At 34.3% G+C, this 72,089-nt stretch overlaps 2 protein-coding genes across 2 annotated transcripts; both read left to right on the forward strand.

Moving 5' to 3' along the window:
• Positions 1-3,727: 3,727 nt before the first annotated feature.
• On the forward strand, positions 3,728-35,822 carry Epyc (epiphycan). Its single transcript, XM_026398664.2, has 6 exons — positions 3,728-3,892; positions 24,718-24,892; positions 28,755-28,913; positions 29,973-30,175; positions 30,702-30,797; positions 35,652-35,822. Exons 1-6 carry the CDS (start codon positions 3,728-3,730, stop codon positions 35,820-35,822), a joined length of 969 nt encoding a protein of 322 aa, XP_026254449.1.
• A 9,623-nt stretch (positions 35,823-45,445) lies between these two features.
• On the forward strand, positions 45,446-46,675 carry Ccer1 (coiled-coil glutamate rich protein 1). Its single transcript, XM_026396640.1, has one exon. It carries the CDS (start codon positions 45,446-45,448, stop codon positions 46,673-46,675), a length of 1,230 nt encoding a protein of 409 aa, XP_026252425.1.
• The last annotated feature ends 25,414 nt before the right edge of the window (positions 46,676-72,089 follow it).

The raw sequence follows: 72,089 nt of genomic DNA on the forward strand, positions 1-72,089 counted from the left end.
ACAATCTGTGAATAGTGATTCTGCTTAAGAATGTGTTGAGAAAAATAACAATAATATTTGAAGTCACTTAACTCAATGTGACAGCTTGTTGCTACTTAGAACTGGCTAATTTAGGAACACAGATTTAGGGCTCTTTCCAGCAATGCTTCTAACAGTGGCTTGTGTATGATGCAGTGAGAACTTAAAGATGTCAGGATGAAGTCCCTGCCTCCAGGACCTCCTTGTTACTTTTTTGAGATGTCTGGTAAGCCTCAAGCCCTATTCACTATCACTAGTTCCATTCTAAATAAAATTGGTCCCCCAAACACTAATGCACACTGAGAACTGATCATTTGGAAGCAGGATTTGTTGATGGGTATCAATGAATCAGAATGTTAGAATAGACCAGATAGATAAAGATGTTTTGGGGACAGGAAAAGTTGGAAGAGAAGTAGAAAAGGGAGTGAGAGAATCCAGAAGACCAACTTTTTCTCACCCAACACTTTGTGCAGAACCAAACTTGCTTTCAAAATTCAATGTACTTACTTACTCACTGTGGTCCTGGGGGAAGGATTCTTGATGCACAGTAAGTACCTGAATCCTAGATTTATATAAAATACACCAGAATGTATGATACAGATTTCATTTTTCTCTAGAACAGTGTAAAAGTGAACAATAGAAATGCAATACACATTTTTCCTTCTCCATAACTGTAATAAAACTCAGTTTCACAAACCACAGTAGGTATCAAGAACCTATAACAAGTCTTGAATTCAGAGAGGAAATTTTTTTATGTAATTTGATTTGTTTGGCTCTGGTAGATAAAAGAGTGAAGAAAAAAGAGCCTTTCTTTCCCCTCAGAACACTGGGATCATATTTAGCCTTTATTTCTACACATTTTGAGAATTTTATGCAAAAGGTTCATTGTTCATTGCTATCAAAGCATTCCGGGCAATCAAACTAATTTAGATATCTTTTTTTACATACCCAAAATTAAACAGGTAAAGCTTTTGTAACATTTACTGAATTTCAACTAACATTAATGAAAAGTGAAGAAGGTAACTGAAAACATGCAAGGTTTAAGAAAATTATTTCTCATTAGAACATTTATGAAATGCTTATCTATAGTACCCCTACATATATTAACATCCTTTCATAATTGTTGAATTCGTTATAGATGAGACATATTAAAACCAACGTTTTCCACTTAAATTTTAAAAGGTAAAACATGGGCATTATAACTTAATTAGCATAATTTTGGGAGCTTTATATACTATGTAATTTGGATTCTGCTGCTTAGTTTGGGTGACTATAAACTAATTTGGGGTTTTTAAAGACTGAGAAGGATTTCTCAAGGTTAGCTTTTCCAAACAGAAAGTTGAGTGTTATATTCCACCTCCCACAGACCAGAATTCACATCCATTGGTCAGGGGCAAATACCACTGGCTCTACATCTTCAGTCACTCTGCCATTTCACCAAGTGGGAGCCAAAGGTAAGTTTTCACACTTGCTTTCTTCTTGGGTTAGAGACTTTTCCCCCTTGCTATAACAACCTTTAAAAAATAATTAACCTTGTTTTAATATCTCCTTGTAAACTCTGATCCAATGAATATGGTTTTGTTTTGCTGTTGATGTTATATTTATATTATTCTTGGAAAATCCAAAATTCTGAATTAGGTTAGGAATTAATAACATGGGGAAAATTGTTTACCTTAATACTTATAACAGATGCCAATAAAATTCTAGTAGTTTCCAATGTATGCCTTAAATCAAGAGCTCTGACATAGACCACAACTTTTGGCAGTAGATACAGGCACTATTGATTAATATTGATTGAAATATTATGCAAAGGGAGAAAGCAATGATAATTCAGGTGTTGAAGATATTCTTGTGATCATATAGCATTATGTATTTAGAATAACTTTTTAAACTAAATATTCTAAATCTTTAAATAAGCATAGATTTTCAAATTAGTCTGGAATGGTTCAAATTGAACAACAAATTCAAATTTCCAACTAAGAAACTACATTAAGTATTAATGTAGTTTTAAAAATAAACAAATAGATGCCCTTCACATATTTAAGGTTCACCCAGATAGCCTTATTGCTGATAGTTTTATGAGACAGATGAAATGCAAGTAAACTCTGATATTCAGCCTTTTATAATTACACATAGAGTATGAAATGATATCAGCAAGTGCATGATTTCTTTGAACAATGGAAGTTGCCAGAAATATACAAGGGAAATATTGTTTCAGGTTAGTGGCTACTATTAGTGCTTCCTACTTGAATACTAGAGAAGAGTTCATGGAAGATTTGTAAATCATACTGTTTAATTAAGTAGGACTTTGTTGGTAATCACTGAACAGTGCCAAATCTGCAATCCTGCAAAAGCCAGTGAAATAGAGGCTGAGTTTATCCAGTGTGAGTAAAAAAAAAAAATATTTGAAGAAAGTATAGGAGGGATAAAAAGGAGCTCCTTGTACTGCTTCTTATTCTCAGAGGAATTTCATATCCTTCTGCCTAAACCTGCTTCATAAAGACTTTCTTTCAAGTCACTGAAGGTCAATTTGTCTGCCAATGCATTCAAGTTTAAAAGTAATATTTATCATGAATTCCCTTTTATATGCATGCATGGTACCAACACCACATGCACTGTTCTTACAGTGAACTCAAGAAGTGTATCCAAAATACAAACTCTTTAAAACTAAGACATGACTGAAAAAAGTTTTACAATATTTTGCCTGCTGAATAATTGATCATAGGTAACATGTTTGATAGACCCAACTGAAATGTTTAAAATGAAGCCTGAACTAAATGCATTCAAAGGACTACATACAGAACTAAAATAATTAAAATTATTAAATCTTGATTGAACCCCCCTGAAAAAAAATTTAACATTCATGTTATCATGGAAGATAAAAATGGTGCTTACTAAAGAATTTTAAAAAGGATTTTTCTAATCCTATGTGTGTGCAGATCCTTCTCTAAGGGAATGTTGCCAAATAGTGCATTTAGACATGTATTCCAATTGATTCCACATTTAAACCTTTGATAGCTACTAAGAATTTAAATAAAATACTAAGGACGGCAGGAAAAATAATTTTCTGCTCCATTTAGTTAAGAACATTTTGAAAGCTATTGCATTAAATATTAATTTATGTATTTAGATACTCAGAATCAACAGAGAATAAGTGAAAGTTTTCTTACTATTTTGTTTTGGAGCAAGATTTAGACTCAAATGTACAAGAAAGAGTTCTTCATTGTATATCTGTAGACTACTATGCCTCATTTTCCTCAACTGTCAATGATGTGACCATTGTAGTCATCATCATTATCTTCATCATCAACTCTATATCCCAGAGTTGAGGAGTCTTAATGCTTATGAAATTATAAAACTCTTGAGATACTGTAAAGTATTTAATGAATAAGTGTCTCACAATCTTTCTCCATCCTATTTTCTCCATATCTTAAAATCAGTCTTTCTAAAATTGAAAAAATCTACTGTGAAAAATGTAATTTTTTGAATTAATTTGAACAGCTGGTACCAGTGGTCCTCCAAAGCCATCCAATTTCATGTATTATGTTTATAAATTGTTTATAAATTATCCATATAAAGAAAGCAACCAGCTTGAGCTCCTTGATGCTGACATTGATTTATCATTTCTATTTGGTAAAAACCCTTTCAAAGCCATTATCAATTAAATATTTATGCACTTTAATATTTTATGACTAGGAGAATTTAAAAGATGAAAATGTTAGCAAGACTTGTTCTGGGACTTGTCATCTTTGATGTTGCTGTGCCTGCCCCAACTCCAGAGCCCATCAACTATGACTCAGAAACCTATGATGCCACTTTGGAAGACCTGGAAACCTTATACAATTATGAACACCTTCCTATTGATCAAGTAGAGGTAATTGATTGTTCCCACCCTTGAGACTTGTAAAGGCATCAAATGAGGGATGATTGAGGTGTGTTCTCTTCAAATAGATGTGTGCTAATTTTTAAGTGGAGAAGTTTTATCTTAATAATTTCATAGGAATATTTTCTACAGAATATATTCACTCTTTTAGGATTAGCACTGGGACAGTCTTATTTTCTTGCAATTTACTTTCTTTTCTTCAAATCTTCTCACTGAATATTTTTTAAAAAGGAGTTTCTGTCACATTATAACAGAACAAATTGGAAGAAAAGATAGTAAGCCAGGGTAAGAAGGGTTACAATAACATACATGCAGTTTAGAGGAGAGTTTGGAGCAAAGAAGTTGTGAGACTAAAACAAATGAGAAAATAAAAAGAAAACAGAGAAAGGCCCATGGTTTGGAACTACACTGCCTCCCAGGAGTATGTGCTTCTCTGAATGACTGACCATCTCCCCCCAAATCGTGTAGGTACTAGCTAGGCTGCAACCCACTGCGCAAATCTGATGTGACATGTTATAATTAAATTCTGGACTTTTTGCATAACTGAAGGATACAGGATAATTATTGTGAATCAGAAAGCAAACAGACCTTGAAATCCTGGAGTATGATTAATGTACAGCATTGACAAAAACTATCATTAAACAACAAGGGAAATTACATCACCTTTAAAGAATCATAGCACAATGTGGGCAGTTTTTCAAGTGTACATCTTAGAAAAATTACTTTTAATAACATGGGATAAAATATTTTTAAAAAAATCATCATATTTAACTTACACAGAACTTAGATTTATCTTTATAAAAGAGATAATACTGATTTTCAACATTGTTTATATTGCCTTGTAAAGTGAGTCAGATTTTCCTAATATGATCATCTTATGAGTCATCTTATTTTTCTTTTCTCTCCCTCTCTCTCTCTCTTTCTCTTCCTCCTTCTATGTTCCTTTCATTCTGATTATTATTGCTCCTACCCAATCTTTATCTCTTAGGTCTGCTTCCTCTTCTTAATAAAACTTTATGTTCAAAAACAGATCAATTTTCATCTGTATATTTGATTGTGATTCTTTTTTTTTCCCTAAATATTTATTAATACTCCTCCCTGTTGAATTCACTTCACCATTTGGTTTCTCTTATGTCAAAGTGCTTTATGAGATTTATGGTCATTACCATCAATCTTTCTCTATGTGGCTTCTATATCTCTAATCTAAGACATCAATGTGGAGTCAATGTAGTCAACTCATCCGTCTTGCTCCTTTATAATTATTCACTTAAAAAATCCTTCAGTGCATGTATGCATTTATTGACCACATTAAATATTTTACTTCCAATTTATTTACCATTCTATAGAAAAAGTAAGTTATAAGTTCAAAGTGGTTTGTTTGATGGTTACTATTAATAGATCCTTTGAGTAGAGATGAGAAGTGGATTCAAGGTTTCTATTTGTTTGTTTCAGTAGACCAAATGCACAATAGAAGAAATACTGCTTGGGACCAAAGTTTTCTAGTCAAAATTGGGGAGTAGTTGAGCTTTGCCTTCAGACCTTTTTAACTCGTTCCTTGCCTTGCTATCAAGATCAATTTTATTGCCCATGAAGCCTCAGATATTCTCAGGAGGTACTGTTGTTTTTGTTGCTATCAAAAAATTGAAGCTAATAAACATATCTATACAAAGAAAATTATTATAGGCCTTTTCCTTGGTATTTGCATATTCTGAAATAACAAATTCCTGCAGGATACTAAATATGTGGCAGTGTATCATTATATGCCTCAGCCCATACCCTGTACAAACATTCCTAAATTGGCACAGAATTCTTCCTAGAAAATCCTAGCTCTAGTAAAATTTAGTTTCCTTAATAGTTGAGGGCTCCAGACCATCATAATAATTCCTCATGGCTAAACAAAATATATTATTTATTCTTGACTTAATCCCTTATGGTGAATTCATCAACAGAAAACTGGTTTATAGAAAAATGATGACCTAGATCTATATATGAATATACAAATACTATAATAAAAAATAATATATTTTTTTAAAAAACTATACATAAGTTTTTAAATGGAAATTCGAAATTTAAAAATCTTGCAAAAAGCAACCGAACCTCTCACCCACTACCTATGGAAAACAATAGAAAAGCAATATGTCAGAGGTACATAAATGACTTGCAGAACAAAATTTAAAACTTCAGTTTATATATTGACAAAGTACTAATATATATTGTTTTGTAGGCAAAGAGCTAGTGTAAAATTCCATATGGAAGACTGTGAAATAAAGCCAATGTATGTAATCATATGGATAGATTCTAGAACCTAGAATTCCTATCATGAATTTCTTGAATCTAGTCTTAGAAATCCATTTTTCTGTCTCCTGGAAAGCTAATTTATCTCATCTTTAGGAATTAAGGCTATTTGTTTCACATATTCTTGATCCTATATGAAACTTCTGCCTCAATATGACAATATGCCCATATTCGGTACAGTTGGTGAAGAAAGTCATGGTAAATAAAGCACATGGGAAATGATGGGATTATCATATTGTTTCGTTTTTATCCTCAATGTAAAAGGTATATTTCTGCCTATTTTAGCCTTGAATTTATCTATAGAAAATGAACCTTATATGCTAAAATTGTTAATTAATGGGATAACTGAAAAATGCTTCTAAAATATATTCCAGTTTTTTTCTTATACATTATAAGACTTGGTATCTCAGGCCAAAGTAGTAGGTAGGCCCTTTGGTTTAGGCATTGGCTGATTAATCCTTAAGACCTTTGAAATATATCATAGGCAGAATTCTAAGATGTCCCTTAAGAAAGCACATCCTATGGTGTGTCTATTCCTTATATAGTACTTAGCATCATGAAAACATTGAGATTTACAACTTGTAATTAGGATATGTTCATGTTGGAGTTGAATTTAAGAAACAGAGATTACCTAGGTGGGCCTGACATACCCATGAGCCTTTTAAGTAAACACCTGATATCAGGAACAAAATCCAAAGCACAAGAAAGAAAGACATTATTGCTGGCTTTGGAGATGGATAGATTGAGGATAAAAGGTAAGGAGAGCAGAAGACTTTTAGATGATGGAATAAAATTGATACGCAGCCATCTTATCTGGACCATAGTTCTAGAGATAGAGGAAAGATAGAGAATTTGACATATCATCCCAGCCATGGACATCAAGTTAATTTGGGCCTTTTGAGATCCTGAACAGGCCAGCCCTAGACTTCTGACCCACAGAAATTGTGAGCTAAAAAAATGGATATAGTTGTATGTTGCTGAATTTATAGCAATTTGTTATGCAGTAGTAGAAAATTAATATACCATATAATAACTTAAATTTTTCTCAAAATCAAATTTTAATTATACTGCTCCAAGTTTGTTGTTTGAGAGCCCAGTAATTGAAACTAGTCAATAGGACAAAAACCTATTAGCACTGAAAAATCACTGTTAGAATCTCAATTGAGGTTTTCTAATTTCTGCTGGTAGTGGTATATTCATTACCATATCAGTTGGCAGGAAAAGCCAGTGAAGTATTACATTCTTTAAAAATTGTATGCAGCAATAGTATGCAGACTACTTAATGATTTCTAATAAAATCATGGATCCATTGAATTATTGGTTAAATTCCAGCTTTAGAATCAACAATTCCATTATAGTGCTGTATACTACCCAGTGGATAAATTTACTGGTGTGCAGGGATTGGTTACAGATGATATGATCAAAATATGAACTTTTTTCTGACAAACAATCCTGAGTGAACACTTATTATATGTGAGGTACTATTGGGCATTCGCATGTTATCTCATTTATTTATCACATAAAATTATTGGTGCTGCCATTATTCCCTTAGAATGAGGATATTTAAAATAAGAGGAATTAAGTAACTTAACTAAGATTAAACATAAATGATATACAGTCATGGTGATACAGCCTTCTTATATCAAAGCATAATTTCCCAGCAGGGTAATGAAAGCTGCATTATCTTCCCTCCAATTTCTACCATTTCAAATTGCTCTTTTAACTTGAATTTTTTTTTAATTGAACTGAATGCCATGTAGTCTAACATTCCTAAAAGAGAAAAAAGAGCATTCTTCTCTGTGTGCATAACATGAACTAGAAGTAACCTTTTCAGATAACTGACACTATTATCTAATTATTATAAGGAGGAATGACTTAAGACTACTTCATTATGAATAATTATGAATAGGCATTCTCCAAGATACATTTAAGTTCTGGAAAATGGCCTAAGTGATCTAAGGAAACACTATTTTTTTCTATTTGTCTTAAGGGGTTTGTCAAAAGTCATATTTTTCAAAGGTCAATAATCTTTGAGTGGTTTAAGTTGAGATTGTGCTTTTGATGGAGGAGATTCTCTGCTGATTCCATTTTTTTTCATTTAGCTTATGGGATGTTGATAGTCTATTTCTCTTAGGTTGGAGACGGCTTCAAATTGTTTACTAAGAAAACCACTGGATGTGCTCATGAGTAGTGTCTTTTCCCAGCAGTGTGCTCAATGCCAATATTAAAACTTATGGAGCTCTTCTGAGAGATGTGCACTAACATTTCTCCAGAACAACTTCCTTGACTCCATAAAATGAACTTCTCCTCAACCATACTGCATTAACCTAGCCTTATATAGTTACTTTTACTTAATTTCACCTATAGTATTCCTATATCTTCAATAAACATCAAGAAATGTTCTACTATGGAGCCCTATGGAGCACTCAATTATATGCATGGTAATGGAGGTAGAGGGTGTTTGTTTTGGGGGCTCTGTATCATGTAACCGATTGTGCTTGTCATTTTACCTTGCCTTTTCAGGAATCTGGAGCCCAATTTTTACTTCATTCTTTCCTGGTTTCATACAAAGTCCTCCACTTTTGTTTTCTTACCACCCTCAGTACTCATGAATAGTTTTTGAAGCATTATCTTGTTATTTTTATAACTGACCCATGTGCTTCCTAGAATGTGATAGGGTATGCATTCACAAGTAAATAACAACAATGATATATAAAGGAACTTTAATAAAAAAATTGCTATAGGAAATTTATTGCATGAGGGATGTTTTTCTGGCTGATACTCCTCCACTGATTTCAAATTGAGGCCAAATTTTCTTCTTCATGAAGAGAACAAGTGAATAGATTGTGTAAAACTGTCCTTATAAAAAATTACATTTGAAAAAATACCACTGGGATATGATGAAGCTATGTAAGTTTCTTCAAAGGGATGCAAATGAATTTGACACAGTTTTAGAATGGGAGGGAACTCAATGAAATCCATTGCACCAACCAACAACTGAGGAATGGTCCCTTTTTTTCCTGTGATCATTGTAATGTGGTATCACTAAAATGATCTTATTGGTTCACTGTAATAGCAGAAATTGCTTAAGAAGAATCCAGCTAATTCTGGAATATTTATAATTACAAAGTTCATTTTACATGATTACATATAAAAAGGATCTTCACTGGAGATTTTATGAATGTAATAAATTCATATAGAGCTTTATTAAAATTAAATCACAATATCAACACTTACCTCTATGCTTTAAGAACAGAAGTACTTAAATAACTAATATTTCTACTATTTTTTCCTGAGTGACAAAGGTTATATAGTACTTTTATTTAGAATTATATCTTACTTTGGCCAATATGTACAGTGTATTTTAACATATCAAACATATGGTTTGCATGTCAGGCACCTCATAATGGAGGGAGAAATTTTAACTCTTATCAATCTGTATTAAATATTGTTTTCTGAATACAGTGAAAAATAAAAGCTAATCTCTCATCATTAAAGATACTGTGGAGGAAGTGAGAAAAGAATTTTGTTGATGCACTTTTTTTTTTTTTAAAGAGAGAGGGAGAGAGGGAGAGAGAGAGAGAATTTTTTAATACTTTTTTTTTTTTTTTTTTTAGTTTTTGGCGGACACAACATCTTTGTTTGTATGCAGTGCTGAGGATTGAACCCTGGCCGCACGCATGCCAGGCGAGCTCGCTACTTCTTGAGCCACATCCCCAGCCCCTGTTGATGCACTTTTAATGTTGCTTTCTGATAGACCTTCCATGTGACTGTTTTAAAAACATTTGATTCTTATTTTAAACTATTTGAAAACTTTAAAAATGAAGCAACAAAGAGCATAAAATAATGAAGGCCCATTGGGGGGGACACTGAAAACTTTTTCAGTGACCTCTTTGTATTTGTATTATATGTTATTTATGAGAAAATAATCATAAGTGAATTCACACTAACCCTGGAAAGAAGATATTATTTACCCAGTTATTAAGAATGAATGAGGACCATAACTTTACTCAAGGTTATTCAGCTAGTCAGTTTCACAGTAAAATTTAGGCCAGATATTTTTTTTTTTTCACTCCAAAGCAGACTTTGACATTTAAAGCCTCCATTATTTTTCTGCCTTTTTTTTCTGTAATTTTGACATCCCTTACCTGTATCCAATATTAAGATTTATTTTCTCTGAAATTATGCAATATAATTTCTAGCAATCAGAAAACAGCAATTTTCAAGTGATTTTAATTGATACAATATGGAAAGATCCTTTAGCTGTCAGACTATTTGAGAGGTAAGATGGTCATTCAAAACTTTATGTGGTTTTGTCAGAAATAGGGCACAATCTTTGCCAAACACATTCTTTTCCTCCATTTTCAAGATAAAATAGAAAATAAAATACAACTTTTATGGCCAGGTGTTCATGGCCACATACTTTTAAATCGCTAATATAGATCACTCAAATAAATTTGAGCACCACTTTCATGTTTAAAGCAGAATTCCATGTGCTTAACATAATTACATGCCACATGCAAAACTCATAAGAGTACACCTTTAGTAACCTTGGCTGAATAGTATAGAGCCTTTTAACAGCTTCAAAGCCAATTGTTGATACAATGGTAACAATGAGGAATAGTTTCAAGACTTATTCAACTGTGTAAAACAATTTGGAAAAACAGTTAAATTCAAAATTTCATTACTTTAAGAAAAATCTTGGTCTGTACTTAAGTTAACCTGCAAATGATACAAAGGGTTTCAAATACTTTCCCCCCAATAAGAAATAAATACAATGGAAAACAGACCTCTAATTTATTTATTTAAGTACTTATTTATTTATTCATTTATTTAATGTTATCTGCTAAAGACTTGAGCATACTGGTCAGGAATTTTACTGGCATGATGGTTGTCCTCAACTAAATAAGTAGGTGAAGATATTTGTTTCTAAATCTGACTTTGCCTGGGCAAGCAGACTGTTAACGTGTACAATGTACAGAATGGCAGGAAAAACGATTGCATTTGGGTGAAATCCATTTCTTTGTTGGAAACCTTCTGTCACAGTGCTGAGTAACACAGGCTCTGGAATCAGAGTCCATAAATGTGGGTCCAAGCGGATCACACCAACCATGTGACCTCAGACAAGTCATACAACCACTTTGAGCTTTGGCTTCCTATTTATAACACACTTTTTAAGGATTAAATAAGATAAGCATGCTAGCTGTTTAATACAGGGCTTGCTTTAATATGTAAGTAACTTTCCAGTGGAATCATTCAATTAACAGCCACTGAGGCTTACACACTGTTGATGACAAATGCCTTAATGGATGGGGTGGGATTTTAGCCACCATGAAAGAGAACCTCCCTTTGTGTTTAGGTTCAGTTTAGAATTTAGCAATCTCCTGCTGAGAGCCAGGATTTGGGGTGGATTCATTAGATCAAGTCCCTCTTATTATTCTCTACTCTCAGTCTATTAGTCTTTGTTTTAATACAATGGAGGAAATGGGGAAATGATACATGTAAAATACACATACACAAGCAAGATATAATTATGTATTGGAATGTTTATAAGGGTTCACTCAAAATATGCATGCTGGGGAATTGTGTCCCTGAATCTCTCATTAGTCAAAGACATGATATCTAATCTGAGACATGAAGAATTTTGCTTGTGAGTTTATCTCCCACCTTTTCTAAATATAGCATTTAAGGGCACTTTGCAGAAACACATGTTGTAATATATACACAAATACATAAAGATAAAAATATAAATATGAATTCAATGGATCTATTACAAAAACAACCGAGAAAGTATAATACTATAGACCATATTGTATTATATTTCAAAAATATAATAATTTACATCATATATTACATGTTATATCACATCATGAGATGACAAAAAGAAATTAATTATGAAAGAAAAGCAAGGGAAAATAAAATTTGGGACCATAATATGAAGCTAATCATCAGGCACATATTAAAATGCATACTGTTTTATATTGTGACCCATAGAGATATATATAATATTGAAGTTTTTCTAGGAAATAAGTGTTAGACTTTAAGGGACACACTTCAGCTATGCCTTGCCTCATTTCAGGATTGTTTGAGATGAATGAAACTTAGACAAATAGATCTCAAAATATACCCCTTAATATTGATAAAGGCTAGCTTGAAATATATGACATAAGTGCAAAGCAAGTATAGACTTCTCAATAGAAATCTCCAGAAATCAAACTCCCATCAGTGGGAGAAAGTGCTGATCAACCCCGGGTCTCAGGACAAAACCTGTCCCAGTAAATCTACTACATGGGATGTGTTCTTGGCAGGCAGGCAATTTGACCCAAAAGGAAGATGAACAGAATAGTCATTCTTTTTCCTTGATGCCCTATTCTCCAGGACAATGTTTTATCAAGGCATTAGGCTCAGCCACTAAGTCCAGAGGGGCTTTCCCTTCCAAAAGAGGAAATCAGACCATTTTTAGGATAGTCATGTTCCCACATTCATTGACCTAGGCCCATACCCATCACAATTCTTAAGTATGTACATTTTAATTCCAGAAGATTTTGAAATAGATCACAGAACACGTCAATGAATCTATCTCAAAGTCCTCTCTGTCCACAAGATTGAGAGTTCACTCTTTCAGTATAAGTTCTACATACAATTATATTGAGACAAAAAGAGCCCATGAGAAGTTCTGCAATGAAATAAAATGCTAAACAATGATATTTCATTATAATTTCAGAAATGGAAAGATAACACAAATTTATAAATTAACCCCTACCTCTATGAAGTTTTTGAGGAGAGACTAAAGACTACAGATTAATGCCTGTCATGGTTTGAGTGTATCCTCAAAAGAGTTCCTGTGTTGATAGTTGCATGAGAGACTTTAAAGAGGTGAGGCCTAGAGGAGGACAGTTAGATCACTGAAGGTGCTGCCCTCAGAAGGAACTGATCCAGTCCTTGTGAGATCTTGGTTAGTTGTCACAAGAAAAATTTTATAAAAATGCATGATATGTTCCTTCGTGGTCTCTCTGGCTTCCTGACTCACCATGTGATCTCTTTCTTTTGCACATGCTCCAAGTGTAATACCATTCAACCTCCAGGACCTCACCAGAGATTAAGGATATAGGGTCTCTTATTCTTGAACTTTCAACCTCCAAAACTGTGAACTAAATAAACCTTGCTTCTTTAATATCACTCAACCTCAAGTATTTTGTTATAGCAATGAAAAACAGACTAATAAATCTTGCAAATATACTAATTTTGTACAGATCTTAAAGGATTTGGGCAAAAAATTAGATTTCTTGCCTTATATACGTCTTGCCTATATAATTCCTCTTCCTCAATTCCTTTGCTTCATCTCAGTTGGATGGATCCTTAGTGCTTAGGTCAAGCTGGATTCTTTTAGTAACTACTATCTGAGTAGATTCCTACAGTTATAGTTCATTCAATGGTACACAAATTGTATTACTTCATTACCAAGTTGTCTATAACCTTCATATTTGAAGCCTTAACCATACACACAATATTACCATAACATGAACCCTACCCTCATCATTATAAAGGACAAATTATTCTTTATTCCCTAAAATAGTTATATTTAGGCAAAATTATATTCCCAGAAACCAGTAGATAGTATAGCCAGAAAACCAAGAAGAGACTTTATGAAACCTGAAGAAAGTCAGAAGACACATACAAAAAAATCTCAGTTTAGCTTCATTCAGATGTTGATAAATTCATATCCATTGCCTTTGTCCACAACCCATACACTCAACAAACTTTGGTTAAACACAGTGTCATCATTTATTTTGACTTTCCCAAAGTTTGTTGAGTGTATGGGTTTTGGACAGAGGCAATGCTCTTTAAGTGTCATCCTTGACCAGGAAGACCTGCATTACCTGAGAGCTAGTTAGGAATGCCAAAACTCAGGTCCCACTGCCGACCAAGGAATGAAGCTAGAGATGGTACCCAGTGACCAGCGATTTACCAAGGGCTCCAGGTCTTTTTGATCAACCCTAATTGAAAAACACTGAACTAGGAACCCCTACCCTGATTTGACAACATTATTTCTCTTCTTTTAGAGTAGTACTCAAGATCTTCCTGATTTCTAACAGTGTATAAATATATAATGGTGACAATCCAGTCACCAGATCTTACCTGAAGATTCTTTTTCTTTCTGCATATCCCAAGTCTTTGAATTCCCAATTTCCTGGCAGGTCCTGTGTTTCTGGCACCTGAGGCTGCATTGAGTGTGTATTCTATCAGGTGACAGACTCATGGTCAAGAACTTTCAGTCAAGAGCATTCTCTAGATGGACATGATGGCTTTCACACTTGCCTCCTGTGATGGAGCTCAAGAATTCTACCTACCAAAAATGTACCCCATTTTTCATGTTTTCTTTTTCTTTTTTTTTTTTTTTCAGCTAGGGATTCAACCTCAGCAGATTCCTGAATAAAGATGCTGTTGGTATTTCTAAAGCCAGTGCCTTGGGGAGAACTAGTGAAAAACAACCCTCTACCACATTCTCATCAAGTCTTTTCTAAGAATTTCTATGTCCCAACATTTAATTAGCATTTCTACCCGCCCTCCCCCATCCTATTCTGTAGAGTAAGTCACTTCTCTGTTGTAATTATTCTCTTCCTTGGCTACATATTTGAATCACTTTTAGAGCATTTAGGAATCTGAAGGCCTAATCCACATCCCAGAACACTGAAACCAGGATATTTCTGGATGAAACCCAGGTTTGTGTTTGATTTCCTACAGTTGTTCTTTTAGTGTCGCTTAACTGAACTTTTACAAATTCCTAAGATGCATCTTAATTCAGACATTTACTTTTCTAGTACCGTTTGCTAGGTAGGAGCCTTCCTTTCTTTCATTTTCTCTTGTGTTCTTGGTCAACACCTTTGTTCTTCTAATAAAGTCCTTTAGATGTTGTCTTGTGGCACCTTCTCTAGAGAAAGTATAGTTGAGAATATGTCAAAAGTTTTGTTATTAAAAAATAGGAAATTCTTATATACCTAAGTAAGATAATTCTTCTTCTATGTATTTTCTCATTGGTCTAATTTCTAGTCCAGGATTGGACTACCATTGTCCTGCCTAGTCCTCCATTAATCTGAGCAATTTCCATTGAATCTGCCTTATTCACCAAATTCTTCTTCTTACATCCCTAGGGCAAGTTCTAGTAAATCTTGCCTTTAGTTTCCTAAAGACAGTGAGACTTATCCTGTGTTGTTTAAGATTCACATCTTTACAAAGGTATTGAAATAACTCAAAAAATTATTGCTTGGTGATGGTTTTTATCTATCAAGTTGTATAATTTTTGGATTGTAATATCAAGATGGCCAATGAAAGATGCAGAAGGGTGAACCAAAAAAGAAAATAACAGTGCTATCATACCAATCTCCCTTTTAATGTTCAAGGTGGGTTATAAAGAGTTAAAAGGTATTCATGCAAATATATAGTATATATTCCATTCCTTGACACATTTCACACACAAACACAAAACAAAACAACAACAACAAAAACCCAACAAAATAAAGACAAGGAACATGCATCTAAAAGGTAGTAAGGGTAGATGAATCCTTTCAAATGTATTCTCCTTGGAGTTATGATATAAAACTCTGATTAAAGACATAAACTGAAAACAAATCAAAGCTAATGCATTAAGGATATTTTAAAAAAGTATCTTCCAGTATAACTACATTGAATCTGAAACAAATTTTAAGAGAAAATAGAGAATAAAGGGATTAGTAAATTTAGGTACCAGAAAGAAAAACGGAAGGTCCCAGAGGCTAATGTTGTCAAGGCCAATAAATCACTATTCAGCAATCTTCATTCATTGGTAGGGTGATTTCTTTCATGCTAAGGACTGCAAAAATTTATAATAGTCAATAAATGAGGAGATTCTGATCCCTTTGTAAAATAACCCTTCTTTTGCCTCATGGTATCATAGGACTGATTATTATTTAGAGTCCCTTCTTCTATTATACTTTGTGCCTCAGTAAAGGCTATGTCAGGAGGAACAATTTGCTTTGTGTTAGAGTTGGAAAGATTGAAACTTAAAATGTTTTTAAATTACACCATCAGAAATAAGAGTTGAAGTTTGGAAATTTCCAAATACATTGGTTTTCCAGTCCAACTTTCTGTTTTTAATTACTGTGACGGACTCCTTCCTTTACCCCTATCTTAATGAGGTTACTGATTTTAGCCTACAATAAATTGTCTAAATTGTCCTTTTGGCATCCTTACTTGAGGAACAAGGGCAGTAAGGGGACAAGGGAACATGATCTACCTCTACTATTAGATAATTTTTCTAAAGCATTTGCCAAAGTGCCCTACTGATATTCTTTGGAGACATTCAATTAGAAATAGATAATATAATTTGAGAAAACCAAGATATTAGTAACATTTAGAAAACTAAGATATTAGTAAATTTCTGGAGCCTAAAGAGATGATGGTGAATGGAGTGCTGAAAAATCTGGGATTAAAGTGAAGTTGAAAATGTTTTGGGCAATTAAAAATGGAATATTGCCATTTTCTGACAGCAATTGAAAAGGAATAAGAAAATAAACATGTGTGCTTTCATACACGCACACACACACACACACACACACACACACACATAATACTGAGGTCCCAAAGAGATTAAAATTAGAGGATATGAGTAAATGAAATCTTTAAGTGAGCTATTATTTCTGAATTGAATTTTTCACTCAAACACCACATTTAATACAAAGAAGTATTACATTTTATATTTACAAATTTATGAAGAATATCCATAAATTGAGATAGATTGAAGAAAAAACTAAAAAGAAATCATTTGTGTGTCCTAAATACATGATAATGCTAGGAAGTCAGCATCAAATATTATAATGATTTTATTCTATTTGATGTAAACAAAATCTATTAACTATTTTTTATATTCAACTTGCAGACATTTATTTTATAACTTCACTAATTTTAACTTAAGAATAATATTAATCATAAATGATAAGATTTAAGAACTGAATTCAAATAATGGTGACTTCAACTTTATGGTATAGTATTTCAGTAAACACTACTCCAAATAGCTAGTACCATAGAACAGTACTTATAGATGAGAAATCAGAGAAGATATAGAAAAAAGAGGACACTTGTTTTTTTCTACTGTGAATGATATATACTACATAATTCAACCCATAAAATATTAAAAATTATTCTTTCAATGTAAATAGGAGTTGGATAAGAAAAGAAAAATTAGAAGTGTCTATATTCAGACAAGTTACATTAGCACCTGTAATAACTACAAGATACCAGTGACTTAGTATAATAAAATTTTATATCTTTCTAAATCATGACTATCCAGGGAAAGAAAACAGTTTTACTTTGCTTCATGTAGGCATTCAGAGATCTAAACTCCTTTTATGGTATAACTTGACGATCTTCAACTTCAGATTTCATGGTCCACTTGAAGTCCAATGGTCTAAGGGTATCTTTCACCAACAGATTTAGGGAAGGGAAGTAATGTAGAAAAAGTAAATTTGCTCTTCACTGACTTGTACCAGATATGCCATATCATTTCCTCTTTCATTCAGTTGGTTAGAACTAGCCAAATGACCTAACCTAGATTTAAAGAAAGCAGAACCTGTAATTTAGCTGAATTCTAAGATGGAATGGAATTCTCTTACCCATCACATTGAACCAAGTTGCAGTTCCATTCTGAGACAATATTCATTTCTCATAAAAATAAGATAAAGTCATTATAGATTCTGATTGTATTTTGTAATCATCCTAGGTCAACATTAAAACATATTTTTATCATACTTTTCAATTTCAGGGAACAACCAAGTGCCTAGTGTACCATACTCCAGGGCTACATGGCCTTGGTAGGGTTTTTAGCTTTCAGGTTTAGCAACTGAATTCTATGCACACAATCAATTGTGACTGGATAAGATTCTAGGTTTATGAATGGTAACAACCAAGAATAATATTAATCATAAAATACAAACAGTAAAGTCCACTTGTGAATTTATCATGTGAATAGGCATTTCCCAAATAGGACAATGTTCACTTGTTCTCAGAATGAAGAGATATGAAAAGCTGGATTATTCAGTAGAATTTTACTTGGCTGAGTACAGAATGAATTTCAGTGAAGCCTTTCTTCTCTGTGTCAGAGACAATATCCTTAGTATATTGCTCATGTTCAATAGATTTCATATTTCTTTCTTCCAGACAGTGCTGGCCACAGTAACAAACTACTTTTCCATAAGCCAATTTTTCTAGGCTTCATTCTCTTCAGTTTACTTTTTCTTTCTTCAGCTGTGTTATCATCACTAATGCCCTAGAGACAAGCATTAAGAAATAGCTTCCAAGGGCCTGGCAAGGGTCATTTCCTTTCATGGTGTAACTCTGAGATCAATTTTCCATCATAAGAACAACTTAAATTAACTTCAGATTCTTCAGTTAGGGATGTTGGGGTGACTCTATTCTTGATCTTAAGTGTATCTACATTAAAACATACAGTATATTTCCTACTCTGATAGGAACAATTATATCCTCATTAATCAACAAATATCAAAGAATTAACAAGATTTTGGTGTATACATGATTTAATGTTCTCTGTCTTTAGGAGCTATCTGGATTGTCTAATTTTCCAATTGTACATACAAGCAAAGGAAAGATTAAAAGAATGTTTACCATTTCTGACTAAAAAAGTCAAAATTATGGGAATATGGTTGAGACAAAGAGAATATGAAGAAAACAAAGAGAAACATAGGGAAGGACTGTTAATGGGGGTGTGGAGTTAGTAGGTGCTAAGGTGTCCTAAGTTGGGGTCATTACCTTAGGACATATTGTACAAGTCCATTGTACCAATCCAGGGGAACATCCTTTATGTAGAAAACCTCATGAATGATGCCTCTTACAGTTGCACAATGGAGTGATTCTAATCCTAGATGTATAGTTCCATCTTTCCCTCAAATATGCAACATACCTAATCAATATTGTTGGATCCACAGTGGATTGAAAACTAGTTTTATCAAAGGAAGTCAAAGCACACCTCTAATTTGCATATGCAATGTTTGTACCTGCAATTAAGGTTCACTGGCAAATGTGGAGACACCTGAACCATAACTAATCTATTTTCACACCTGCTCTTTCATGTTCCTTTAGTTATAATATTTTCTTACTCTGATTACAAGCAACCTTTTAACATATTAAAAATTACATTATTTTCTGTACTGATAAGGCAATACTTATCAGGAAGTCTATAATTGCTAGGCACTTTGGGGAAGAGCTGAGAATTTAATGATGAAATTGAAAAAAATATCATATTTACTTTCTTGGAGAGATAAATGTTAATTATATAATCACATATATATATACATTATATTCATACATATACACATATATGTATATATAAATTCTTTGACAATTAAATTTTACTGTATAACAAATAATTCCAAATTTTATTGTCTTAAAATAATTACTTAGTTCCCATTTCTATAGTTCAGCTATTCAGGCTCTTCTGTGCTTCTGGTTTTGTGGCTGCACCAAGCTCACTCATGTTTCTGCAGTCAGCTGCTGGGTGGATTCAGGGCCTGATGGACTGAGTTATCCCCCTCTGGGATATCTTTTCTCTCTACCCCACCTTTTCTCACCTTCCAATATTCAGCTTTACCTTATTTCTGTGATAAATGGGAAGAAAGCAAATGGAAATTTGCAATGTTTCAAGAAGTCTCCCCTCAAAACTATCATGACTTCAATATATTCTGTTGATGAAAACAAGGATGTAAAGTAATTTGCCCAACATCTCAGAGATTAGGCTAGATTCAAATTTACTTAGTCTGTATCCTTCCTCTGAACCAAGATGTGATAGTGGTTATGCAAGGTCATTGTCACTTGTGATTATTAAGAAAAATAAAAAGGCACTGAACAATTTGCAGTGGGGTTGACATGGTCAGTTTTGTCTTTATACAGCTACATTCTCAATGTACATGGAAGAATATCCTACCTTGGTGGAAGTCACTGTTGCTGCATTCCAGGCAAGAAAGGTGGTAATTTAGATTATGGTGATACTGGCAAATGAGGTAAAGAAAAATAATGCTATTAGCATTTAGAAAAAAGTAACAACAAGTAACATGGATAATTGGTAGTTACTTAGGCATAGAGCTTTCCATAGACATTGTCTGGTTGATTAGATAATTATAAAGACAGGCAAACTTTCCATAATGTACCAATTCACTTATATATTCATAATTGTAGGAATCAAATTGGCTAACTTGAATTCCTTCTTAGTATTTTTTATCATACATACATACATATTGCATTTCACTGAGATCCTCACTGGGCACTGAGGTAGCTGCACATTAGCAGCTGAGATGAAAAAAAATAAATAAAATAAGCCACCTTGAGTTTTATTAATTCAAACACAATACTGAATGGCACAAGCTGTGATTGTCAATATAGGGCTTTGGTCCAACAGGAAGTCTATGTTGCAGGGACTTTCCTGAACAAAGCAGTCAGGACGAAGTGCTATTACTGCATGTGTTAGTTTTGCATAGTTTCATTCTAAAATTAAGACAAATAAATTAAGTAGGCTTATTGGTAGTGATGGAATTATGTGGATAATTTAGACATGATTTTTGCTGAGGGATAAATGGAGCCAATCAAGTTATTTTTAAACTAAAGTAATTCTAAATATTATTGACACAAATGGTGCTGAGTACTTTTATAGGGATTCTTCTACAGACAACATTGATTATTTAAAAAATGAAATTCTTAAATACTTTTCAGTACTATTGGTAAGAACATAAATATTTATGATACAAATTGTGGTAGAATATGACACAAGAAATGTAACTGGATTATTTTCTATGGAAAAGTTTGTTTCTTTAGAGGACAGAAATGCAGTCTAAGACACTTCAGGGTCTTTTCAGCTTCCTTTACTGAAGATTGGTCTGAGGTGTTGGACTACCTATGTGGAATCCCAGCTGTACATGGTACAAAAGCTGGAGGTGGGTGATGTGGGGGGCGTGGGGAGACTGAGGACTTCTTTTCTTGGCAATTAGTTCACTAGGCTTGTATTTGCTGAGATCTCACTTTGCCCAGGTCACTATCTCTGGGCTATAAGTTTCTTATTTCATGAACACATAATGTGCTCCTAAACATTCTACCCCATGACATGAATTACATTTCTAAAGCTTGGTAAACAAGAAACTAGGAATACAACAATTTGCTGCAAACTACAAACAAATCAAACATACCTTGAGGATACCAAGTCTAATCTACAAGTGCATATTAAAGTCATATGTAGTAAGAACCTTTTTGTATGATATTTCTAAAGTTCAGAGAAATATAATGGACAGATTAAAAAGTCAATTGCATTGAAGCAATTCAGAATAAAATAAAGAGGTAAAGAAGATAAGGAAAAGCTCAACCAATCATGATAATTTATATAAGAGGGTTAATTCTACTTATATTTGAGAATTCACAATTATAGCTTCAGGAAAAAAGGGTGGAGATGTTTTCTGGTCATTTGTTTTATGTTCAGATTTAGGTGTCTGCATAAAACAGTGTAAGCATAAAAATCTGCCACATGGACAGACAGGTGGCCATGATTCCTTGGCCTGATTTGCTTTCATTGCTTCACAACTCATGTCACAGTATGCAGATTGTTAAAAGGGGAAAAGGCAGAAGCCCAAATAACTTCTATTTCATAGTAAGAATAAATGTTTCTGCAAAGCAAAAGACTCTCTGGGCACAGTACAATGGGGTTACAGTTCTGCAATTTTGCCGAACTGAAAACACATTCTTTTTCCTTGGTTTTAAAGGTTCACTTTATTTTCAAGCAAGCATGAACAGAACAGTTTCTGATAAACACAAAAGCTGTGTAGCCACATTATGTTGGATGACAAATGAGATCTTACAGCTTCCCATCAAATCAGTGGAAAAACAATTATCTGTAGAAAGTATGTGCAAACGTTTTTCCCTACAAAGTTAAAGATTCAAGGCAACATGTCTGGAATGTACTTCTCCCTTTAGGCTGCCTCCACTCCATCAAACATCTGTCTCAATTTCCGCCCTTGCTGGAGCCTCCTTTTGGTCTCTCTGCAAATCCATTCCTTCTGAATATGCCTCATCCTGACCCTGCTGATGGAAACCATGTGTCTCTGTTTAAGGAGAAGCGCCCAGTCTTCTCAGCTGGAGATTTTTGGCCAAGTTTTAGACTATCTTCATGTATGATGTCCAAAGTATCAAATACAGCATAGTCTGCTTTTGGTTTGATTTTGTGCTTTAAATGTTTAAAAGTAACCATTCACACATTTATTGCTTCTTCTCAGCAAAATCTCTAAAGTTAAGCATAGAGCTTTGAATTAAATATATCTTGGATAAGAAAATTCTTTAGAAAAATATACCTCAGTAAGTGCTTGTTGATTGCCTATCATGCTACAGCCTATAGGTACAAAGAATAAAGACACCTCAAGAGTTTGCCAGTTAGAGACCCAGATATCAAAAAACTGGTGGAACCATTACAACACAGGGTAGGGAAAGCTGAAATAGATTCTATGAGAGCACAAAAGGATGTTTAGGGTTTCTTTAAAAGTATTAGATTTGGCCATGTTTACAACCTCCTTATAGTGGAAGACTTGTATTAAGAAGCCAAAGGAATAGACATCAAGATAAGTGTGTGTTGCTTGAAGTGAAGATTTATTCTCAATACAAACACTATTCTTTTTTTTAAATTATCCTTGAGAGTAGAATGTATTTTGGCAGCATATACATAAATAAAGCATAACTTACTCTATTAGGTTCCCACACTTGTAGTCATACATAATGTATATATACACGCCTGCCGTGTATACAAATACAAGGTTAGGAAAGTTATGACCAATTAATTCTACTGTCCTTCCTATTCCCCTCCTCTCTCCTCTCCCTCTGTTACCCACTGTCCAGTTCAATCTATTTCTATTATTCCCCTCCCTAACTTCCCCTGTTTTGGGTTAGCATTGAGAAATCAGAGAAAAAATTCTGCCTTTGGTTTTATGGGCTTGACTTATTTCACTTAGCATGATATTCCCCAGTTCCATCCTTTTACTAGCAAATGCCATAATTTCATTCTTCTTTATGGCTGAGTAATATTCCATCAGGTATATGTACTACATTTTCTTTGTTCATTGATCCATTGAAGGACATCCAAGTTGTTTCCTTAGCTTGGCTATTGTGAGTTGAGCTGCTAAAAACTTAACACCAGAAAAATAAACAACCTAATCAATAAATGGGCAAAGGACTGAACAAACACTTCATAGAAGAAGAAATATGAATGGTCAAAAATATATAAAAATATAATGTCTACAATATATTAAAAAATATATAAAAATATAACATCTACAATAATTAGAGAAGTGCAAATTAAAACTACACTGCAATTCTCTCTAATTCCAGTTAGAATGGCAGTTATAAAGAATAACAACTAACAATAAATAATAAATAAATGGTGAGGATGTGGGGAGAAAGGTTCACTCATGCATTGCTAGAGGAACTGCAAATTGGTGCAACCACTGTGGAAAGCAGTATAGAGATTCCTCAGGTAACAGAATGGAATCACCATTTGACCCAGTTATCCTACTCCTAGGTTTACACCCAAAGGACTTAAAATCAGCATACTATAATGGATCAGCCACATCAATGTTTATAGCAGTTCAACCTAGGCATCCTTCAACAGAGGAATGGATAAAACAAACACTATTCTTACCTGCAAGAATTCATTGCATAAAATATTCCAGTAAAGATGGAGGTAAATAAAGCAAGTGTAATATGAACAAAATCTAAATATTTTTGCAATTTTATACATGATGACGATTGTCAAAGATCTAAGAAAGTTCAAGTTTAATATAATAATATGTTGTTTGTAGTATCTGTTATTAAAATAATATAAGGAATGTGAGAAACAGCATATCACAATCAAATCATAAAGCTTTTTTGTCACTATACATTTTATTTTAGTAGAAAGGATGTTTTAAGTAAAATGTCATCAGAGGAAATATAAATTGTTGGTGAGAAAGAAAATATTTGAATCTAGGAATTGAAGAACTAAAGGAGAAAAATATATCTCAATTTCTTATTAGGTATTATCTTCTAGAGAGTAGAATTAGGGCTGGAAAATGAAGTGGGACTTTTGAATTTTACTTTGCACACTTCTGTATTAATCTGAATCATTCACAAGAATAATTCATTCTCATAATGCTATGTATTATTAGAAAACAATGAAATGAGTTTTTTAAACCTACCCAATGAACAAACATAAGATATTAAAAGAAAAGAAAGAGTATGAAGAACAACAACAAAGAAAGGTATTGGAAATAATTTCTAGAATTTAAGGAACAAAATTAATTAAAAACAACACCTAGCAGAACCAAATGTGCTCTCCCAAGGAGATGGCTGGGCACAAGGCACTGAACCCCAGGACACCAGTGACATCTGGTGGCAAGGATGGACAAATCTGAAATCTGGGTCTGCATCAGGGGTGACTGGTTGCCTGATGAAATTCTGCTTTTTCACAGATTGAAAGAGTCACAGTGATGCCATCTGGGAACAAAGAGCTCCTTACTCCGGCCCCACAGCCAGGAGAGTTCCAGGAGGAGGAAGGAGAGGAGGAATCCACCCCCAGGCTGATTGATGGCTCTTCCCCACAGGAGCCGGAGTTCACAGGGGTTCTGGGCCCCCATACCAATGAAGGTTGGGTATATCAGTGCTGAATTATAATTGAGAACACTTTATCATCTCTCAAAACTGCCGAGATCCAACTTCAGAGGGAGCCTGGAAGACCCAAGGACAAAGCCTGAGATAGACCAAGTTTGAAGCAAAGTTATACATGTATTTCCTATTCAAATATAAAATAATTTTTTTAATTATTCATCTCTAGCCTGAAGGAAAGGATCAAATAACAAAACACTTGGGATGGAAATATTTGTCTGGCATCATAAGTGAAAAACCTTTGTTGTGGAATGCATTTCTAAGAGTACTGGGTTAGCAAGATGAAACCTATGACTCTGAGATTAAAGTCAATGCAGTTCAGAGTGATAAGGTCACTATGATGGTGGTGATAAAAACTATAATAATAACGTTTTGCACTAATTGAACACATGTTTTCTGTAGGCCATGATGCTCAGCACTTCACATTGTCCCATTTGACTATTACTGCCTCTGTGGACATGCTGGCATTACTTATTTCATTAGTGTTGAAGAAACTGGTAACTCAGGATAGTAACTTGCCACATGCCCCCTAGCTCTTGGTATGCTGTGTTTAAAGCCAGACTGTTGGAATTCTTTACTATTGGAAAAGAGGCTTTTTCTCCTCACTCAGTTCTAGGAAACAAGAGAGAGAAAAGACAGTGAAACATTCCATAACATGAGACACCACTTACAATGACATGAAGGTGGAACCAGACACTTTTAGTTAATGAGAAGGTTTTCCTCAAGAGAACTCACACCAGAAAGATTTTATGCAGAATTGTGTAGTGAGGGACTGTGGGAAAAAATGAGAAAGGGTTGAGGGTTTCTGTACATTAATTTTCAATGGCCACTGTTCTCACACATATGTCTGTCTAGTACAGGGAGACAGACAAAAATGCTATCAAGTCTCACAAGTGTTTTGAGAAAAGCCAGTATCAAGTACACTGGGAGATGAAACGAAACGAGGGGAGGACATAATGACATAAGGCAAGATTCAAAGCAGTGCACTGAGAGTGTCTTGGAGAAATAGAATGGCCAGGTTATATGTATTCAAACCCAGTCCTGCAACTTGTTCTATATCCAGTCTTGAGCAAGGCATTCAGTGTTTTTATGCCTTAGTTTTCTCAGTTAAAAATGGCTTAATAAGTAATAGAATTGACCTTACAGAGTTGTAGCCTCTGATATATCCACTAAATAGCAGTTATTAACAATATTCTTTTATTGATAGAGGGGTAGATTCATTTTTTAACTGTTAATGAATTTCTCAGTGTACAATATGGTGCTGTTAAGTACAGGTACTAGACACACAGCATATCTCTACACTTACTAATCCTATGTAAGTAAACCTTACAGCTGTTGAGAAGCTCCTCATTCCCCTCCCCTCTCCCATCAATCCCTGGTAACTACTGTACTACTCTCTGCCTCTACAAGTTTTTAACTCCTAAACACTACTTCACCAAGAATATAAAGAGTGACCATTTATCAGATGCTTCCTATATGTCAGCCACTTAAGCTGTTTTATGTACATGATCTCTTTGAAGATTTTCAGAAACACTACATACTAGTGAATATTTAGAACATAAAAAAATCTAAATATATTTTACTATTAATAATTTCTGTGGGAATATTTTAAATCCATATAGGCTGAAACTGTGAGTGGAAAAACCAAAATTAAGTTATAACAGGTGTGACTACATATGAATTACCCTCAGCATTTATTGATAAATTAGCAAGGCCAAGAAATATTTAAAAAAATCAAATGCCTTACTTTAAAAAAAATGTGGTAAGTGGAAAATGTTAATGTATAATGATTGGAGAAATTAGTAGGTATCAAATATTTTACAGCTCCCCCTTGAAGGAATTTGTTCTGATTTTCCATTGTTAATTTTTTTTTTTAATTCCTGAGGTTATTATAAGATGTTTTTCTACCTTAAGATTACAATTCCTTCTCTTGCAGGTTTCAAGCTCCATGGGGTTTCTGTCTGACGATTTATAATCTCCAGGACAACATCTGTGTAGCCTACCTCCCTCTACACCTAGTAGAACTGAGCACCTGTCTATCCTCCCACAGTGGGAGATCTTCCCACTGTACTTTCAATACCATTCCCACTTCTCCCTCAGGATCCCTTTGATATTCCACCTCTGCTCTTGGGGAACTTTTCCTTCTAGTCCCTCCCACTTTGATCACTTCCCTGCATCCAAAGAAGCCCAAACATTTCTTACATCTACTCTCATTCCTTATCCTATACCACCACAAACATCAAGAGCATTATCTACAGTTGCTGTCACTTTTCTCTTCCCTCCAACATCCTCCTGAACAAACTACAATCTTCTTTCCAACCTCATCACTCAACATATTTTATAAAGTCTCTCATAACTACTGTAACAGCTCATCCAAGAACAATTCTCAGTCCTTAACTAAATGACATCTCAGCAGCCTTAGACTCTTGACGATTTCATTTACTTCAAACATATGTCCAGGGGGCCCCAGATAGTGCCCTTCCCCAAGTTTCATCCATCCCGCTTGTCACAGCTTCTCTATTTCCTTAAGAAGTGTGGCCTTCTCTACACAGCTACTAAACAAACAGTGGAGGAGGGGAGGCAGTGAGAGAGACAGACAGAGATAGAGATAGATAGGCAGAGAAGGAGAGACAGACAGACAGACATATATTGGCCAGTGTGTTGAGATATAACACAACCTAGCCATCTTTGGGTCTGTTTCCGTCCTTATAGTCACTCTTCTAAGCTACCACCATGTTTTGTGTAGAATACAACTCTGCTCACTCTCCCATCTGCTGTGCTTCAGTCTTCCACCACACTTTCATGTAGAATGATCTCTAAACATGCAAATCAGTTTGCATAATGCTCCTGATCACCCTTAATATAAGGAATAAAACCTGCAACACAACCTACCAGGCCCCTGCATAGTATGGCCTACCTATTCCCTTGTTCTCTGAGCTGTGCCTACGTGGAGTATTTTTCAGTCTTTCCAAAGTAGAAGGACTTGGCACATGATGCTTCCTTTGCCTGGCATACTCTTCCCTCCCTTCCTGCACAGCCAATTCCTTCTCTTCCTGCAGGTTTCAAGTCAATTATCATTCCTCCAAGACCTCCTTCCATTACTCCCCACTAGGGCAAATCATCCTAGGTTTTGTTCATACATTTCATCCCATTCATTGCCATTATAATCTTGCTTGTTTGTATGATTAACATTCATCTCACATAGCAGATATAAAATAGAACTGTGTCTGTGCTTACCACTATTTCACCAGCTAGAACAGTGCCACTTACACAAAAAGGATTCAATAATATGTATCAAATGAATAAATATTAATTATTATATCTTTTTTTGCAGCACGTTTGTTTCAATGGGATACTTAAATATGGAATTCAAACTCTAATACAAATATTATATGTGATTTTAACTTTGTAAAATATAATCTTTATATTTTGAAGATAGAATTTCTAATAAATATAAAATTCACTATAATTTAAAGAAATAAAAAAAATAGAACATAATCATTTCCTACTCACAGCTAGAAAAGTGGACAATAAGACTTTTGGTATTCTATAAGAGAGGTCTTTAAATTTAATTTCATAAATAGTAAATATTTGGCAAATGCCCACTACTTAAAATAATACTCTTCAAATACTCCGTAATTTAAAATATACTTTAAATATGTTGGGCACAGCTTTAATTGATATACTTGACTTTAATATTCCCTTTATAGAAAATTATGAGAGAAAATATAAAATGGAACATAATGGTGTGTGTGAGATTCTAATCTTGTTTACTAAATATAATTAACCACATTATTGGGGAAAAATATTTACTTTCATATAATTATTTCCCTTTACCTTTTAGACTTTCCAACCTGCCTTCTGTGTACCTGTATAAGCACCACAGTGTACTGTGATGACCATGAACTTGATGCTATTCCTCCACTGCCCAGGAAGACTGCCTATTTCTACTCTCGATTTAACAGAATTAAAAAGATCAACAAAAATGACTTTGCAAGCCTAAGTATGGATGACAGCATTAATGTCCTTCTTTTCTTTTCAGACTTCCCTGATGATTTTGATAATATAAAATGTAGGCATGGAGAATGAAAGTTGAATGCCAAAATATGACTCATAAGTCAATTATTTTTCCCATTTAAATATTTGAGAGATTACTTTAATAATGATAATAAAAATGAATAACTAATGGCTATTATAAAACTATATAGTTGTTAATATTTTCAAGTGAGCCATTTTCAACTAAATATAAATCATGAGTAGTCATATTTATGTGCTAGAATGTATTTCATTGTGACATTAAAATAAAATGTCATGGCTGTGTATTTACGAAGATTTGGTGGTTTTGGCAAAGCTTCCATTAAAGCATAGTAGTTTTGTGATTGATGAATGCAAGCCAAAATTCTGACTTTATGGTTGTTGCCAACTTAGAAGAATTTCCGTACTTGTCGTTGTAAAACATTTTAATCACTTGAAGATTTTTTTTCAATGCCTGTATTTTGGGCTATTAGAATATCTGACACTCTTCACTGAGAAAAACATCATTAGTAGTAAAATCCAAAGTTTTTGAAGAGTAAAGAGATAGAAAAGTTATTTTAAATATAACATGTAAATCTCATTGCTAAAGTTAAAATTTCTTATAAGCACATGAATACACATTGTGTTTGGAGGAAACAAACAAGTTTTATAAAATAAGTAGAGAGATAATTATGTTTTTAACTCTCTTATTACTAATTAAATTCACATTTACATTTTGGGGGGCGGGTGCTGGGGGTTGAACTCAGGGACACTTAATAACTGAGTTACATCCCCAGCCCTGTTTTGTATTTTATTTAGTGATGGGGTCTCACTGAGTTACTTAGAGCCTCACTTATGCTAAGGCTGGTTTTGAATTTGAAAACCTTCTCCTGTCTCAGGCTCTGGAGCCACTGGGTTTAGATGCCTGCACCACCGTGATCAGCTCATATTTACATTTTTAATATGTGGGAAATTTTACATTCATATTTTACTTGAGGAAAATCATATTCAAGATAATTTGATTACTTCCTTCTTTCTTTTCATCTAGATGATTTAAAAAGGATTGATCTAACATCAAATTTAATATCTGAGATTGATGAAGATGCATTCCGAAAGCTGCCTCAACTGAGAGAACTTGTCCTGCGTGACAACAAAATAAGGCAGCTCCCAGAACTGCCAACCACTTTGACATTTATTGATATTAGCAACAATAGACTTGGAAGGAAAGGGATCAAGCAAGAAGCATTTAAAGTAAGTTTTAGGTTTCATATGAAGAACTTTTATTTTCCCATCTCATTTGCTGTCAATTAATATCTTTTTTATTCCTATAAGAGTTGATATCAGTTGGCCTGTGTGGTGGTGCCTCAGCTCTTCAAAGGTGTTTGGCTGGAGGAGATGAAATATTGTCTAAGTTTTGGGCTTGTGTTGGAGAGAAATGCTATTTCTCCATGCCTATAAAATCAAGACAAGTCTTTCTGTGTCTCAAAGTCTCACTGTAGAATGTCTTCCATGGGAATCACTACCTTGCTTAAATTGAGAAAAGCAGACAACAGAGAGAGGTTCTTCCTAGAGATGGAGAAACACTTTCAATTTTCATAAAGAAATCTTTGCTCACAGCCAATTTTTCTAAAATTTGACTGGATCTCCTACCACCTCAGCTAACAAGGCCTGAATAGGCAAAATGCTATTTTAGCAACAGTTGCCTGGAGAGGGAATGAAGGGTACAGCTGTGACACCATTAATTTCTACTAAGTCCCTTTGTTTGGACTGTTTTCAGGATATGTATGAACTCCACCATCTCTACCTCACTGATAACAACTTGGACCACATTCCTCTACCACTTCCAGAAAACCTGCGAGCCCTTCATCTCCAGGTAGGCTTCTGACAGTAAGGTGAGCCTCAAAGCTCCATGGAGAAAATCAAATAGAAGGAAGTCAGGACACAAAAATCTGTCCCAAATGGCCTGTTAACATACTCTGATGATTTTTTTTTTAACTATTTTTTTTTCTAGAGAGCACAATTAGAGAAAAAAAGTGTGTCCTACATCTGAACACAAAGTATTTATACATCCATGGTCCTATCTATCCCATTTGATTTCTATGTGGTCCTACTGCTGCTCCTCCTTCTCCTCCTCCTCTTTCTTTTTCCCCAGTACTAAAGCTTGAACCCAAGGATATTTTATCACTGAGCTAAATCTCAGCCTTTTGTTGTTGTTATTATTATTATTTTAAATTTTGAGACAAGGTCTCATTACATTGCTGAGGTTGACTTTGAATAAAGGAATGTGTAAGGATTAGATATGGAAGAGAAAAGAGAGAAAAATTGAACTTGACTTCTATTTTTCAGGAAAAATGTGAACTTTAGCTTTTAAGTTTAATATCTTATATTAAATTCAATCCTTAGGCATTCCCACACACTCAGAAATCACAAACATCCATTTCTCTGCATAAAAAAGAATAGTTGGTTCTTTTCTTTCATTTTTAACTAACATAATTAAAAGTTTGGATTATTTTTACTCCCATTAAGTTATATTTGATCTTTGAAGGGATGAGTGAAAACACATTTTCAAAACATTATGATCTAATAGTTTCTAAATATATTTCATTTTCATCTAAGTGATTAAAATTTTCTGTAATGAAACATTTTTGGTTAAAAATAAATTATTTCTTATTCACATATGACTTTTACTCTACAGTATAATCAACACTCTTTCATAATTTCATCTGTTCCATAGGATAAATGTGCAGAGAAGACATCCATTAAGTGCTCAAATAAATGTCATAGTCCAATATTATAAATTTTTAGCACAAAAAGCATAAACCACTCCAAGTAGAGATTTTGCTATGCAAGAATAAGTGTCTAGTTCTTGTGTTTTTCTCTATGGATTCTATAAATATTTACTTCCATTTCTTTCTTTTTTTTTCTATTAATGAATATTATCTATTATATATGTGTGTTATATATCATATACATATATACTTACATAATCTTTCCACATTTTAGGGTATTTGTGCATATCTGTCTTGGTCTTCTATATTTTTCTCTTTTGTCAGTTTGTCTAATAATTTTCTTCTGTAATCAATATCATTTAATGTATATTCTTTCTTGCCCTCATTCTGTTTCTGGATGACTGTACTTTCTTTCTTTCCCTCTTGAAAGGTGTATTTCTGTATATATTAAGAGTTCTTGCTTTGTGATAAAATGTATGATTTTTCAAGGGAAGCCTCAAAATAAATTTTGAATTTTATTTTCCAATTATTAGTTAAATATTATTGCTATTGTCTGAGATGATAATGACCCTATAAAGTAATCAAAATCTCTAATGTTATATTTGAATTTAGTGTGCTTATATGTACAAGATGATATGAAGTTTTAGTCTTTACTTTCACATTCTTATGTTTGGAAAGGTAAAAGTACACATTTTAAAATATTTCACTATAAAGACTACTTCAGCAACATCAAGAATATAGCTGTTTTTAATTTAGATTACTCTTGTGTCCAATCTACATGCACTTTTAATACTCATAAAAATTATCGTTTGATGCATTTGGAAATGTTTGGTCAGCTGAAAACATAGTAATTAAAGGTGAAGTTTCTGGCAAAAACATATTTTCTGGGTTGAATTTCAAGTACTAGTACTATCTAATATCTGAACTTCTCTGCCTCTGAGTTTTGTTATCTGAAATAGAGATAATATATTGTGTAGGAAGGCTGGGTGGATTAAATAAGATAAAGTTTATAAATTGAGTATTGCAATTACTGGTACATGATTAAAACTTAAATGTGAGGCATAAGTTTTACTTACAACATGTCTATAACCTATCAAAGGGAACAGTAGAACTAACAGACACTAAATCTGTATTATTAGTCATAAATACATTATAACACAAAGTGGTTAATACACTAAGAATGTATGATGAATCACACATTCACCTAGCAAAAGAACCCTAAAATTCATCAAATGATATCTATCAGAAATGAAGACACAAATAGATACTTCAATATTCTACTTTCAACAATGGTAAAACCAACTATCTAGAAGATCAGTAATAAATGGAAGACTTAAGCAACACTAAAAACCAATTTGACTAACAGACATTTACAGAACATTCCACCCCATAATATGCATTCTTTTAATGTGCACAAGGAATATATCCTGGGATAAAATACTAACAGACCACAAAATGAGTCTCAATGAATTGAAAAGAATTAAAAATAACACAAAGTATATTTTCTGATTCCAAAGAGTTACATTAAAAACCAATCTCATAGATAACTTGAGAATTTCAGACATCTGGATATGAAATAATATTTTCCTTAAACAATGTTTCAAAAAAGAAATCCTCAGGAAGTTAGGAAAATATCTGAGAAAATAAAAACATAAAAACAACATATTAGAACTTATGGAATGAAGTTAAAGCAGTGCATAAAGGAAAATGTTTAGCCTTGAATTATTATTAAGAAAAACCATCTCTTCCATCTGGAATAAGTAGAGGCAACTAGTCAAAAAAGATGAAAATAACAAGAATTAGAGCAGAAATAAATAAAAAACAGAAAAATAATAGAGAAAATAAACAAAACTAAAAGTTGGAAATGTTTGGTCAGCTGAAAGCATGGTAATTACAAGTGAAGTTTCTGGCAAAAACATATTTTCTGGGTTGAATTTCAAGTAGCAGTACTATCTAATATCTGAACTACAATTATCAAGAAAAATATCTCAAATTAATAAAGTCAGGAATGTAAAAGGAGACACTACTACCAATCTTACAGAAATAGAATAATAGGGAATACTATGAACAACTATAAATGTCAACAGATTGGATCAATAAAATGGAAAAACTCAAAAAAGACACAGAATTGACTAAAGAATAAACAGCAATTCTGAATCAATATATAAAAAGCAAACTATATGAATGCAGCTATTTGTGAAGATTTTCTGAGAAAAGTCCAATCACACATGATTCTGCTGATTAATTGTATCAAGTGCTTAAATAATTAATACCAATATTTTACAAACTATTCCAAATTATAAAAAATGAAGAAACATTTCCTGACCCATTCTATGAGGCCAGAGTTACCTCAACAACAAAACCAGTCAAAGATATAATTGGAAAAGAAAAATATAGGCCCATATACCTTATAAATATAATACAAATATCCTCAGTAAAATATAACAAACAGAATCCACCAAGTGATAAAAATGAATACACAACAAAACTAAGTGGAATGCAAAGTAGTTTTTAAAAATGGAACTATGTAATATACCATATTGATAGAATAAAGGATAAAAGGCGCATAATTATTTCAATATATGCATAAAAACCACTTGATAAACTACAGCACCCTTTTATTACAAAATCATTAAAAAAACTTCTAGGAATAGAACTTCCTCAATTAAATAAAGAACATCTGTAAAAAAAATCCATAGCTAACATTATATTTGATGGAGAAATACTGAATATATCTCCCCTAAGATTAGAAACAAGAGAAGTTTAAAATACTGTTTAATCTCTCTACTTCTATTCAACATGTACCTTGAACATGGGCTAGACCAATGAAGAAAAACATATACAAGAAATGAGTAAAATGCCATTCATATTAAAAATGAAATAGTTTTGCTATTTTCAAATAACATGACCTTTTACACAGAAAATCCTAAGGAATCCAATAAAAATTGAACTAGAAAATGAGTTCAGTAGAGTGGCAAGTTATAAGATCAACATAAAATATCAATTGTTTTTCTGTAGAGAAGCAATAAATAATCTGAAAGTGAAATTAAGAAACATCTGTTTATAATAATCACAATTTTAACTACCTAAAAATAAATATAAAAAGAAGTACAAATCATGTCATGTTAAAATTATAACACATTGTTGGAAGTAAAATGATTCAAGTATAAATGGGCCTATATTGGTGGATCAGAGGATTTAATATTAAGATGAAAATGCTCCCCAAATTGGGCAACAGATTTTGAATTCAACAAATCCTTATAAATCTACTAAACTTTTGACAAATAAAGTATTTCTGAAACACATTTTAAAATCTACACATACACACACACACACACATTTATTTTTAAATCTTGAAAATGTTTTTAAATTTATTTGAAGTGGTGGTTGTGAAACTTTGTGAATATATTAAAAATCATACAGGTGAACATTTTAAGTGTAGATAATATGGAATACATTCAATAAAACTATTTTAAAAACTCAGTCCTGGGCCCTAAGCATCCTCCTGTTATTTTCTTTCCCATTCCTTTACTTACCTTCAGCCCAGCTGACTTAAAGGTAAAATGCTAAGAATAACATTCCATGCTGCCTCCTCAGGATTTTGAACTTCATATTCTCTTGAATTTCCTTTGCTTGGTTCCTCCTGTGTCTTCTAGTCATTCTATTCTCAGTTCAATTGATACTTCTGAGAATATATTTTTTTTCCTTTTTTCATAGTACTCATCATTTTGGGAAAAAAAAAAACTTTTATTTAAAAATTTGCTCTTACCTACTTACGGCATCCTTTTTAAAGTATAAGTTCCATGAGGACAAGAGAATATCTCCTTTGTTATTTGATGCATCCTCATTCCTTAGAAAGTGCTTATATATAGTAACTGTATAATATGTACATTTTACTGAGGGAAGGAACAGAATAAAAACAAAGGTGAGGTAAAATAGACTATGATATCAATCAATACTAATGATATGTAATATATTATTTATTTTCATCTTTTTAGAATAATAACATTCTGGAGATGCATGAAGATACCTTCTGCAATGTTAAAAATCTGACTTACATTCGTAAGGCACTAGAGGACATTCGGTTGGATGGAAACCCTATCAACCTGAGCAGAACTCCTCAGGCATACATGTGTCTACCTCGTTTGCCCATCGGGAGCCTTGTGTGATTTCAGATAATGGCTAGCATTATGATGCTCACCACAACAAAATATTTTTTTCTGCTTTCTTCAGAAACAAAGCTCAGCATGAAACTTTCAAATTGCATTCCAAAAGCTGATATGATTACACAAAATGCAACTCAAAGTGTTAATAAATATATGATGAAAATTTAGTAATTTAAGAAAACATCAGATAAGGAATAAACCTATAAACTATTCAGAAAGAGCAAAACTAAATGACAGAACCAATTTTATAGATATTCTTAAAAATCAATTATAATTTTCAAGTGTTAGGAATGCATATGTTAATTCAAAATTAAGTATATAATAAAGAAAATTTTTAAATTGAACATTAGCTATTTAGCTAGAATTTAGATGTTTTTTCATTAAACTCTTCTATTCCTTTTTTAGTTTTCACTAACACATACTTTCTCCTATTTTGTTAAAGAGCATAAAGAAAAATAATAAATATGTTTGAAAATTACAGTGGCCTTGTGGGAAAATAGCTGTTGTACTCCAATTATATACATAAATAATACATATAACTCCAGTTTTCGAATGATGATATTTTCATTTAAATTTTCTGTTAAGTCCTTTTAGACTTTTGCCCACATAACTGGTTATTTGGTCTATTTCTGTGTCTGCAAAAAAGTAAAATATAGAAAATGGAAAAGAGATGATAATCACACCAGGAAATAAGGAATACTTTGAGTTGAGCTTCTATAAAATGTAGAATATAGGAACCTGTATCTGAAACACAACAAAAGGATATCTATAAAGTGTGAGCTTCCTTTCAGCTGCAAAATACTAAGTTCCACTCACTGAAAATAATGTCTTCTTGATTCCTTATAAAGTTTTCCCTGAGAAACAAAAACTTATATAGAAGTAATATCTTCATTTGTACACAAATAGATATGTGTATGTGCCACTTGAATATACATATATCCACGGCACGTGTGTGTGTGTGTGTGTGTGTGTGTATGAAAGCATGCATTTAAAGTACAAGTGATACTAACTACTAACTATTCTGAACCTTGTTATTTTCATTTTAAAATAGTTCTTGGTGATATTTCCATATCAGCAGGACTCTACTGATTCTGAAAACTATACATAATTCCATTACAGAAATATATGTATTTGCACTTAAAACAATCAAAACTGTCAAAATTCTCTTTGCTTAAAAATAAATAATTTTGTGTACATGTAAGAATACATAAAGTAGAATTTGAAGTCAAATATTATTATTTTACATTTTAACAAATGTTACTAAATTTCCTTTAAAATATTACACCCACATTTTCACCTACAGTGTGGGAATGATACCTGAGTCTGTACTACCTTACTATAATAGTTTAATATCAAACTATTCTACCACTGCATAATCTATTTCTGAATTAATACATTATAGTTAAAATGAGATAATTATCAGTACCTTCAAACATTTAAAAATACCTTTTTTTCAATTATCTTTTTTTCAATCAATTACTTTTCAAAATCTAAATTATCTGAATTTTTTCTTATTGTTCAACATCATTTGTTGTATGTCATTATTTATAGTTACTGGAGCTAAATCCAAAATTTCTATAATGTAACAATTAGAGAATACTCCTCTAACATATATCCACTTTAGGTATATAGATATTTTTTTGATTCACTCTAAAAGTATGGTACCAATATGTGTCTAATAATGAAAAAGTATGTGATAAATTTTCTTGAGCCCTAGGGAGGAAAAGTAATCATGACTTTTTTTTAAAGAGAGAGAGAGAGAGAGAGGAGAGAGAGAGAATTTTTTAATATTTATTTTTCAGTTTTTGTTGGACACACATCTTTCTTTTATTTATTTTTATGTGGTGTTGAGGATCAAACCCAGCACCTCGTGCATGCCAGGCAAGCACGTTACCGCTTGAGCCACATCCCCAGCTCAATCATGACTTTAATCAGATTTTGAATACCCCCAAAACTGAACATCTTAACCATCCAAACATCAAGTACCACAAACCAGTGACATTTAAAAACTGATTTTTTGCTTTGACATTTTAGATACACATCCTCATAGCTACATTACTATGAACCATACTAAAAGGGAATTTATTTTAATTCCGTCAAGAATTATAAATAGCAAAATTATATATATATGTTATATAACAAAAAGTACAACAAAACTCTTGACTTAAACTACACCCATTTATTATCTGACACTTCTCTTGATTGAAGTTCCATATGACTTGCATAAGTTCTCTACTTGGGAATTCATCACACTGAAATGCAAGTGTCCTTGGCTGAGCTCTTACTTGGAGATATGGAATCAACCCACATCCAAACTCATTTAAAAGGCTGGAAGAATTTGTTCCTGTGGTTGCAGGAGTGAGGTTCCTAATTCCTGGCTATCAGCCAAAGGCATTTCCCATCTTCTAGAGGACACACCCATCCCTCATTACAAGGTAACTTCCAGCTTCAAAATCTAATAATAGCACTTTGAATCTTACTTGGCTTTCTAATCGCTCTGATTTGTTCTTCTTTTCTATTCAAAGACAAAATCTTTCTTTAAAGTTCTCATTTGTTAGGGTCACACCTACCTGTTTAACCTTCATACTTAAGGTCAACTGCTTTGGGACTTTATATCTGCAAAAAAATTTTTAAGAATACTTTGATGAATGTTTGAAGATCAGAGGTCAGGAATCCTAAATAGCCATCTTTAAAATTTTGTTTATCATATCTCCAAGTCCTAGTAGTAGTAGTAAGCAAATGGTAACTCCCCATGAGTGATGACTTCTTTCTCTATCCTTAAATCTTCCTAGAAATGCACAGAAAATATCAGTGGTAGCAATGTCAATAATAAGGAACATTGGTAACATTTAATGAATCAAGTTTATGTCTCCGAAGAGGAAATAGTTATTCTTTAGTCATGTCTCCATGTGGACAAGAAAACAGACAATATCACAGACTTCTAGCTGGGTTGTGCCAGTGAGGGAGCCACATGGGTGATTAGATTTTGACTAATTTGCTAATGTTTAAGAAAAAGAATTATAATGATCCTTAGAAAAACAGTTACTTTAAACATATACATAAATTTTAACCAGAACTGTCTTACATGTTATTTTTGCTTGCATATATGGGAAATGCTGAGGAAAGTAATACAGGAGAAAGAAAAATCATCTACTAGATTTAATTCATGCATTTTCATGAGTTAAATGATTAACACTGCCAGTGGTTAAAAGTTTACAAGATGTCCATAGAGATGTTATGACAACTTTGTATGATGTTATATAAAATACTAAGAGCCACAGCACATCATTACTATAAAATAGAAGATGGTAAAATACAAGAGACCATAAAAGTGATACATATTTCAGTGAATAGTGACAGAAAATCACTTTTAGATCTAGAGTTTAACTCTGAAGGATACTAAATGTTGTTTTAAAGTTAGTGCCTCTTGACCCACATTGTTATAATAGCAATCAATTATCAGATTCAACTACACGCCAGGCATTCTGCTTAAGTGTTCATCCTAAGGGTTGGGGAAAATCAAATCACAGATCAAATAAGTGTCCTGGGTCATGATGTTACCTTTGTTTACCGGTGAGTCCTTGCTTCCCCAATGTTGAAGTATAATACCAGAGAAGCATGCAGAGGTAAGTTTAGAGTGGAAAGTAGAAGCTTTATTAAGGACAGCTGAAAAGACTTCTCTAAGAGGAAGAAGGGGACAAAGAGGTGGAATCCGTGGAAAGGGGATGTCCCCCTCTTTTATAGCTAAGGTCTTCTTTCAGCTTTCCCACATTCCTGTCCTCCTTCTGTTATCTTTCAGTGATGGAATGTAGGTGGGAAGGCCCAAAGGATGGGGCACAGGTGGGCCAAAGGAGTAATCTGGGCAGGAAGGACTTTTGGATTAGCATCTCCGCATTCCCAGGGAACTGTTTCATTAACATTTCTTTGGGATGGGCTCTGGGCCTTGGGGATATTTACATTCCAAGAGTTGTTCTGCTTTTCCTGGACTCCATTCTCAACATGGTCTTCATTTTACTTTGATATTAGACCCGATTTACCTAACAACACTGACTACCTGTATTTAAATCTGGCTTCAATGGGAAGCCCCCTAAATTCTGTCCGGACTCCATCCCATTGTTGTGCTTAAAAACTATAGTCTCACCTTTGTCCTGTTATATTAGAATATATTAGAAAATGGTGTTACAATATTAGAAAATGGTGTACAGATTGGATGGAGCTACAAATATCAGCATGGTCTTTCTTTGTGAATGGTGACTTCCAAATTACCAAAAGCTTCCTTTGAAGCTTTTTCACAATGGAAAAACCATTTCTGGGAGCCACAGTAGTTGTGTATACTGCTGACTTCCAGAAAATCAGTAGGAAGATGGATTAACATCTTCCAGGTTCAGAGGAAGAATCTAGAAGCCTTTGTTAGCTTATTCTTTAGGCACAGTAGTACAATAGCTCACAGTAATTTCAGGGGAACAATGGAGATGTTCAATATTTTAAAAGTAAAAAGAGAACATGGAAATAATTATATTATTGTTATATATAATAATTTAATTTGGATTATATACTTTATAATAACAAACAATAAAATATATAATTATTTTATTATTTTTATAAAGGAAGAAGCCCATGGAAATCATAATGAGGCTTGGCCTGCAAAAACATTACTGATGATATCAGGTCTTCCCCCAAATGCTGCAGAATATGTTTCTATCCTCATAGCCTCATCAGTATGATATTATTACAAGATCAAGGGGATTTGTACCAAAAAATAAAATACTGGTATAAAAAGGACATTCTTATGCAAACATGACAGTGCTAGTTGACATTTACACAGGCACTGTGATTACACACTCACAAGGCTACTTTGCAGTTGCTGTTTACCAAGAACTGTAGAAGGGAGAAGTGCTTATTTAAAGCCTTGAAATGAAATGACTATATTTTAGCAATCTTTCTAACTAATCATATTTAAGTGGCCATTTCAAACATATCACATTGTTCCTTGACAGCTCTAACTTTACAACTGACCTCTAAGCAAACCACATGTATGTGTCTTAATAATACTATTTCTTGCCCTAAATTGCTACATGTCAGTTTTCCTTTATACATTGCAGACTTTTTTCCCAAGGGGAGGAGGTGCATTCTACGGCTCTGGAATATTTTATACTTTAAAATTAAGCAAACTTGTCCAGGTTACAATTCCTATCTAATTATTACTGAGTACACATGGTTTTGAGGTGTTATAACTAGTATAATTTTTGACAGTTCTCTGAAAATCTTGATTTGCTGTAGGATTACTAATATCAGAAGGTGCCAGCAAATAGTACCTACACACAGTAATATGATGAGTTTAAAATTGACCTCTTCATTTTTCTTTAAAGGTGTCAAAACACACTCTTTGTAATTAACACAAAGTTAACTTTCTCTTCAAAATTTTCTTAAAATGATTTGATGTTTCATTAGTGGGAAATATCATAATAGTGTTCCTTGATAGAAAAAACACTTCATAGTATTGCAAACTAGCCCCTCTACTTCCCAAATTAACAAGAGAAAGAAATGGGAAATTTTGAAATTCCTTAGCTCACCTTTGAAAAGCTAGAAAAGCTTACTATCTTGCACCTAGTCTCTGTGACCACAAGATGGGGCCAACCTTTTTTAAAATTCCTGTATGGGGTTGTCTTTGCAGAGGAAAAAGGTAAGCCTCTGACCATGCATAATATGCTCTAATCACTTATTTATATTTGTATCACATAGAGCAGCATTAGTTGCATAGATTGACCTAAAAATTATTTATCGAATTTCATTATCTAACAAAATATATCACTTATACCAAATTTCTTTCTGAAGAATTACATTTATAGATTTAATCAGCTGAGGTTAGTTTCTTTCAAAGTCAAATTTAAAATGAATAAATCTAATAGGTATACCCAATTTCACTTTGCCGTAGAATGATGATTAGTATTGTCCATATAGAATATTTAAAAAGTGGAATTTGTGATAAAATTTTTCAGTGAGGAGTTCACTTCTCATAGTTTGCTTTGGGTATGGATGCTTACAGACTGAATTTTGACTGAGCTACTACTGCCACCAAGTGTTTGAATTTATTCAAGTCACATAAATGAAAAAAAAAAAAGAAAAGAAAGAAAGAAAGAAAGACCACACCAAGATTATAATGTTTTTAACTTATATGAACTTAATGCTCTCTTTTGCATATCATAAAACATAGTATAACCTATATCAACATACAGCATTTACTGGAATTTCACAATGCCAACATTATTAAAAGTTTCCAAATAAATTGCTGATTGGGAGCTATAAAGGATATATTTTAGACATTTTTCTGGATTTACTTTACATATACAGCAAACTGACTAGAAGGTCCCCCCCAATAATTTTCTGCTTTCCAGTGTTCATAGCTTTGTGTTTCCCAGCAATCACCCATCCCACCTTTTGTGCTGGCATCTCTGAGCCTTCCTTTGAACCAAAAGAATGGTAAAGATGATGAATGGCATAAATGTCACATCCATGATTATGATAAACACGTACACAGTATCTATGTGTGCATCTCCATCTGACGAAGAACAACTAGGGAGATACTCTTTCTGGGCTTGATGTAGTACATCTGCATTAAAGAAGCCTATGGAAAGGAACTATGGGCAATATCAAGAATCTAACTTTGATCTCTTGTAGGTGGCCTCTGCATCCTAAAGGTGGCTTTCAGCCAACAGACAGCAAAAAGGAAGGGCCCTCATCATAGATCCACAAGTAAATGAATTCTCCTTTAACATGAATGATCTTGGGAGTAGATTTTCCCAAACTGTGCCTCTGGAAGAGGACCTGAAATAGCCAACACCTTGATTACAGCTTGTATGAGATCCTGAGTAGAGGGCTTGGCTAAGCTATTCTTGGTCCTCTGGGAAGGAAGAGATAAACAATGAATGTTGTTTTAAGCAACTAAGTTTATGGTAATTTTTAATGCAGCAACAGAAAACTAATACAGACTATAATAACATAGTATATATGTTTCATTTTGATATTGAATTAGAATATTTCACTTAACAGTATAATAAAAATATAGGCAACTAAAAGTGTGTCTTTAAAAATTCTTCAATTGGATTTCTGTTATATTTAACATACTCTGGTGGTAAACTGTGGTATAGCAGAGCATTAAAAAATCTGTAGTATAATCCCAATCTTATAAAAATGTAAAAATTAAAAATCACATCTGATTCACATAAGAGTTGACTATGACAATATTGATTTTAATAGGTAAAATGAATAAGAAAGATAAGCCAATATTGTATGTAGAAGTCAGCTGAGCAAAACATGATGCACTTAATCATCTGTAAAATCAATCATGATTGTTTTAATATTTTGTAGTTGTCAATGGATCTTTTATTTTATTTATCTATTTATCTATCTTTCTATTTATTTATCTATCTTTCTATTTATATTCATATGTAGGGCTGAGGATTGAACCCAGGGCCTCACACATGCCAGGCAAGCTTTCTACCACTAAGCCACAACTCCAGACACCTTATCATCATTTTTAAAAAACAAAAAGAGAATAATGAGAATTTCATTACAGTAATATGGTCAATTTCTTAAAGGTCTCAATTAAAACTCCTATAGTATGACATATGTCCTTAGAAAAATAAGCCCAGAAACCACAATCCATTTTGAGGTAAGTAGAGCAGGTTAAACTGTCAAAGGTATGAGTCTGCATTTAGAAGGGGTCGCTGGAGGCCACCAATGTCAGCACTATGTATTTTGAGTCAAGAAGTTTTATCTTCAGCAAACCAAAGAGCAAGTGCAATTGAGTGAAGCCTGTGGAGTCCAGAGGTCCCAAGGTAACTCTGGACTCCTTATCCAAGAACCCCCATACTGTTCTAAGTTTCCAGCCAGCAATGCATAAATAACCTTTGCAAGCTTCAGGACTTTCACAAATTTTGCTTCCCTGGGATTTAATGGATGGAAGTAATCAGTTTTCTATTTTTCACGATTTTATACACTACAGAAAAGTAATAAAGGGAAGTAAATACTCTGGGTTGGTTTTCTCTAGGATTACAATTAGTGAGCCTTGATATTTCTACAAAGTGGGACAAGAAAAGAACACAGGGTGGTAGGGATGCCTATTGTTACATCATCCGCAAAGATACATGTTCTTACATACACTGAAGTAGCCCTGAAGTAGTTAAGTATAGTAATGATGATAACTAAGTAATGAAGTATTTATGGATTATACGAAGTTCTTTAACGAAATACCTTATTTAATCCTTCACACAATCCTGTTAATATAACAGAACCAGACTAAAGGTATGGGTAAAGAACCTGAGCCTTAGGAAGGTGAGCTGAAGTTGAATTACATCTAGCTAAATCAAAACTCATATGCTTAACGATAATACTTCTAAAGCTCCCAAAGTATGCTATAAGATCAGTGAAGAGACAAACGGAAAAGACATAATCAGAATATTCCTATTCTCAAGAACAAACCCATGAGGTAACAATGTTTCTTTAGTCAACGTATGCATATGGTATGTTATAATTAGCAAAATACTTTCCAGTACGTTTTACATTTACTTTCACAAGAATCCTATTTAAGTTGGGTTGGTAGTATAGCCATGTCATTAAGAACTCCGAGTTAAATTTAGTCTTAAATACTATCCCTGAAGTTCATTAGCCCCACAACCTGGGGTAAAATAATCCCTCAGTTCCCTAATCTTTGAAGTGTGGTAACAATGTATCAGAAGACAAGAAGATCAAGTGCCATAAGCACACCTGCACTCAGTTCACACACTCAATACATGTTTGTAATCTGTTCAAATATGATGAATCCCGAACCCCCAAAAGATGTAAAAATATTTATTTGTCTATACCCGAGTTCTCCCACCCTTGCCCAGGTTCAGTTGAAAGTCCATCTTCCACATCCCTGATCCGCAAGATGATACAAAAGGATCAAACAAACTCCCTAAAGTGTTGCTTGGGTTGGGCAGCATAAAACCAGTCCCAGCCTCTCGCCCCACACCCCTCAAAAACTGCGTCACAAGCCCCTTGCGAATGTTCAAGGCACACCTAGTCCAGGCCCGAACCCCGCCTCCACACGCAGGGATGGCCCTCTCGATCCCGATTGGCTGTCGTCCTGGCAACCGAGGACGCGGTGGGCACGTGAGGGCCCCCCAGCCGGTATTTAAAGGCTGGAGCTGGCTGTGGCCTCTCAGTCCGGCCAGGACCGCGACGGTGAAGCACCTGGGTTGAGAGGGAGTGGCAAGGTAACGCGCAACCACTAGCTCCCCCGTCCCCAGCCCAGGCCTCTGCTGAGGCGGGTGTGTGTTGGGACCCGGGAGCAGCTCTCACTGCGTGTCGCCAACCAACACCTTCCTCCCCCACCATCCTTACCCAGCCCCAGTCCCACTCAACCCACCTGGGCAAGACAACCCAGGTGCGAAGGACAAGAGATAACTACGAGCAAGCGGTGAAGAGGGGGGGCCTCCTGGAAAGAGACGAAGGCAGGATTCCAGCCACAGGCATGTGGTCATCCTCAGACACACGCTGAGGAGGTTCTTCAAACCATCGGATCTGGCCAAACTTGACAGCTTCTAGGACGCTACTATTTAGACCTCTTGGGGGCTCCCTGAACCATGACCCAGACCCTCTACAACAAGGAGGACCCTCTTAATCTGGGCGGCGGCTGGTCATCCTCTGCCCCCTTACACACCTGGTCATCCTGCCATGGAAGGCGCCGAGGCGCTCCGATTTACAAGCGGCGGTACCGCTATGGCCCCAAGGCCGAGTATGAGCCTCCCAGGAAAAAGCCCAAGCAGCACTACGGTCCAGGCCCGTGGTTCCAACCTCCCCGACGGCCCTGTTGGGCCGTGTACTCCAACTGGGGGCGTTGCGGAGGGCCCTGGTGCCCACCTCCCGCAGGATTCCGGAAGCCCCCCTACCAGATGCACATGATCCGGGTGTATGGTCTGCACCCACTCTGCCCTTGCTGCTGCTCTTGCTGGCGTGGGCCCTGGAATCCAGGCTGGGAAAGGCCTCCAGGCAGGAAGAAGCGCTGGGGCCGCAGAGGCCGCGGCCTACGCCGCCACCCTCGCCGCTCCTCCCCAAAGAGCCCGCCGGCCGAAGCGAGCACTTTGCTGCGGCCTGTCAACCTGTATGGGTGGCGCGCGCCAGGTATGAGAGCGCCACGGAACACCACCCAGTTCATTATGAACCAGATCTACGAGGACATGCGGCAGCAAGAGAAGATGAAGCGCCAGCAGGAGGCGCTACGAGTGCAGCAAGCCCAGGCTGAAGGCTTGGCGTCCCCGGCCGGCTCCACCGGAAATGACGCGCCCCCTAGCGGCGGTGAGGAGGACTTGGAGCTGCAGGAAACTTTGTATAGCTTCATGCAGAATCCCTCTCTAGTCTTCAGTCCTGCCCCAGAGGAGGAAAAGCAGTCTCCCAACACGCAGCTGGTGGAGGAAGAGGAAGAGGAAAAAATTGAGGATGAGGAGAAAACTGAGGATGAGGAGGAGTGTGACGAGGAGCTGTGTGATGGAAAGGAGGAGGAGGGTAGTGAAGAGGAGGAAGAGGAAGAGGAGGTGGAGAATGGAGAGACAGAAGAAGAGGTGGATGAGGAGGAGGTGGATGAGGCTGAACAAGGAGAGGAGGATGAAGAGGAGGGAATGGAAGAGGAGGGCCTGGAGGAGGAAGAACAGAGAGAGGATGAAAATCACTTGCCTCTGGAAATGCCTTTGTCAATCCTAGTAGGGGAAGAAGAAGAGAGAAAGAATTTTATAGACTATACTTATTTAAGCACAGAACAGATTATTCCCAAAGTGCCACAGGAAGCTCTCTTCACGGTACAAGACATTAACCACTAGACATCTGGAAGGGAATTGAGGAATGGGATGGAACTGAATTTTGAGGCTAAGATCGATTAGCAACTTATTAAAAACTAATTTAAAAGTGAGTTCCATTAATAAACATATCTATGTAAACCCCTTCTTTGGCCACTATAAAATGCTTAAACATTGGTGTGTTGGTGTATGACTATGGGTGGGGGTGGGGAGCTTTCAAATATTTTATTGCAAGTGATTAAAGGCCAAATATTTTATTGCTACAGTTTGAATAGTTTCATTTGCTCTTTTCTCCTCTAGACAATTGTGCTTTTGTTATGGCAATGCTGATCTGATTCATGCAATTTAATGACCTTGGTATCAACAAATATTTCGACTGTTATGTAGTTAAGCACATAAGATGGCTATTGAATGTTTTAAAACACAATTTTTCTACATTATTTTTCCTTGTAGATTTTCTACCTTCAGAGTTCACTTTTGAGGGTTGTATTTTGGTAGCCCCATTTTCAGTCATTTGTGGCATTGCTCATTTATATTCCTTATTCCACAGTGCTATGGATCTTCCTCAGAAGAACATGAAGTTGCTTCTGTGGAACTGGTTATCTGCCATGGCCTCAACAATCCATAATCCATGCATGGAGAGGATTCCCCATGGTCAGAAGTCAACTTGCACATCTAGTTAAAATCCAAGGTAACTGCAAACAATGGAACATAGCTTTGGTTTTGAAACCTTGTTCCTGGATATATTCCTTGCCTAAGTCCAGAGGAATCATAAAACTAGTTTTTTGCAGAATGGATTTATAAGAAAAGATTATTGACCTTTTGGGGGTGGAATACCTTATTTTGTTTCCCAGTTTAAAAAAAAATGATGTGTAAAATGAGACTTGTATGAGCTAGATTCTGATATCTAACAATTACTTGTGAAGAATATATCATAAAGATATCTTTAGCCCAAACACTTGTAGGAAGTAACACATTTCTTCTTAGACAATAAAATGTTCTATCCATAGCATATTTCCAGAATATCCCTTGATGAAGAATTTGAACCTGCCTTCTCCAAAATACCATGATGAACTATGCTGCTTAGTTGGAACCACATTTAATTGCTGGTTGAAGAGAAGACTACATTGATATTTACCAAATGTTGATTTTCATTCATATATTTCACTTTTTTTGCAGCTTTCAAGATAACAAAGTTAGCTGTTGAATAAAAAATAAAGTACACATTCTCATTTATCAAAAATCTATGTAGCAGTGCTTCGGTATCCAACAGGATGAACAAAAGAAATGAAATTAAAATACTTTAGGAATTTTACAATTGCACTAAATATTCCAAATTAAAGCAGTCGATGACCAGTTATATTTTCCAATGTTCAGTTTTTCAATGACCATCAATGTGCCTTTCTATTACTGTTCTAATATATACAAATAGAGGCAATCCAAGAATGATGCTACTGATAATACTGGTCAATAAATCCTAACAAATATTCAAAACACCAAAATAATCACTAGGTTAAATGTAAGTATGTTCTTATGAAGCCCTTTCATTTATGATTGAATTTCTTAACAGTCACATGTAGACAATTCAGTTTCTTCTGGCAAAAGATTCCACTTTAAAAAATGTAAAAATATAACAAAGCATTATTTGTTATTCATTGTAAGGGATATAAACATTAACAATGCCGCAGGAGTTTACACTTTTTACCATTGACCATGATTGAACATATATGGAACTGCTAGGGACCAAGTACTATGAATAGTGATAAGGAAAAACGGTAAAACAACAAAGGAGAGACATTAAAATAAGACAAATTGGCCTTTGCAATAATTCTGAAGCAAACCACTATGAAAGCATAAATCACAGGGAATCCAACAGTGCGTCTGGGATGTCTACTTTGTGGGAAGAGGGAGCACTGAATCTAAAGGCCAAGAGCTGGGGGAGAGTGAGGGGCATTGAGGAATTGAAAGACTAGAGTCTCTGGAAGGAGCAGCCAATGAAAACCAAGAGGTAGGCAGAAGCCATATCTTCTCATTCCTGTGCTACTCATGCCTTCTGAAATAGACACTCGCAAAAATTAAAGAAGTCATTGATGATTCATCACCTATTTTTTAGTAGATAAATATTGTTATAGTCCCTTTCCTGATCCTATGGAGTATGAAATGATTAAATCATGTTGAAGGGTTATATTTAATCAATTTCGCATCTTTGTGATCAAAATACCTGACAAGAACAACTTGGAGGAGGAAAAGTTTATTTTGGTTCACGGGTTCAGAAGTCTCATTTCATGGTTTTTAGTTCTAAGGCAGAAGCATCATGGCAAAAGGACACCACAGAGGAAAGCTTCTCGGCTCCTGATAGCTGGGAAGCAGAGAATCTCCAAGGCCACACCTTCAGTGACCTACCTCCTCAGCCAAGACTCGCTTGCCTGTAGTTTTTAAAACCTCCCAGTTAATCCATTTAATTTACTAATCCATCAAATGGATTGACCTAGTGATGAGGTCAGAGCAGAGCACTCACAACTGAGTAATTTCACCTCTGAATATTGCTGCATTGCATAGCACATGAGCTTTGGGAGCACATTCCAGATCCAAATCAGAACATAGGAACTGGCATTTCAGTATCCCCATCATTACCCTTCTCAGTTACTTTCTCTCCCACTGTCTTTAGGGATCCTAGGGTTTGTTGCTTAGCATGATTGGAACACTTAGTTCTTAGCTCCTAGTGAGAACTCTGCAAAGCTTATTTGGTACAACTTGATAATTCAGTAGACACTGAAGTATTAGTATGGGTTCAGAATAAACCCACTCTTTAGTTTTAGAGGTAAGTATCCTCTTGAAGAAACAGTTTTCCAAAAGAATCTTATTATTCTTAAAGTCATTCAAAAGTCGATGGCGTGGATACAGTGATACAGAGGTACCACTTAAAAAAAAATTATTTGTCAAATATCAAAAAATAAGGTTTAGAAGGCCTAAAATAGATAAGCATTTTTGCTACTTATCTGACAGCATTTTTTAAAAAAATTTACCTTCTTTACTTTGTCTCCACAGTAACTTGGATTTTTTTTCTGTGAAAATATTAACTGTCTAAAGATGGTAAATATAGTTGACATTTAGAGATCAATTTTGAGCTCTAAATATGATTTCATAAAATTTTATAACATCTGTAAATAAAGAAGACAGTATTTCTATCTTATTTAGTGCCATTAAAATAAACCCAAGAGGTAAAATAACCAATCTCTTGCCAGCTATACTAACTCTACAAATCTGGGAAATAGATGATATAAACTTCACCTCAAAGGTAATTTTGAGTCAGACTAGATAAGATGAAGGAAACAGTTTCCTTAAATGTTTTATGCTGTTTTAGTGGTATAAAAAATGATGCATTCAGCTATGTTGTTGGATATCACACAGATTTGTATTAATGTAAAACAATTTTAATGCTTCTGAATCCCTTAGGCCTTGATTATCCCTTAGGCCTTGATTTTCAGTGTATTATCAAAATCAAAGTGTGGCTGTGTTTTAGCTACTTTGGTAATAGCATTTTTTTCCCCAGTATTTCCTTAGTTTTAGATAGTTGACAGAACAAAGTTCAATATCAAGGTCGGCTGATGGAAGAGAAGGATTTGATCATGTGATAGGAAGACCAGGATGTGTATTGCACTGCTGACCAAGTGCCCTGTGGCAGTAGCCAATTGCCTTAAGTCTGTTTCCTCTCACGTAACAACACTTCACTATCACTTGGGTCTGTGTCAAGACCAGATACCCAATATTGATGAAGAACTGTACTACTGTCTATAAATCAGTGTTAATCATTATTTTCTGAATTGCATTTTATAATAAATTATCCCAATTAAATTTTGAGAACAAGATCAATTTAGATTCAATAGCACTGCCTAGGAAATCTCATCTCATTGCAATTCTATTGGACTGAGATATTCAGATATTTTTGTGAAAACCCTGAACTAAGCATGAACCCTGAAATTTAGTTTTATTTCTGGTAAAATTGTACAAATGCAGTCAGGGTCTTACTGCTTTGATGCTTAAAGGTAAGGTCCACAAACCAGCAGAATTTGTACCACCTGAGAAATTACTGAAGTTTAGGTTCACCAGACCTATTGCATTAGGATATGCTTTGTAACTGTCTCTAAGAGACAGGCATGCCACTGAAGATCTAAAAAACATGATTTACAGTTAAATCTATTATAGAAATCTCATGAGAATTTAATGATTAAGATGGTAGTTTGTGTATTCAAGATTCTGTCATTTACAACCTGTGTGACCTCAAGGATATTACCCCAATTCTTTTCTTTGCATTTTGTTTTCATCTAATATAGTATCTACAACATGAGAATAAATGAGATTATACAAACTAAATGAACAGATACTTACCAAGGACTCGAAAGAGTGATATTCAACAGTTATTAGTTAAAAGTATTCAGTAAATGCACAAATGTACATTGATATGTGGTGCCTAAATGTTATTTGTTAGTGACTATAAATGACTATATAGCAACTATAAATGAGAAATCTCTCAAAATAATTAACACCATTACTTATGAACTCTACTGTTTTCCCTGGGATAACTGCAATGAGATACATCATTTTGAGCTACATCAAACTATGAGAAACAAATTTCTAGAGCTGGACTATTTTCCCACTTAACATTCCCACATAACATTTTATGTCTTTTAAAACACCCCATCATTCTTGCCTTGAGGTCAATTAAGTGTTCTTTATTCTTATAGCTGACAGCTGACATTAATGTCCTAATGGCTGGTGCTAAGAGTTATAATTTTCCCCCAATAAGCAGTGAATACTAGAATTTAGTTTTTCAAAATTGAAATGCATGCATCTATCTGTAATACTTAAAGAAATCACGTATTAGAGGTTAATATATGCAAGTCCTAAGAAGACAATCATTGATTAATATTTATGTATATGTGTATCAATATACATATATTTGGTTGATAAAAATTCCTAAGTGGAATAATTTTTTTAATATATGACAAGTACCACAATTAAACCAATTTAAAAAAATTAAAAAAAGAAAAATCAGAATTTTAAGTTAGGGAAGTAATGATAAGAATTTATAGGCAATTTATAAATGTATAAGTGGATATGATTAATATTACAAATTAATTAAAAATTATATTTCATGCTACAATTAAAGTAAGCTAATTATAAACATATACATATAAAGGCAAAATGCTGTTAGATACCTGCCATAAGTCATCTATAGAACACTTTAAACTGTCAGAACACAGACCTTGGATTTCAATAAAACCTCTGAGCATATACAACAAGCTTTTTGCCATACATTAACATTTTTGAAATGTATAACCACTCTGAGAACTAATTCCTTATTTACCTTTTACAAATGAAGGATGTGGAATTTGAAGAAAACTGTTTCATGACCCAAGTTCTCTATTTTTATGTCAAGGTTATAGGTTCACCATATCGTTTGAACATATCTTCCTCTGGTCTTACATAAAATAGCCTATCCAGAAAAAAAACCTTCATTTATATTTGACCGGAATTCCAAGTAGGATAGAACAAGATTGTGATCCCTTCAATATGAAATTTATAAAAGGCACTGAAAAAAGAGATACTGAAGTCCCTGTGTCATAATCCACATGCTCATATGTAAGGTTACCTCACTCTTGCCAGGCTGCTTATTTGGGATCAAATGTCTTAAAATGGGAATAGTTTTTAATGGGTGAAGAGGAGGTAAAAGTAATTTATTTGCAGCAATCAAGACCCAGAAGTACAGCTTAGGATGTATTACTCTCTTTATTCATGTTTCCATTGTAATATGTAGTTGTTCTATTACTGGGGACAGGGAAGGAGTATTGGAGACCACTGCATTCCTGAAACAAACTACATTCAAATAATTTTTTAGAAATGCTGCACATGAAGAATACTTGCACTGACAAATACCTTCTATATAATAATTACAGAATTTAACTTTCAGTGGCCAACTATTTTAGAAAATCTACTTACTACTTACATCTATGTATAAATACAGATACACAGTAGAGTTCCTCCAAAAGAAAAACCCTATAGTCACAAGGATGCCCCACAGGAGGAAATGAGAGTTGTTCTCCTTGAGTAATGGGCTGATAACTAGGTAAGAATAGTTAGAATTTGGACCCCTAGTGCTTTTAAAGAATTTTCTAGCCCCTAGTGCAAAAGAATTTTCTAGGGCCATCTCTCCACTTGTAGAATGAATCTACATTAGTATGAGAACTGATGTCCAACTTGAAGATCATGAAAGTATTCCAACTACTGTAGAATATTAAATATTATAAATAACCTAATGTTTCAATACAAAGTTTTCAAGTCTTTGATTTAAAGTTATTTCTAAAGCTGGACTCTTTTGATTTAAAGTTATTTCCAGCATGAGAATTCCAATTTTAAAAAATTTATCAAAAATGGGCCCTTGACTACCAATTAATTCTAGTTTTTCTTTATGGGAAAATAAAGGTATTATATTTCAAACATAGGACAGAGAAGCTATGGAACTTCCTTTTGCTGAAGCACTTTTATTTATACCATTACTTCTCTTACTTGGTTTTGTACATACAATCATGCTAGGCTACTTCATTCTAAATCCTTTTTTCTTATTATTGCTTTTTAGATTATTCTAAATTTATGTCTCCAGTCCCAGACTATAAACTCACACCTCTCCTATTTTTGATTATTTCTATTCAGCTGTGTTAAACTATAAAGCCTGTGCTATAGAAATTCAGTACTGTTATTTTTAAAACTGCAATACAATACCTAAGAGAGTTAGTACCAAAGATTGTACAAAAATTTAATGATTGCTGCCATGTTCTTTTACTTTTGTATTTCTTTGAAATTATTTTTATGATATTTAATATCTAGAGGTGTATATTTTTCTTTAAAATTTTTGGTTGACATTAACTGGAATTTTTATCTATTATTTCTTATTAATATTGACATCTTAGATGTTTTCCAGTGACATTTGGATTTTTATTATTTACAATTCTGTTATTACACATTCATCAATGAAAATGTTTAGATTTTTAGCTTGACACTTTTGGTTCTAGTAATTTAAGACTTTGAGCTGGTATTAACTTATTTCTTACAAAACCCATTATAGATTATCTTTTCAAGTGACATTTGCCACTAAAACCAGAATTTTATTCCTGCCATGTATAATTTCAGGTTTTAATTTTTTTTGCTGATTTTTTATTCATTGTAGAGATTCCTTGATCTGGGACATTATAATATAGAATGAAAAGCTAAGCTAAAGATTGATTTTATATGTCCTCTCTTCCACCTCTGTGTTTTACAAAGTCAGTGTTCATCTTTTAAAAAATTAAAATAGAATATGCGATGTTTTTATTTTCTCTTTAAAGTTATTCACTATATCCTGCACAAATATCTAAATATAAAACAAAGTAGCAAAACTACTACTAATTTCTCTTTTTTTTCCTTATTAATATCTAGATGCCACCTAGTGGCAAAGATAAAAAAACATTTAAATGTGAAATCATGATGGCTGTGTCTGTGTTATATTTACTGTTACATTTTGGGGGGAATAAGTATACATTATTACATGTGAAAGTCTATTATGATTGTAGTGGCACAAAGAACTACAGTAAGATAATTACTTATTTATGTGAATGTGTTGGTATACAGCTCTCTGTTTAAAATACAGATTTTAATGACCCACAGGCCTGAGTCATAAATACAAACTGTCAAAGCATATAAAGAGGGAAAAGATAGCCCCCCCTCCAAAGTCCTTGGATGTCTTTGGATTATACTATTAATTATATTTTATCTTAATACACACCTACAATATTTTGAGTTCCTCTTGCCATTAATACCTCTATCCACATGGACAATATATTTAATTTGCTTTTACTAGTGACAGTACAGAAGAAAATTTGCAAATTTGTGATTTATGTTCTTAAATTAGTGTAGCAATTTGAATTTAAAATTTAAATTTAAAATTTAAATTGCTACACTAAATAATACTTAATACTTTAATCTTGAGAAACAAAAATGAGAGTGTGTATTCATTGGCCTCCATTTAAGAACAGGAGATGTGATAGCTCTGGGACTTAAACATCATTTAATTTATTAATGCCTAAAGTCATTAATTAGAGCAACAATTTATTAGGGAAAGAAACAAACCTGCTTTTGTGTGGGTCTGGGATCTAGAGAATAATTAATATTTCGATTACTGCCCTATTTCCAGATCTTTCCAGCTGCTCACCCACTAAAAATGCAAAAAACATTGGTAAAGATGGGCTCCTCCTTGAGAGGCAATTTCTGCATTTACAATTTTCTTAGTAATGCTTTCATCATTAACACCTCTAGAAAGAACAGTTACTCCTACTTTGTACTTACTTAACACTTCAATTTATTGATACTGTCATTATCCTTTTAAAATTATAGTTGTCTGTGATTCTTTTCTGCCTAGAAAAGTCTACAAAGAACAGTTCATCTATTTCCTGTATTGAGTCATGTATACAAGAAACTCTCCATAATTTCAATATTACAAAAAATGAATAAAACAAAATCTATGATGTAAATGGTGGTTGTTAGGTAGTTCTAACAGGATCCTATGGACTTATCCCTGTGTACTTTTCTTAAGGAATGGTTAGGGAAGAGTAGGAACGTCACATCTCTCGCACTCTGTAGTCAGGTCCTTGTGGATAGACAGCTCATCATAGAACTGAACACAGATGTCTTTAATATGACAAGCAGCTCTTGTCTCCACAGTCTTGGTCATTTCGAGGCCACAGACTCACCTTGAGTATGAACAATCTCACATAAATCTTCCTCCTTTCAAAGTACATCTTTAGCATTATTATCTTCTACAATGTAAAGAAACTCGTTTAGAAATTTGAAACAAGCAACATTTTTTTTTCCTGTGTTCACCTTTGCTGAACTATTACCCCATTCCAGGTTCTATACTAAGCACATGTTCTTAGGTAAGCAGTGAAAAAATGGAGACCTAGAGCTCTCCAGTAACTTGCTCAAGGTCCAGAACTAACAGATGTTGGGTTGGAAACCACACAGTATGTTTCTTTGTAATATGAACTCCTTTCTGAAATGGAGAGAGTAGGATGAAATCTTTAATTTGTTCAGATTAATCAAAGCCAAGCTTTCATAGTCATCCTGCAAATTGAAATAGTGTCCTGAGAAAAGTGCTGAGCCTCAGTAATTGATGTCCAAAAGTTTTGTGATAGATTATTTATAGATGAGATACTTTAAACAGAGAAAAGAGGCAGAGTACAAAACTGCTAGAATATTCATATCATTAGAACAGTTTTCTGGCCCCTTTCCCTTTCCTTCTAAGGTAAAAGTATAAAGGTGAGTCTGATTATAGAAATCTTCATTCTCTAAATTAGGAATCAGCTGTCATTAATGGAAGTGGACAGAGACAGAAAATTGCTGTATACTGATAGGAGAGGATCCTAAGGGCTGCCACATGGCAATCACAGTTAGAAAAAAATATGTAGTATAAAGAATAGAAGTCATAGCTACTATTCAGAAGTTGGTAGGAAAATGATGATATAATGAAGAGTCAGAATGTAAAAGCTGAGAATATTCTGACATAAGGAAAGCATCAAGAATTACAGAGTAGGAAAATATAGATGACTTAAGAATTTAACTAGTAATAACTTTAAGTAAAATATATCTCCAGTATCCCCAAGGTTACCTTCATCCCCAGGAGGGACATCCTCTCAGATTCTGGTAAAATCTTTGAGCCAATGTATTTCAGAATGCAGAGTTTTTCAGCATTTAGGGTGTTCATTATTAGCCATTTTTATGCAACTATAGAGCACTAAAGTTAAGACTTGTAGTACATCTTTATCCATCTTGAACACTAAAGATAATCAGTGCTTACTAAATTTGGCATGTTAAAGATGGACTGCAATGTAATTCAAATCGCCTTCCCAGACAGTGATGAAATGTCAGATTTACTTATTCAAGTACATAGATTCATTTCAATTCCTCTAATCTTCTCTATTCCATGGCCTAAAATTTTAGAGAGAGAGAGAGAGAGAGAGAGAGAGAGAGAGAGAGAGAGAGAGAAATATTAAACACAGGGGCTAGAGTATAGCTCAGAGGTGCAGCACTTGCCTAGCATGTGTGAGGTCCAGCCCGAGCACCCACACACACACACACACACATACTGAGTAAACACAACCTATAGAATTCTTTGACAAATAATTCATGAATTTTTTTTCTCCTCATGTAGATTTAGATTTTCCCCTATTCCATAATTCTTGATGCATAAAAATTCCACAATTCTGAGACATCTATTTAACCCAAAATTGTTATATTTGGAACAAATTATTTCATTTTTTTTACTGACAAAATGTTAATTTAAACCCATGTAGAGATTTGTTGCTTTCTGTAAAGTTCCTATGTCTGTAACACAGCATGTAAAGATTACATAGATCATATTTCATGTGAAATATGCTTTCTGACAATGCAATGGTTCTCTAAGATATTTATCAAAACATCAGAAATGAAAGCAAAGAAAAATCACCTATTTTTAACTGAGTCAGCCAACTAAATTATCTTTCACTGCACCTCATTTTATTTGGAAACATAGTCAAGAAGTCTTAGAAACAAATAATAGACTTTAAGAGGAAATAATTTTGTTAATTTCTAAGACTTCATTCAGCTAGAAATTCTTCTACCTGTTATATTTTGGGGGGTGCTAAATTTTGGGAGGTGTTAAATAAAAGCAGTGATTGTTTTTTAAGTTAAAAAGTTGATAAAATATAAGTTTTTTAGTCTCATGCTAAAATATATGTCTATTTTCTAAAAATACATATTTCTAAAACATTTTCTAGCTGTGTAGGAAGAAAAGTAGAAGTCAATCCCTAATGCATAAACAAAGCTATATGCAGGTTTAATGTTAGGAATAAAATTGAACTATGTACAAATACACTTTCTAGTTCCAGTAGGTAGTTTATCTTCCTCAGTAACCCAACTCATTTGCTGAAAGTTGAACACAGTTTGTGTGTTTTTCTTCTTAAACAGGTCATTAGGTTTAATGCAGAAAGTGTGGAACATTGCAGATGCTGCATGGACACCTCTCAATTTCCCCTAGGTGGCGATCTTTTCAAAGAAGCCAGGCAGGGCTCCTCTGCCTAAGAGAATTGAGCTCATAAGTAAACCCTATTCTAGCTACATTTTTTAATCTCCCCAGCAGAGGAAACTTCAATTTTGAGACACAATATGATTTTAAGGTATGTTCCCAAAGTTTTCAAAAACTGGAGAGATGGATGTTATCTACTTTAAATACTTAAATATATATTTGAGGAAAGGTATTTCAAAATCATTAGTTTGGGAATTTTGTTAATTATGGAAATAGCTGTGAAACATTATACTCAAAAGTTAGTTTCTGGGTTAATTTTCCATAGCTCCTTTTGTAAAACCGTGAAAATGTTATTTAATGAAAATCTTCATTAGTCTATTTAGACTGACAATCACTTTTTTTCATGCTGAATCTAGCTGCTCTTTTGTAACATCTGTTACATGGGGACGTTTCATTAGAAAATGAGGAGAGGTGACTGGGGAGGACTGAGCCCACATATTTCTCACACTTAACTATAATATATTGAAAGAAGGAGACAGTAACAAAGAATATCAGACTACTTAGATGTAGATGAATGATACGGATTGAAAACTACCATAACAATTCAGAAAAATCAGACCTTTCTTCCTTTTCCATAGTCTTCTTATTCCAATATGTAAGTCTCCTAAGATATGCACCCATACAAACCTGATATTTATATATATATAGAAACTTAGGCTTTCTCTGCTTTGGGACTTCACCTTTTGATTTTTCTTTGTTTTTAAACTTTCCATTGCTTCACCCTAAGGTTTTAACCTGGCAAAGACAAAGCATGATGGCAGCTTCTTTCCTAAGTGCACGTAGAGAGTATTTCAAGGCATCCTATAAATACTTGAAAAGGAAAAAAAAATCAAATTAAAGTAAAAATATTAATGTAGCTATTTGCAAAGAAACTTCACATTAATTATGTACTTGGTATGCACCTTGAAGCTTTCAAAGACCCTAAGCACTCAGAAAGCAGGAATTACAATTATCCCCATTTTACATATAGACCTCAAAGACACTAAGGTCTTTCATCAGGGTTAAAAAATTCATCAATGGAAAGGAAGATTTAAAGACTTTTTTTTTTCTTTTGAATGATTTTTTTTATGTATATAACTTCAAAATGAGACCCACGGCGGGCATGGTGGTGCCTGCCTACAATCTCAGGGGCTAGGGAGGTTTAGGGCAGGAGGATCAGGAGCTCAAAGTCAGCTTCAGCAAAAGCAGTTTAGTGAGACTCTGTCTCTAAATAAAATACAAAATAGGGCTGTGGATGTGGCCCTATGATCGAATACCCCTGAGTTTAATCCCCGTCACACACAAAAAATGAGACCCAATACTTAGTCTCCATTGCCTTGCCTTGGCCTCTACCTGCACACTCATACCAGGAGGTTTCTACTCAATTCAACATTAGGAGCCGTTTCAAATTGCAGTAAAGTTTCTCTAAATAGCTCCTTGGAAATGATTTATTGAGCCAACTTATGACAACTGATCAATTTTCTATTTGGTACCCTGAGCAGAGGCCCTCAGCAATAAAGTTAATCACTGGAGTTCAGGGCATTCACTAAAACTTTGGCAAGATTTCCATTTGGATCTTTGACAGGCTAACCTCTTTGTCTCTCACAAATGTATCCTTGGCCACTTCTCAAAATGTGAAATTCCTCATCTCATTATCTCCCCTCCACACACATTTTCCCCTAACTTTTCACTGATGTCCTGGCTAATGGCTCACCCTCAGCCTCCTTCAATATTCCTTCTGCCCAAACCTTTGGACATCTCCAGTCAGGACTATAGCAATATAATCTATGGGTCCCAGGGCAAAAATGACAATGAAGATTTCTTTGTACAAACAACAGGGCAGAAAGCTTTGTCCTTCCTTCTGTGATTTCTCTCTAAACAATTTATGATGTTTATTTTTTTTTAAATTCCATGTTCCCTTGGGTATGGAGATATGCATCAGGTAAATACAGGCCCTCATGTCTACTTGAGTTTCACCCACAAATTCAACTGAGAGGCTTACACATCCTGAGCCCATCCTTCCCCATGCCCAAGACAGATCTTGTACAGGAGCTGAGAAGCAGGTAGCTGAGATTTTGTCCTGGGAAGGAGGCAAGGCAAGAGCACATGTGGGCCAAGGCTTGAGCGTTGGCACATCTCCAGCATGGCTTCAGATGTCATCACTTACAAAACAAATTCAAAACAAAACTGTTTAGAATTTCAAGACAATGTTCATGGAGCATGAAGCCCCAAGTTGAGGGTCCCTTATAAAACTGAGGTCCTATTGGAATACATTGAGAACTCAGTCCTGACTCCGGGCCAGCCCTCTTCTACGTGCTTCACCAGCCCTCACTAACTTCACCTAAGATCAGAACTGTGTCCTCATGAAATGTGGAGCTCCTAGAGGGACTTGGCTGCCTTTGAAGCTGGCTGAGCATACTTTGTTTACTTTTCATGCTCATAAGAACTAGGGTGGGAGTTGGAGGTACAATTCCTAGATCCACAATCCTGCCTTACTTAGAAGGCATTACACAATCTCCTATAAATGATGTGTATATCATGCTTGGGGCTTCCCTACTCTTCCCATCTGTCAGTCCCTGTAGACTACCCACCTTCTATTGATGATTTTTACTATCTCTGGAGTAAAACCCTCATCTTTATCCTCAAACAATACCATCCTCTAGGCATGTTAACTACCCATATAGCAATCTCTCTCACAGGCCCATAACTCAACCCCACTGGTTCTCAATTCCATGTAGATCCCTCCATGTTGTGGGCATGTCCTGGGCCTTTCCATAACCAGAAGCCACTAGAACAATGAAATCTTTTTAATCCTAAGTTTTGACTAGGCATTCTTTAGCATTTTTCCATTATTCTATTCTCTAACCCCTTATAAAGTTTAACATTACCTTTTAGGGTAGAAAAATGGATTCTTTGGATGCAGTAGACATCGTTTTTATTTTCTCTTGGAGATTTTAAATTGTCACATACAAATTGTCCAATGTTGTATGCTTCACAACTTTCACAGTTAATTTCATACACTTTTGATCGAATTATCACATTTCCAACAATTTTATATACACAAAGCACATGCACACACATATGTACTCTTCCATTCTGGGAATCTGATGCCCGGGAGAACCATCTTTCTTTTCCACTCTTTATCCTGCCAAACTTCATGTAAGCTCATTACATATTTTTCTTTAACTTCACTGAAATTATCATCCTCGAACACTCATTTTTCTTTTTCTCTGCTAAATCTTTTCTGGCTTCACTGTAATCAGTAATCTGTCTAAATTTCATGATCTATTACTAGAACTGCTTTCTTGAAAATATCTTACTATCCCTCCTCTTTCATTTGAAACAGCCCAGAAAACTATAACCCCTAGAGGTCAAAAATAATGATAAAAAAGAATACCAAACATAGTTTATTTCATATATTTCATTGTAGTTATATCTAATTTAATCTTCACAATGACTTGACTATGTAAATATAATTTATACAGTTTACATATAAAGAAAGTGAAGGTCAACATGATTCAATAATTTGTTTGCATTATTTCTTAAGTTAGAATCTGTGGTTCTCACAATTTAGTGTATAAAAATAATCATCCAGAGATCTTTAATAAGATTTCTGGGTCAACCCCAAACATTCTGATTTGGGAAGGATTACATTTGGCACAGTTAAACAAATTCTCCAGATGACTGTGAAAGCAAGAGACACTTGAGATTTCTATAGCCATCCTTTTATTTGTTCTTTATTCAAACTTCCCCTGCTAGAGGAGGGACTCTCTAAAAGGAGAAGGCAACTTGGAGAATCCATTTTATTTTAGGGGGGTCTGTTGCTCACACATAATTAACAAGACAGAAATATCACAGGCTATTTAAAAAAATATATGAGTTGTTCCTACTAGTGATGTGCTTAACATATATGTTTATTTATAAGGTTTTTATATAAGACTTTGTTGTAACAAGATTCATGTTAATCTGTTACTATTGTCATTTGACAAGCAAAGTAAGATTAGACTTACTTGTTCCAAAACCAAAGTGAATTTGAAAAATAAATCACAAAATGAATAATGTAAAATATCGGATTATACAGTTATATGAAGTAATTTTATTTAAGTTAGTGACTCAGTTTGAAAGCACAGTATCAGTTATTAGCAAGTCTAATGCTTTTTCTTATTTCATTAGTTTTGACCACTGAAATCTTCAATAAAAATTTTTAAGTGAGCAATAGTACTGACAATACTTTTTAGTACTACACATGAACAAGAGGCACACATGGAGACAGGCACTGATTACTCTCTATAATTATTCACATTATGAGTACGAATTAGAGCACCAAGATGTCAACTCTTGTTACAAATAAAATCCTACATAAAAAAACCTTACAAACAAACCAAGATTAAATATGTCACTAAATATGTTTTGTAATCCGTGATTTTTCTGGATGGTTAATTGTGATGTAGACAGTATTGCCTTTGAAAATCTGGGATCCTATGTGCCTTACAGGGACTTTCATTCTTCCATGATTTTACATTTGCATGTTAACCAGATTTAACTGCATTCATATTATTCAGAAGTCCTCAGTGTGTCTGACGAACCTCTGAAATGTTATATTCCATTCCTTTTCATTCCCTTATGTCAGTGGCTGCTTTATTAGACAGAGACAGCTGGGATAGCATATGTTTCTTTAAAAGAAACCTTTAAATTTAAAAATTGGAGAGCATATTTTAAAAATCCACCAAGATAAATTTTCTTATATGAGACTTTGAGCTATCTGGAAGGATTCAGATGTCATCAAATAAGAGACTTCACGCTACACTTGAGAGTACACTGCATTAGGAGCTAAGTCCAGAGATATTTTCACTATCTTCTGATGCAATTTGATATAAATTATTCTAATTAATGGTATGATATTTTCTCATTTAGAATTATTATTAATACTGCTTTTCCTGTTACATTAGAGTAAGATTTTAAAGACAACATGAAGCGACAAAAATAAAAGTACATTCAAATACAAGCAAGAGTCAAGAGGATGTAATGTTTACTGGGTCTTTCTTATGTTCTAGATAGGTCAAACATATCACATTTCCTATTCAGTTCTCACAATCTGCTCAGTAGAAAAGAGATACTGTCCTTATTAAAAAAAAAAAAAAAGATACAAAAGATCTACGAAATTAAGGAGTTTTCTTGAGGCCAAATAGAAAGTTGTGAAGCCTTGATTATCAAATTCTGTTGATTCCATCTTCCTTGTGTATCCAGGATCTAACCACTTCTAGTTGCCATCCTGAAATAAACTACCACCAGTTTTTGTCTGGACTAGTGCAGTGATTTCTCTCTTACCCTATTTTTGCCTTTGTCTCACTACAGTCTGTTCTTAATACATAAGGGGGAACTTTAAACATGTGGCAGATCATTTACACCTCTCTTCAAAACCCTCAAATGAATTCCTAACTTTGACAGAATAAATGTCAAAGTCCTTAATGTGTTTTAGAGCCTCTGCTCTATCTGGACTTCTGTCGTTGACTTTATTATTATCCTGTCCTTTGCAGGCTGTGATCCAGCCACACTGGCCAGCTGCCCCTTCTGCAATGCATCATTGGTGCTTTTGCATGATGCTGCTTTGTCCACCCAAAGTTGTCTTGCTCTAGATGTTCTCATGTATCTCCTCCTCATCTCTTTCAAATCTTTGCTCAAAATCCACATACTTATTGAAGATATCTTTAAATTGTACCATATCTTACCCTTACTCTTGAAACTTCCTCTCCTCTGCTTTAATTTTCTCTTTATGTCACCATCTGCCACAGAAATAATAGTAAAGTATTGATAGTTCTTCCTATTTCCTTACTGCTATGTGAGCATCATGAGGATAGGTACTCATGTATATGTGTATAACTGTACCCAATGATGATCCATAGCTGAGTCCCTTTTCTGTAATTACCCTTGTCCAAAAGGGATTTGTCTCACCAAGGTGAGTTTCCTAGGAGAGACTCCATTCAGAAGTTGGTGAATGGAAGTATGAAAGTCCTGACCCCTTGCCACAATTTGAGGCAACTCTGAAGAGCCGCTGAGCTCAAGAATTTCCCTAGAGATGTACTGAAGACTCTTTTCTACTGAATTATTCTTCAGCTTCTCTTGTGGCCCAGTTCTGCTTCTTTCATTTACTCCCAAATGTTCCTGTGAGCACAACTCTATGAACTTCTTACGGGCAAATCTTTACCTCATACTTTGTTACCTGGGGAACCCAGTTGAAGCTTCAACACCAGAAGATAACATGGCACTCAGCGGTTGTTTTAATAAATGCCTTTGGGGTCTGGGGCTCAGTGGCAGAGCACTTGCCTGTCATATATGAGGCACTGAGTTCAATCCTCAGCACTGCATATAAATAAATAAAAAATAAAGGTACATCAACTAAACTAAAAGTTAAAAAAAATAAATGCCTTTTGAAAAATGGGAGAGTGGAATGATTGAATGAATACAATAGAATAATTGTTCAAAAGAAGATAGTCCAAATGATCTGTTTTGGAATCCCCATTCTCCCTCTTACTTTTTGTGACTTAGAACAATAAACAATCAGTTTTTCTAATCCATGAAAGATGTTATGTTACCTTTCTCAGACAGATTTTTTGGGGGGAATGAAGTGAGATAAATCATGAAAAGCCCTTTCATAAGTTTTGAAATTTAAGTTCTTAATAATTGTTATGAAATAATTATTGTTACTTTTGATGCAAGATATGTGATAAAGTTTTCTATATCAAGAGTTCTTTCTTTCTTGTAGCTTAATTCAAATCTATCATCAGGTGAGAATAAGGAAGAGGAAAAAAATGGCTACACTTCATCATTCCTAGGAAAATATATATGAAAAAAGTGAGGATTATGAAAATAGTCATGGTAGACACAATTTAAATAGATCAAACACAACTATTCTTACAGACTTCTGCATCAGAAGATACTAATAATGAAATTTGCTAACAAGCATTATCATTCTGGTAAAGTGGTTAACAAGCAACAAACCCAGGCCCCAGTGTCTAGGCTGAATTTAAGCAGCTCAAAGCAATTTACCATCCAAATGACTCTAATAGATATGAATACAGGAATGCTTTAAGATCTCCCACTGAAATTTATTCTAGTGTTTTGTCACTTGTTAAAATCAGGAGATTCTCCTTTAAGTATATTTTAATCTATTTCTAGAATTCTAATTTATTTTAACCAGTTTTGGCCAGTACACTAATGGAGGACTACTGATCTCTGTCCTTTGAGACTTAATTTAAGTACTTTAATTAATCAAAAAGTGTTTTATTGAGCCTTACGCCAAGTGTTGGGTTGGGCTTGATGACAAGTTTTAATTCACGATCCTCCTTGGTGTTCTCTGACCTCCCTGGAGTCCCCAAGTCCCTTTCATCTTTTCTAATAGTCTTATTTTCATTTTTGTTGCTCTTCTTTGAATGAATTCCAATTTCTCCACAACTTTCATAAATACTTCAGAAAAGGCTTAATTATTGCCAAATATGGAAGAAAGATTATTGCTTATGATAAAGTAGTCAAACTCCTATTAATACATTCCAAAATATTGTTAGCTTTTAAAATAATAACTTTATGCTGCTGAATCATCTGATTTGTTTTATATTATTGGTTTAAAGCATTTTCCCTTTCAATATTTGAGCATACAACTTCTTTCTTAAAAAAATTGAACTGGACTTTGTACCTCATTGGATTCGTTCATCTAAAATATATTCATCTTTCATCTAAAATATATTCAGTTCCAGTTTTGTGAAAGTCTGTTTTATTTGTTTGTTTTTTTTTGTTTTTTAGAAATTGGAGTCAAATTTTCATTCTTTTTTAAGTGAGTGATTTTTCCTATATTCCCTTCCTAGTTCAGTTCAGTTTCGTTCAGTTCAATTCACTACAATATTTTGCACCTACTATGAAACAGAAATTGTGCTAGATTTTTAGGCTGTTAAATGGTAAATTCAGCCTTATTAATATAGAAGTGACAGAAAATGTGTTGAATCATATGTGCTCAGATAGAGGAACATATTAATTCAAAGGACTTTCCTGGGTCAGGAGAAGATAGGCTTCTGGTGGAGATGATGCTAAATTGAACTACGTGGATTAAATGGAAATTCCATAGAGGAAGATAGGAGGTACTGCTTCTAGGCAGAAGGAACTATTCGATTAAAGTTTTAGAGACATTTAAGAGTAAATGTATGTTGAGAAACTAAAGAATTATATTAATACATCTGAAAAATGCAAGCTGAAAAATAGTGAGAAATTTAATAAACACCATTTTCACTTCACTAAAGAACCAATATTACATAATCTTTGGTTGTCTGGTTGAAGTGTTCTTAGTACAGTCAATCCTCATTACTCATAGATTTCATATTTGCAGATTTTTCTAAATGCTAAAATTTATTTTTAATTCCCCAAACAATACTCTCTGCAATTTTGTGTCATTCACAGAAATGCAGAGAGCAGTGAAAAATTTGATCACCCAACCTGCACATTCTGCCTCTTTGCTTCAGTTTTCTTATGGTAAACAAATATCTTTTAGACACTTATTTATTGCCATCTTTTATTTTTCTTTTTTGTATTTTTGTATTTTTTCATCAATGATTTTTGGGCTTAAAAGGGCACCTAATAGTTCTAACATGCTGTATTATGTTAATAAGCACAAGAAGGTAATGATTTTCTTTATGGAGAAAATGTTAATGCAAGATAGGCTTGTCTTATGCAAATCTTAAAGTGCAGTGCAATGTGAGTACAATGTACATTAAATAAGGTATCTTTGAACAGTGACACACACAGCATAAGGTTATGTACTGATTGGCTGCCAAAAATGCTCTAACCAGATTTGCAGAAAATTAACTAGGAGCAATGGTTAAGCTTTTACTAATTCAGTATTTTGGGTAAATTTATTGAACATAACTACCATGAATAATGAAAATCAACCACATATTGTGCAATATGCCAGCTGGTAAACAAGAAAGCAATTCAAAATGCTAGACTAACAAGAAGTGAGCTGCATCTCCAAACAAAAGCATGATACAACCGAACCTTCCAAATTATCAATATGAGGGGTAACAGAAGAAGTGATTAAAATGCATTGTCAGTATTTCCAAGCCATACTTTATTTTAACCATTTTAGCTAATGAAGTTTTAACAAAAATGTTATTGTCTGCACACTGAATCTGTGCCTACTACATACATTTCTACCAAATGGGGCCTATCTTGCATTTGTTAGTAGTTGTTGAATCTTTACAGATGATGAATACAGTAGTGGTTGTGCAGGCAGAAATTTGCTTGTGCCCTCTCATCTGTAATGGAGCAGCTGCAACTTAAGCTGAAAGAATACATAGGGCACATCCAATTCAATTTAATCCAATCTTTTTTCAAAGACTTCTGCATGCATGGTTTTGGTTTGGTATGGATAATATAGGCCCTGCCCACAAGAAATTTACAGTCCAGTAAAATTTGAGGTTAAGATAATTATTTAACATGATATAAATTAAATAATGAGGTGTAAAAAAGAAGAGATTAAAGTTTTTAGGGTTTTAGTGGTGATTGAAATCATACTTGGTGATAGGGAGAAGAGAATCAGCAAAACTTCATAGAAATATACTGTACTAACAGATTTGGAAAGGCCATTCCCAAAGTTAAGAAAGTAAGATACTTATTAAAAAAGAGAGCATTCATTCTGATTTCATTATAAACTTTGGGAAGACTAGAGGCAGAAAAAGTGTATAGAAAAACTATGTTGTACCCTTCAATGCAATTGGAAGTTTTTGAGCAAGGGAATAATATGAACAACACTCTAGGAAGTTTCATTTCATGGCAATATGCAGGAGGAGAAACATAGAACACTTAATGGTTTTGGATACAGTTACTGAGAGAGTTTTCAGGCCCATGAAAAGTTGCAGAAGGAAAAATGGAAAGGAGTACAGATGTGAAACTATGCAGAGGTTGCATACATAGGAATCTTAAGTCTTCCAGTCTGTGTTATCTGAAGAATAAGTGTGCCTCTTCTGGTCAGGAAATTCAGTAGCAACTGAGTTCCATTTTATCCAAGTTGAATTTAATTTGCCAACAGACATTTAAGAAGAAATATAAAAATAAGTCATTGATAAATTAGGAATGCATTATATGACTAGAATAGGGTCAGTGGAAAAACTTCCTCTTACAAATTATTCTTAAATTCCACAGAGTGAATGCAATTGAACTATACATTATTTCTTTGATTTGGATCTCAAATGTCCCCCAAAGATCCAGGTGTTAAAGGCTTGGGAACCAGCCCATGGCATCACTGGGAAATGGTGGAACCTTTAGGAAATGTGCTCTAGTGAAAGGAAGCAATGCCATTGGAAGTGGTCCTGGAATCTGGTAATGGGACTCCAACCCTTTCTTCTCTCTTTGCTTCCTGGTCACCAGGAGGCAAGTAGCTGTGCTCCACCACATGCTCCCTGAATATTATGTTTTTCCTTGCCACAGGCTGAAAACAATGGAGCCAAGTGATCATGAACTGAAACCATGAGCTAAAATGAATTCCTTCCTCCCTTTAAGTTGATTTCTCTCTGATATTGTTACAACCATAGGCTGACCAAAAATAGGGATATAATAAAGAATAAAGGAAATACATGTTACTATAAATGCGTTTCAATGTGTGTTTTATTGAATGCTTAGTGTAATCTGGTATACATATCAGCAGCACAGAACTTAGAAGAGGGAAAACAATCTTTCCTTTAGAAGTCAAGAAAGGAAAAATAAAATATAAACTTTTAAAAATTTAAAAACAACCCCTTTCCCAAAACACATGAATGGAAAGGATGGAAATGGGCATGGAGGGTGACAGAAATAATTTAAATTTCAAAGTATCTTTCCCTACTTTTTCCTTAAATCAAGTGTCTATTAATTCTTACTGCAATTGTACAGGATTCTGATTTACTGCCTTCCAGTTCATCAGTGCTCCATTCATTTGCAAGCCTGATCTTCTAAAACTTAAATTGTAACCTTTTATATCTCTGTTTAAACACTTCCAGTGGTCCTAACTTTCTTGCAACATTGAAGTCCACTCTGATTGCTTTCTCACCACGCTGGGCTCCAAGTTCACTCTAGAGCATATGGCATTTCCCACTTTAGCAACCTAAGTTCAGGTCTGTGGAACTTTTCTGGCACTATTATTGCTGCCCACAAACCTACCTCTTCTGCAATACTCCAAACAAAATCTTAATTAGTGTTCCATTCTCAATCAAAGTTTATCCCCTGAGATCCTTTTCTGATTCCTATTCCTTACTGTGATGTTCAGTCCTGTTTTTCCCAAATAACACCCCCCCACCCCAGAATGCAGGATCATGGTGGATTAATAACTTCAGATGAATCTTTGTTTTCAGTACTGATTCTTTTGAGGGTGATTCATAAAAGCAAACATATGCGCTAACTATGTTTTTGCTTGTTTGATTTTGTTTTTGAGAAAGTATTGGTATATTTACAAATTTGAAGCCATATCTTCATCAGTGCCATAGAGAAGAGTTGATTGAAACTTACACTAAGTTTATGTGAAATTTAAAGAAGTGCAACCACTGTTTGTGCATTCACTTCTACACTGAATTAGTCAGACATGAAGAGAGCCATTGAAGAATGGAAGCGTAAAGAAATGCTTGCTACAAACTGGGATCTTCTTTAAAGTGTATTGAAGAAAAGATAATATAATCTTTTAATCCGACCCTCTTCTAAAGGTTATACAGAGATTTCTTTACATACAATGGAGTTACTTTCTGATAAACCCTGAAATAAATTCAAAATATCCTAGGTTGAATATGCACTCAACACACATAACCTACTAAATATAATAGTTTAGAAACATCATAGTATACAGAGAGTGATAGTTGTTCACCCTGGTGATAACATGGCTCATACAGAGTTGCTACCCTCCACTACTGTTGGGCTTCATAAGAGTATTTTACCAAATATTGCTAGCAATATATGGTGTCAGAACATAAAATGAACTTTTCATTATCACTCACTCAATGGGTGTGATTGTAAAGCCACTTGGCTAGCTGCTTACCAATTGAATTCCCTAAACTGATAAAAAGAATCTTATATTAAAGAAGATACATCAGAGACAAGAAAACAATTCCAGGAGTTCAAGCCATTAAAATTACCTTTTACTTTCTACCTTTTTAATGTTTGTATGAACTCCATCCAGCATGCACCCTTTCATGTCAGTCAAATGACACTCCAGGCTCTATACTTTTATGCTCTAGCAAAGTATAATAGAAATACATATAAAAATAGTTACATTACTGAACACTATTTTTGAAACGTTATAGGAATTTTTCCAATTTTATCATTTTTGTCATTGCTGCTGTTGTTATTGTTATTGAACTGGGAACAATTAAATAAATTTGATCATTTGGGAAATCTGTGCAGAAAACAAGCTAGTGAAAATATTGATGAACACTGAAGAAATTTTGATAACCATTATTTCTGCATTGGTAAAAGATTACAATGACAAACACGAATAGAAATTCTATTTCATCTTTTGGTCTTGATAATATTCCAACACCGCCTCCATCTCTACCCCTAAACACCCATCCTCCCCATTCCACCTCCCTTTCCTATTCCCTGCACTGTGCATGGGAACATTTCAGTCATCCCTGAGATAACTATTGCTTTTGTGTCCACCTCGATGCTTTCTCAATTCTATTATGAAGATAAGTGGCTCCAATTATAACCCTGCTACATAACCCATTCTGCATGCTTTGTTTCATCTCTTTCCTATTCTCTATGCTCCTTTATGGGTGGACAAAGTCTCAGTTATTCCAAAGATTCTTTCTTTTCACATCTTCCCTGTATTATTTTTTATCTATTTTGAAGGTAGATTAATTTGTCCTATTTCTTCTCCAATGCCAAATTAAAGTACCTAGTGGGTCAACTTTCTTTACCATTTTCCAGTACATCAAATATACCGTTTTATATATATATATATATGTATATATATGCATACACATATATAAAATACATATATATACACACATACATGTAAGCACTGTATGTGCATATATATGTTTAATATATATTCATTTATCAGATAAAATCTATCTTTTTTTTATTCTTTAGAATCGATATTGACAGCATCCCTCACTTACATGTTTACTCCTCAGCCTGTTTGTGGCATTAACTTTATACATTTTAACACCCAATTTCAATAAGACTGCTTAACTCTCACAGAAGTGGGAGTTCACGGCACATCGTGCTGGAAGAAACTGTCACAAAGTGTTGTGTCTTCCTTGAGATCATGAACTCAACACCTTGTCTCTTCAACCACAGGTAACTTTCAATTTAATGCTCCGACTCAGCTGCTCTTTTACTTCATAAACAAAAATATAATTAAATATTTAGAGTCACACCATATAACAGTTAGAGGTCTCTGCATCAGTAACTCTTTAACTTTCTTAAAACTCTGGGGTCAATTACTTAAATATATAAGCACTATCAATCGTCCTCATTTCCTGATTCATTCCAAGTGGCATCAATCCCAAATCAGGATTCTGTCCACTTAACTTCATCTGCTTTCCTAACAAGTTGTCTTAGTTAGGGATACTACAACAAATTAACACAGAATGAGTGGCTTAAATATTAAATATTTCTCCCAGTTGTGAAGGCTGGGAAGTCTAAGATCAAGGAGCTGGCAGACCTGGTGTCCAGTGTGGGCCCCTCCTCCGGATTTCCAGATAGTGTCTTCTCACTACATCCTTACATGGTAGAGAGTAGGAGCAGAAGCCTATCCTCTCCTGTCTCCTGTCTCCTATAAGACCATAAATCTTATCATAAAGACTCCACCCTCCTGTCTTAATTACCTCCTAAAAGCCCCACCTCCTAATACCATCCCACTGGCAGTTAGGATCTTACCATATGTATTTGGGGGAGACTTAAGCCCATGGCATAATCCTTACGAAAGATACAACATATAGAGGAACTAAACAATATAGATTCTAGATTTTCATTTTCAAGTGGAGTTGTCACTGACTGATACTGTTTTTCTTCCTGTTTTATTAATTCCCTGGTGAATTTTCCATACTTGCCTTTCTGTCTGTTGAAGGGCCACGGGAAGTTCTCCTTTTCATGACTCCTTCAATCCTTGTAGTGGACATTTAGATCTATATTATAGAAATGCAATTATTTGTCATGTGCAATCAATACTATAGCTGGAGACACTACCATATAACACCACAGAAGTTCCCACCAGAAGGTTCTAATGCATGAGCCAATTGTGGACAACAAAGTTCATGACCAGAGTACAATCCATGAAAGGGAAAGAGCTTCAGA

The sequence above is a fragment of the Urocitellus parryii genome, chromosome 5 (genome assembly GCF_045843805.1).
Source record: "Urocitellus parryii isolate mUroPar1 chromosome 5, mUroPar1.hap1, whole genome shotgun sequence".
NCBI classification, from domain to species: Eukaryota; Metazoa; Chordata; class Mammalia; order Rodentia; family Sciuridae; genus Urocitellus; species Urocitellus parryii.

What these genes read in the sequence shown, in the direction of transcription:
- Epyc (XM_026398664.2), top strand. Translation starts at nt 3,728, where the DNA reads ATGAAAATGTTAGCAAGACTTGTTCTGGGACTTGTCATCTTTGATGTT. An exon ending in GGGCCCCCATACCAATGAAG is followed by an intron (nt 24,893 to 28,754) that starts GTTGGGTATATC and finishes TTTACCTTTTAG; the next exon opens with ACTTTCCAACCTGCCTTCTG. An exon ending in TGCGAGCCCTTCATCTCCAG is followed by an intron (nt 30,798 to 35,651) that starts GTAGGCTTCTGA and finishes TCATCTTTTTAG; the next exon opens with AATAATAACATTCTGGAGAT.
- Ccer1 (XM_026396640.1), top strand. Translation starts at nt 45,446, where the DNA reads ATGACCCAGACCCTCTACAACAAGGAGGACCCTCTTAATCTGGGCGGC.